At 44.4% G+C, this 72,089-nt stretch overlaps 1 protein-coding gene across 2 annotated transcripts; it reads right to left on the bottom strand.

The window, feature by feature from the left end:
* Positions 1-24,743: 24,743 nt before the first annotated feature.
* On the bottom strand, positions 24,744-71,117 carry CD63 (CD63 molecule). 2 transcript variants are annotated; one of them, XM_033937703.1, is made up of 8 exons: positions 71,065-71,117; positions 70,632-70,719; positions 48,835-49,023; positions 47,906-47,980; positions 45,575-45,670; positions 37,112-37,252; positions 26,199-26,282; positions 24,744-25,304 (listed from the first exon to the last, which is right to left on the bottom strand). In XM_033937703.1, the coding sequence occupies exons 2-8, from the start codon at positions 70,695-70,697 to the stop codon at positions 25,239-25,241; spliced, it is 717 nt and encodes a 238-aa protein (XP_033793594.1). In that variant the 5' UTR covers positions 70,698-70,719; positions 71,065-71,117; the 3' UTR covers positions 24,744-25,238. The 2 variants fall into 2 exon arrangements, with proteins under 2 accessions (XP_033793594.1, XP_033793593.1); XM_033937702.1 differs by lacking the exon at positions 71,065-71,117 and adding an exon at positions 70,921-71,041.
* Positions 71,118-72,089: the final 972 nt, after the last annotated feature.

Here is a 72,089-nt window from a genome sequence, read left to right as displayed (position 1 = left end):
CATATCACCCCAGGTAGTGAGGGATCTGCATACCAAGTTTCGTTCAAATCGGTCCCACAGCTTTTTACATTTTTTCCATTGACTTGAATGGGTGAAATCAGATTTTCTGTTTGTAGCTCCGCCCACATGTACAGGTGGGCTGCGAGACCCACAGAACATATCACCCCAGGTAGTGAGGGATCAGCATACCAAGTTTCGTTCAAATCGGGCAAGCCATTTTTGCGTTGGCAGCTTTTTACATTTTTTCCATTGACATGAATGGGTGAAATCTGATTTTCTGTTTGTAGCTCCGCCCACGTGTGCAGGTGGGCCGCGAGACCCCCAGAACATATCATCCCAGGTAGTGAGGGATCTGCATACCAAGTTTCGTTCAAACCGGTCAAGCCGTTTTTGCGTGATCGCGGCACATACACACATACACACACACATACATACCTCCGATTTTATATACCGTATTTGCCGGCGTATAAGACGACTTTTCAGTACCTTAAAATCCTCCCCAAAGTCGGGGGTCGTCTTATACGCCGGGTACTGTTTACATGCCCTAACATCTCCTTCCTTACCTCCTTACGGTGCTTACGGTACTAGTAAACCTGCCGGGACATCAGCGGGGCCATGGCGGGACATCAGTGTGACAAGGGTGCCAGCTCCTTCATCCTGCGCAGCGGGAAGCAGCGGCGCTCTGGCCCCACCCCTTTTCTCTTTACTACGTCTCTCGCACATGCGGCCGTGTGTGGAGTCTAGCCCTTAAGGAAGTTGCGGGGGCGAACAGGAGGCTTTTGAAGGCTTTTAAAGGGAAACTGTCATGCCAGCAAACTTGCTAGGGACTTGCCCGGCACTTGCTCTCTCCCTCTATGTGTTATCTTCCTTCTATCATTGAGAGTTTCAGTTTGGTTAACAGTTTAGAAAACAAATAGCATGGCAGCTCCCATGGGTTTATTGTTCTATTCAGCTTTAGTGAATTAATTAAAATTGTTGAAATAAATTCTGATGTTCTTTTAAGTTTTATTTGTTGTGCAGAAGGTGTGCGGAAGAAGGGGTAGTCTTATATGGCGAGTGTATAACAAACTCTATATTTTAACTGTAAAAGTTGGGGGGTCGTCTTATACGCCCAGTCATCTTATACGCCGGCAAATACGGTATATAGAAGATAAACAGGTCACACCAAAAGGACCATTAAGCCCAGTATCCCATTTTCAACAATGGCCAATCTTAGTTATTAAGTATCCATCGGGATCCCAAAGATTAGATCCATTCCTTATTACTTAAACCCAGGATACACACTGGCTTTCCTGAGTCTACTACTACTATTTCTTATTTCTATAGCGCTGCTAAAAGAGAAGTCCATAGGCCATTAATGAGATGGCTTTGGGAAAATCCACTGCTTATTCCTAGGATAAGCAGCATAAAATCTGATTTACTTCTTGGGATCTAGCTACGTACTTGAGATCTGGATTGGCCACTGTTGGAAAAAGGATAATGAGGCATGGTGGACCTTCAGTCTGTCCCAGGTATGCCAATTCTTATGTTAAGAGACCATTCCTGCTCCTTAAAGCTTACAATTGGGGTCTAGGGAGTTTTTCAGGCATGGGTGCTTTACAAGCAAGTGGGGGTTAGGAGCTAAAAGCAACCTTGAAAAAGTGGGCTTTTAGCCTGAATTTGAATACTGCCAGCTACGAACGTCACGTAATGACTTAGGCCAGGGATGTCAAAGTCCCTCCTCAAGGGCCGGAATCCAGTCAGGTTTTCCCCAATGAATATGCATGAGATCTATTTGCATGCACTGCTTTCATTGTATGCTAATAGATCTCATGCATATTCATTGGGGAAATCCTGAAAACCCGACTGGATTGCGGCCCTCGAGGAGGGACTTTGACACTCCTGACTTAGGCAGTCTGTTGCAGGCGTACCGTGCAGCAAAGAGAAGGAAAGTAGTATGGAGTTGACAGTAGAGAAGATAAGAGAGACTTGCCAGGGAGGAGTATAGGGAGAGATAAGAAAGGAAAGATATGACGGAGCTGCAGTGTGAATGCACTTGTAAGTCAATAAGAGGAGTTTGAACTGTATGCAGAAATGGATAGGGAGCCAATGAAGTGACCTGAAGAGTGGTGTCAGCATAGCGACTCTGGTGGAATATACAAAAGCTAGGTGGACTGTCTACTTGGCTGATAACAGAATAAACTGGTAGACTTGAGACTGGATCCCAGGCAAGGGAATCTCCCTGCTGCGATCAGCTGAGCGGCAGGGAACCCCTGAACCCCACTGACGTCACTTCTTCCAGGGCAAAGCCAGCAGCCGCGGATATGTATAGGAAGGTCCCGCAGCTGGTTTGTTTGTCGCTGTTGCTTTGGCACAGAGAATTGGGAGGTGCACAGCCCCCTTCCTTTTCTCCCACACCTCAGGTGTAGACAGAAACTGCATCATATAAAATCAATTCAGGTAGCCAGGACTGGCCCCAACAGGGTACACACAGTGGAGATGACCAGGAAAAATGACTTGAAGATACAAATCTACAGGTACTCCCTGGGGAAGGTAATACACAGAAGCATTTTTAAGCACCCATGGACAAAAAGACAAATCTACTGCTGTTATGAGATTGCCAATTTTAGATCATTTAATGGGAGTGTGTGGCACAGGGGTTAGAGCTACAGCCTCAGCACCCTGAGGCTGTGGGTTCAAATCCCTTGCTGCTTCTTGTGACCCTGGGCAAGTCACTTAATCCCCTCATTGCCCCAGGTACACTAGATAGAGTTTGAGCCCACCGGGACAGATAGGGAAATATGATAATGTACCTGAATGTAAATCACTTAGAATATAAGTGGAATATAAATAATAAATTAATTAATTAAAAAAAGACTCCTCATGCAGGCCTAGTGGCTGAAACATGGCCATATAATGGCTGTTCATTAAAAGTGATTATATCATTTTGGCATCCTATTTTTTTCCTGGTCATCTCCACTGCTGCGGATGCCTTCTTGTGGCTGAGGGTCCTTGGAGAAGGAAAATATCTTCCACCTCGACACGTCTGGTGATATACTTGAACGTCTCAATCATGTCTCCCCTCTTAGCTACAGTATCTCCAAATCACAAGAGAAAACTTGCACATGGATGGGATTGGTAAAAGAGGTGGCTAATAAAAATGTAAGTTTGTTCCCATAAAGCATATGGGAACAAACTTAAAGACCCCAATATGTATACTTTAGAAGAAAAGTGGAAGAGGGGAGATATGATAAAATACTGCCATAGCATAAATACACAGGAGGCAAGCTCTGGAATGAGGGGATTTATGATAAAGGTGAAAGGAGATGACTCAGAACTTAAGGAAACACTACTTTACAGAAAGGGGGGTAAATTAGTAGAACAGAATCCCAAAGGAAGTGGTGGAGATAAATCACAGTTACTTACCGTAACAGGTGTTATCCAGGGACAGCAGGCAGATATTCTCCACAGGTGGGTGACGCCATCCACGGAGCCCCGTCACGGACAGCTTCTCAAGCAAACTTGATTGAAGATCTTGAAGTTTGCTAGTGCTGCACCGTGCATGCGCGTGTGCCTTCCCGCTCAGCTAGGGGGCGCGTCTCCTCATCGTGGCCTTCAGTTCAGATAGCTCACAAAGAAGCCAACCAGGGGAGGTGGGTGGGTTGTGAGAATATCTGTCTGCTGTCCCTGGATAACACCTGTTACGGTAAGTAACTGTGCTTTATCCCAGGACAAGCAGGCAGCATATTCTCCACATGTGGGTGACCTCCAAGCTAACCAAAAAGAGACGGTGGGAGTGTTGCCAAATTAGGAGAAAAGATTACGCAAAACAGACTGGCCGAATTGGCCATCGCATCTGGAAAAAGTATCCAGACAGTAGTGAGAGATGAAAGTATGAACCAAAGACCAAGTGGCGGCCTTGCAGATCTCTTCAATAGGCGTGGACCTGAGGAAAGCGACCGATGCCGCCATTGCTCTGACTTTATGCCCCGTGACCGGACCTTGCAGAGGGAGACCCGCCTGAGCGTAGCAGATAGAAATACAAGCAGCCAACCAGTTGGATAAGGTGTGCTTGGACACAGGACGCCCCAACCAATTCGGATCAAAAGATGTGAAGAGTTGAGAAGACGAGAAATGAGCTTGAGTGCGTTGCAGATAGAAAGCCAACGCCCTCTTGCAGTCAAGAGTATGTAGCGCCACTTCACCAGGATGAGAGTGGAGCTTAGGAAAAAAACACAGGAAGAACAATGGACTGATTGAGGTGGAAATCCGAAACTACCTTAGGCAAGAACTTAGGATGAGTACGAAGGACCACCTTGTCATGATGAAAAACAGTAAAAGGAGGGTCCGCAACCAGAGCTTGCAGCTCACTGATCCTGCGAGCAGACGTGAGGGCAATCAGAAACACCACTTTCCAAGTGAGATACTTCAGATGTGCCTTATCAATAGGTTCAAACGGAGGTTTCATCAACTGAGCTAGAACTACATTAAGATCCCAAACCACTGGGGGAGGTTTGAGAGGAGGATGAACATTGAAAAGACCTTTCATAAACCGGGAAACAACTGGATGGACTGAGAGCGGTTTCCCATCAAGTGGCTGATGAAAAGCAGCAATCGCACTGAGGTGAACTTGAACCGATGTTGACTTGAGACCAGACCGAGACAAGTACAACAGATAATCCAGCACTGAAGACAGGGAGGCAGACAGTGGCTCCAGGAAATGAGCAGCACACCACGCAGTAAATCTAGTCCATTTCTGAGCGTAACACCGTCGAATGGATCGCTTCTGAGAGGCCTTGAGAACATCCATAACAGACTGAGAGAAAGGGAAAGATGGAATCACGTCGAGAGGAACCAAGCTGTTAAGTGCAGAGACTGCAGATTGGGATGAAGCAGAGAACCTCGACTCTGAGACAGCAGAGAAGGAAACACAGGCAGAAGCAGAGGCTTCCTGACACTGAGTCGAAGCAGAAGGGAAAACCACGGCTGTCTGGGCAACTGAGGAGCTATTAAAATCATGGTGGCATGGACAGACTTGAGGGTGACGAGAGTCTTCAGAATGAGAGGGAACGGAGGGAATGCATAGAGAAACCGGCCCGTCCAATCCAGAAGGAAAGCATCCGCCTCGAATCGGAGTGGGGAGTAAATTCTGGAGCAGAAATGAGGCAACTTGTAGTTGAGGGGGGCGCAAACAGATCTATCTGCAGAGTCCCCCACCAAGCAAAAACCTGACGCAGAGCGGAAGAATGAAGCATCCATTCGTGAGGCTGGAGAAGGAAGCTCAACTTGTCTGCCAAACAGTTCCGTTGACCCTGGATGTAGATCGCTCTGAGAAAGATTTTGTGATGTATCACCCAGTCTCAAAGCTCAAGTCTTCAGAGCTTCCTGGCAAAGAGACAGGGAACCCGTACCCCCCTGTTTGTTGACATAATACATCGCCACCTGGTTGTCCGTTCGAACCAGGACTACACGGTCTTGAAGCAAATGACGAAAAGCCTTCAGCGCATTGAAGATGGCCCGAAGCTGCAGCAGATTGATATGACAACGACGATCTGCCTCAGACCAATGACCCTGAGTACGTAGACCGTCGAGGTGAGCTCCCCAGGCATACGCAGAAGAGTCCGTCGTCAGGACCTTCTGTGGAGGGGGTGCGTGAAAGTGAAAACCTCTGGAAAGATTGGAAGAGAGCATCCACCAGCAGAGAGACTTCCGCAACGAAGGAGTCACCACAATGTGCCGAGAGACCGGATCCCGGTCTTGCCTCCACTGCGACGCCAGGGTCCACTGATGAATCCTGAGGTGGAGTCTGGCGAAAGGGGTCACATGCACAGTGGAGGCCATGTGACCCAGGAGGACCATCATGAGCCTGGCTGAAACAGTGGGCAGAAGAGAAACCCACTGGCAAAGACAAACAAGCGCATCTTGCCAAGGCTGAGACAGGAACGAGTGAAGATGAACCGTGTCCAGCACCGCCCCGATGAACTGAAGGGACTGAGAAGGGCACAACTGGGACTTGGGGAAGTTCACGTCGAAACCGAGATGCTGAAGGAACAGAATAGTCCGTCGGGTCGCTGCAATAACCTCCGTCCTGGATGGCACTTTGATGAGCCAGTCGTTGAGGTATGGAAACACCTGAAGACCCTGTGACCGCAGGGCCACAGCCACCACCATGAGACACATGGTGAAGACTCTCAGGGACGATGTTAGTCCGAAAGGGAGGACCTGGTACTGCAGATGGAGATCCCCCACCCGGAATCGGAGGAATCTGCTTGAGGCTGGATGGATCGGGATGTGGATGTAGGAATCTTTGAGATCCAGCGAGCATAACCAGTCCCCTTCGTCCATTAGGGGGTACAAGGTGGGAAGGGAGAGCATGCGGAACTTTTTCCTGACTAGAAATTTGTTCAGCGCTCTGAGGTCCAGGATAGAGCGCAGGTCCCCAGTCTTTTTGGGGACTAGGAAATACCGGGAATAAAACCCCGTGCCCTGCTGTGACAAAGGAACCTCCTCGACCGCCTGGAGGCGAAGGAGAGCGTGGGCCTCCTGCAGAAGAAGGGGAAGCTGCAACCTGTTGGAAAGACACGAGCTTGGAGGCTGGTCTGGAGGCACATGCAAGAACTGAAGGGAGTAGCCTTCCCGAATGATGGAAAGAACCCAGAGGTCTGATGTGAGTCTCTCCCACTGGGGATAGAACAGGCGGAGATGACCTCTGATGGGCAGAGGGAAGGGCTTGTGGACGAACGGGGGTGGCATGCTCGAACCAGGATAGTCAAAAAAAGCGGAGCCGGCTTAGCCGTTGCAGGGGCCTGAGGTTTCTGGGAGGCCCTCTGCTGCTGTGGGTGCCGAGGTGGCGGCCACGAAAATGCAGGTGTAGACTTCTGGGGGTAACACCTAGGAGGCAACTTGTACGGTTTTGGAGGAGGCACTTTCGCCTTCGGGCGTACCAAGGAGGTGAAGGAGCGTTCATGATCCAACAAGCACTTGGTAGCCGCCTCAATAGAGTCATCGAAGAGTTCGTTGCCCAAACACGGAAGATTCGCCAAGCGGTCCTGAAGGTTCGGATCCATATCAACTATGGGAAGCCAGGCTAGGCAACGCATAGCGACCGCAAAGACCGTCACCCTCGAAGAGAGTTCAAAGGCATCATACGTCGCTTGCAGCATATAAAGCCAGATCTGCGATAGTGTATCCTGAAGATGAAGAAACTCCGAACGGCGATGGGCAGGCAAATCATCCTGGAAAGATGGTATGGATTTGATGCAGTATTTGAGATAGGACATGAAAGTAAAATTGTAGTTCAGGACCCGGTTCGCCATCATGGAATTTTGGTATAGGCGCCGGCCAAACTTGTTCATGGTACGCCCCTCCCTGCCTGGAGGGACGGCTGCGTAGACCATGGAGGGATTCCATTTCTTCAAGGAAGACTCGACCACCAAGGACTGGTGAGAAAGTTGGGACTTCTCAAACCCCTTACATGGTACAGTCCGATAGCGGGACTCCATCTTGGATGGAATGGCGGGAATAGCATAAGGCGTTTCCAAATTCCGGAAAAAAGTCTGCTTCAGTACCGGGTTCAAAGGGAGATGCAGAGATTCCTTCGGTGGATGCGGAAGATCCATTTCCTCCAAATACTCCCTGGTGTATCTGGAGTTAGACTGGAGGTCCAGACCAAGCGCCGAGCCCATAGCCAAAATAAACCTGGTGAAGGAGGATGGCTTGGCCGAGGAGCACCCCTCTGGTGGCATCGAGGAGCCAGATCTCGGGGCAGCGGAAAAGGAGGGAGAAGCTTCCCTCGAATACTGCGCCGGCATATCAGTGTCCACTTGTAGAGACGCCGAAGAAGCTCGACTAAGAGACAAAGGGGGCGTCGAGGAAAGCTTGCGTTTAACCCGCCTGCCGGGCGAGGACCCCGGAGTCCCGGGAACAGAGGCCCGAGGGTCACGCCTTGGGGAGCCTCGGGAGGAAGAGACCCGTCGACGTTGCAGCGAGGAGGGGGATCTCAACCTCGATGAGCCCCGACCCGGGGGCCGCGAGGGCACCGAGACAGGCGAGGCTGAGCTGCATGCTCCAAGTGTGCAGACACCTCAAGGGCCTTCGAGTTCCGAGGCACCAGAGATCTGCCCCTGCGGGGAGGAGAGTCCCTCCGCCGCTTTGCCTGGGACTGCGTCGAAGATGAAGTACGCCTAGAGCGGTGCTTTGAACGAGGTCATGCATCGGGAGAAACCCGTCTCAAGCGAGCAGGTGAGGAATCACTCGAGGACAAATGGCGAGACTGCCGAGGCTGGCCCCGGAGAACCTCGACACGACGCTCAGGCTGAGTCCCGGGGGGCAAGGTCAAGGCCGGGGCAAGCTGTGCCAGAGCTGAGAGCTGCATGGTCAGGATCGCCTTAAGCATATCCTCAAACATCGGCACCGAGACCAGGGACTCATGCCGGGCCTGTGCAACAGTGCGCTTCAATGAGGGTGACGTTGAGGTAGAATATTCCCGCAACTTGGAGGCAAGCTTCAGAGGAGGACTCGTCGAGGCTGGCAGAACTGCACTCACTGCCGAGGACGCCTGAGACTCCGTGGGAGGCTTCTTTGGTAACGGAGCTGACCCTAAAGGAGGAAGAGGAGACTTACCCGAAGCCGAGGCTTTGGCAGCAGGCGCAGTCAAGGCCTTCGAGGTCGAGGGAGACTTGCTTGGGCCGAGGGCTTCGAGGTCGAGACCGAGGCCGAGGCCGGAGTCAAGGCCTTGTCAACCGACTGATCCATGGGACCGAAAAGTTCAGTGACCCTGGCACGCTGACGCTGAAGAGCCCGGGGTTGAAGGGTGGCACAACACGGGCAGTTGGTAGGGTGGTCGGAACCAAGGCACAGGATACACCAACGGTGTGGGTCAGTAACTGAAATCACCCGACTGCACTTAGTGCACTTTTTAAAACCCGGAAAGAGGCCAGGACATAGGTAGTGAAAAAGAACCCACAGCCGCATGAGGTCAAGCGGCCAGACAACAACCGGGTTGAAGTCTAACAAAGGAAAAAACAATAAAAGACGGGATGCACAGCGACTCCAATACTGAAAAAACAATAAAAGAGCCGCGGTGAAGAAGACATGGAGAATCAAATGCAGAGAAGAGAGACAGGGCTTTCTGGCTCCGAGGAAGACTAAGAACTGAAGGCCACAATGAGGAGATGCGCCCCCTAGCTGAGCGGGAAGGCACACGCGCATGCGCGGTGCAGCACTAGCAAACTTCAAGATCTTCAATCAAGTTTGCTTGAGAAGCTGTCCACGACGGGGCTCCATGGATGATGTCACCCACAAGTGGAGAATATGCTGCCTGCTTGTCCTGGAATAAAACCTGTATTTGAATTCAAGAAAGCTTGGCACAAGTACAGGGGATCTGCATAAGAGTGAAACAGAGACTACCAAAACCCTTCTCACCTCTGGCCTAGACTGCTGCAACTTGCTTCTGACAGGTCTTCCCCTTCAATCTATTCAAAATTCTTCTGCACGACTTTTAGTCCGTCAGTCGCTATGCTCACATCACCCCTCTCCTCAAGTCACTTCATTGGTTCTCTATAGGGTTTCCAGATTTTATGATTGTAAAATCCGGATACCTTAGACCAATGGTTCCCAACCCTGTCCTGGAGGACCAGCAGGCCTATTGGGTTTTCAGGCTAGCCCTAATAAATTTGCATGAGAGAGATTTCCATATAATGGAAGTGACAGGCATGCAAATCTGCTCCATGCATATTCATTAGGGCTATCCTGAAAACCCGATTGGCCTTGTGGTCCTCCAGGACAGGGTTAGGAACCACTGCCCTAGACCAGGGGTAGGCAATTCCAGTCGAGAACTGGATTCAGGTCAGGTTTTCAGGATATCCACGATAAATAAATTCATAGACCGATTTTTAATTCCATATAATTCGACTCGATCCCTAAGATCCACAACACAAGGGCTGCTCACGGTTCCTTCTTTGAAGATCATTGGAACCAGACGTCACGACATATTCTCAGTTATGGCCCCTCTTACCTGGAATACTCTCCCTTTATATATCAGAGAAGTTAAAGACCTGAACTTATTTAAAACCAACCTAAAAACATTCCTTTTTAAAGCTTCTTTTAATATCTAAAACATATTCTTTTTTAATCAGTTTAATCTCTATATATAAAAGGCTAACTCGCGCATGCGCACTCCTATCAGCGTGCTTCCGTGATCCGTATGTCCGTGGCCGGCAAGAGTGCACATGCAAGCTTACAACAGCCCGCACTCACGGTCTGGCTGGCTCACTACAGTTTTTCGCAGTGGCGGCTCACCTGCTCCGCCTTCCTCTTCCTGCCAGTCTCAGCCGGGCTCACTCCTGGCAGCCCTGAACCTGTTCTCCGTTCCTCGCACGACGGGCCAGTGAGTGGCGCGGCGGGGGCAATGCAGGTGGAGACTGTTGTTGGCGGCGACTCTTGGCGTCGGAGACGGAGGGAAGGGGGGTGGGAGGCAAGAAGTTCGGCAGCATAAACGCAAATTGTTTGCAGTGCGAGCAGGAGGAGGGTGAGACCGAAGCCATTACTCCGGAGTTTTACAGTGAGATCCTGGAATACACCCTCCCCTACGAGCAGGCATAGGAAAGGGGTGTGGCAAAGGGGGAAAGCAAGGAAAGGCTGCCCAATCTCCTGTGGGGACCTGATGTGTCCTGTGTCCGTCCGTGGCCGCGGCTTCAGGCGTATGCGCCAGTTAGGGAGCGGCGCTGGCGGCGGATGGCGGAAGGAGGGCTCATGGTCCTGCCGCCGCTGCCGCTCCTGTTCACAGCAAGTCGCCGACTCCCCCCCCCCTTCCCGCAACAACCGCTACCACTCCTGTTCAAAGCGGCCTGCTGAGGTTAGCGGCCGGCTGTAACGAACCTCGCAGGCCGCTCTCCACATGGTAGCACGTTCCCTCTGACGCGATCGCCTCAGAGGGAACATGCTACCGAGTTGGAGAGCGGCCTGCGAGGTTCGTTACAGCCGGCCGCGAACCTCAGCAGGCCGCTTTGAACAGGAGCGGTTGCGGGAAGGGGGGGGGGGCGTTTTAACAGGAGGAGTCGCCGAAAAAAACCTTCAGCCGCAGCAGGCCAGCACGTGGGAAGGAAAGGGGGAGGGGCCGAACGGAGCAGGGCAGCTCAAGGTAAGAAGGGAATGGGGGGTGGGTGAAAATGCTTCTAATACTCAGCAGGGACCTGGAGGGGAAGGGAAATACCGCTGCTGCTTCTGCAGAGGAAAGTGGTGGTGGGGGAGAGAAGGGAATGGGGGGTGGGTGGGGGAAAATGCTGCTACTACTTCTCAGGGATCTGGAGGGGAAGGGAAATATCACAGCTGCTTCTGCAAAAGAAAGTGGGGGGGGGGAGAGAAGGGAATGGGGGGTGGGGGAAAATGCTGCTACTGCTTCAGCAAGGACCTGGAGGGGAAGAGAAATACGCTACTGCTTCTGCAAAGGAAAGTGGGGGGGAGAGAAGGGAATGGGGGTGGGTGGGGGGAAATGCTGCTACTACTTCACAGGGATTTGGAGGGGAAGGGAAATATCACTGTTGCTTCTGCAAAGGAAAGTGATACAGAAAGAAATACAGACAGACAAAGGAGGCTAGGGAGAGAGACAGACAGAAATAAAGACAGACAGGGGACCAGAGAGAGACAGAAAAAAAGACAGACAGACAAAGGGTGCCAGGGAGAGAGAGAGAAAAATTGCAGGAGGGAGAGAGACAGAAAGAAAGGAAGAAAGAGACAGGAGCAGGGAGAGAGACATAAATAAAGAAAGACAGACAGCCATATATTCTAGCACCCGTTAATGTAACGGGCTTAAACACTAGTTTGATTATAAAATATTTCATTGTAAAGTTTCTTTTATTTTTTTTAAAACAATTTTTTAAAACCCCAATCCTAATGTTCTTTCCCCTACTAGATTTTCGTTTTCTTCTCTCTCGAGAAACTGCAATTTGTAACTTTTACCCACCTTTGTTCCTGTCCTATGTACCTCAGTTCGTCTGTATTGTCTGTTAGTGGTTTCTTCACCCCCTTTTTATGGTTGTATATAACATACAGTATTTTTAATTGTTACTCGCTTAGTATGCAATAAGCGATTTATCAAATTTAATAAAACTTGAAACTTGAACTTGAAATATGCATGAGATAAATTTGCATCTCAAGGAGGCAGTGCATGCAAATCCATTGCATACATATTCATTGTGGAGATCCTGATAACCTGACCTGGCTCCGGCTCCGGCTCTCGAGGACCGGAATTGCCTAACCCTGCCCTAGACCAGGGGTGTCAAAGTCCCTCCTGGAGGGCCGCAATCCAGTTAGGTTTTCAGGATTTCCCCAATGAATATGCATGAGATCTATTAGCATACAATGAAAGCAGTGTGTGGTGTGGGGAGTGTGTGGTGCAGTGGTTGGATCTACAGCCTCAGCACCCTGGGGTTGTGGGTTCAAATCCCGCACTGCTCCTTGTGACCCTGGGCAAGTCACTTAATCCTCCATAGCCCCAGGTACGTTAGATAGATTGTGAGCCCACCGGGACAGAGAGGGAAAAATGCTTGAGTACCTGATTGTAAAAACCGCTTAGATAACCTTGATAGGCGGTATATAAAATCCTAATAAACTTGAAACTAAACAAATAGATCTCATACATATTCATTGGGGAAATCCTGAAAATCCGACTGGATTGCGGCCCTCGAGGAGGGACTTTGACACCCCTGCCCTAGACCCTCCCATCTCTGTCCCAGTCCCGCCCTAGCTCCATCCCCCGCTGCCTGCTTTGGTCAGGCAGGAGGCCCTGCCCAACATGAGAGGAAGCTTTTCAAAACCCAAACAAAGAGTGGGTTTTGAAAAGCCATCTGGACCCCCAGACATGTCCAGGGAAATTCGGACATCTAGTAACCCTAGTTTATCCATTTCAGCATACAGTTCAAACTCCTTTTATTGACTTACAAGTGCATTTACTCTGCAGCTCCACAATCTCCTCTCTTACCCCTCCCTATACTTCTCCCCGGGAACTCCATTCGTTGGGCAAGTCTCTCTTATCTGTACCTTTCTCCTCAACTGCTAACTCGACTACAGTACTCCCCCGAAATTTGTGGGAACACCTGCAAATTTTTAAAAACGCAAATACGGTTTTTCAGCTGATCGAAGGCAGGAGAGGGCAGCTGGGGTGCTGGCGGGTGCTTAAATTGTACTTACAAAGCCGGGCACATTTTCCTGCCGCCTGTTCCTGGTACTAAAGTCATGGTTACACCAATCAGGAGCTGCTTTGATACGCCAGATGGCGTGTCAAAGCAGCTCCTGATTGATGTAACCATGACTTTAATACCAGGAACAGGCAGTCGGAAAATACCAAGAATTACTTAGTCTGCGATTTGTGAACTGCGAATTTGCGGGGGTTTACTGTACATTCTTTCTTTCTTGCTGCATATGCCTGGAACAGACTGCCCGAGTCTCTTTCCCTTACCCTGGCTCTCCTATTTTACTTCCCCTTATCCCAGTCTTTTTCTTCCTTCTATAGAGTGCCCTCTATATCTGCCCTTTTCCTTTCCATTATCTCTCCCTCCTTTCTGTCTCTCCCATCCCCAAATATCTGCTCATTTCTCTTCCACCCAACATCTACCCCCTTCTATACAGCGTCTTGTCTCCTCTCCCCTTTTCCAGCCAGCGTCTCCAACTCTGTCCTTCCAGCAGTAGCTCCCTCCTCTCTCTACCCCTTCCATACGGTCTTCCTCCCTCTCCCCTTTTCATCATCTTCTTCCTGTCTCCCCCCTCTATCCACATCCATCAATATTTCCATCCCCTTTGTATCTCTCTCCCCTCACCTTTCACTTATCCTGTTCCATTATCTCCTTCCTCTCTGGACCCCACCCTCTAACATCTACTTTCTCTCCCATTCTATCTAGAATCTTTCCACTTCTATACAAAACCTACCCCATCTCTCCCCATTCCAAACCATTTCCACCAGATTTTTCCCCCTCTCCTCTTCCCCCCCCACTCCACCAGTGTCTACCTCCTCTCTCCCCACCCCTTTTCCACTAGTATCTGCCCTCCCTTTCTCCCATCCAACCCACATCCAGCAGCATAAGAACATAAGAATTGCCGCTGCTGGGTCAGACAAATGGTCCATCGTGCCCAGCAGTCCGCTCCTGTGGCGGCCCCTAAGTCAAAGACCAGTGCCCAAGATGAGACTAGCCCTACCTGTGTACGTTCCAGCTCAGCAGGAACTTGTCTAACTTTGTCTTGAATCCCTGGAGGGTGTTTTCCCCTATAACAGCCTCCGGAAGAGCATTCCAGTTTTCCACTACTCTCTGAGTGAAGAACTTCCTTACGTTTGTACGGAATCTATCCCCTTTTAACTTTAGAGAGTGCCCTTTAGTTCTCCCTATCTTGGAGAGGGTGAACAACCTGTCTTTATCTACTAAGTCTATTCCCTTCATTATCTTAAATGTTTCGATCATGTCCCCTCAGTCTCCTCTTTTCAAGGGTGAAGCGGCCGTTTCTCTAATCTCACTGTACAGCAACTCCTCCAGCCCCTTAACAATCTGCCTCCTCTCTCTCCCCCCACCTCTACCAGTTTACCCCCTAGCATCTCCACTGCTGCTTTCCCAAAGCAGCAGCAACAAACTGGCTGTGAGACCTTCCCATACATATCCACGGTTGCTGGCTTTGCCTTGGAAGAAGTTGTGATGGTGGAGAGGGTGGGCAGTCAGGCAGCCGCGGGTATGTATAGGAAGGTTCCGCAGCTGGTTTGTTTCAGTTTGCTGCTTTTGGACAGCAACATTAGTGGGAGAGTGGCAAGTGATGGAGGTGTTGGTCCCAATCCAACTGGTTGTGTAGTGGGGCTGAATGGCTGCTTGGCCTCCTGTTAAAAGGTGTGCAGCTGCACAGCTTAGAGGCAGCATTGATAGCAGCCTGCTAGAGGGTAGAGATAGAAAAGCATGAAGGCAGAGAAAGGCCATATGGCCCATCTACTCTCTTTAGTACTACAGTCATTTCTATAGCACTGTTAGATGTATGCATTTAGAGCACTGGTCTTTGACCTGGGGGTCGCTGTGTGAGCAGACTGCTGGGCACGATGGACCAGTGGTCTGACCCAGCAGCGGGAATTCTTATGTTCTTATGCAGCGCTGTACTTTAAAACATTCAAGAAATAGTCCCTTCTCGGTAGTTTATAACCTACTCAAACAGGACAAGTGTGTGTGTGTGGGGGGGGGGGGAGGGGATCAGAGAGGCATGGGTGCTTTTTAAGTGAGTGAAATTAAGGAGTTAAAATGCAACCTTGAAAAGGTGGGCTTTTAGCCTGGATTTGAATACTGCCAGGGACAGAGCTTGACATACTGTCTCAGGCAGTCTGTTCCAGGCATATGATGCAGCAAGAAAGAAGGAATGTAGTCTGGATTTGGCAGTTGAGAAGGGTACAGATAAGGGAGACTTGCCCGATGAATGGAGTTCCCAGGGAGAAGTATAGGGAGGGGTAAGAGAGGAGATATTGAGAAGCTGCAGAGTAAATCCACTTGTAAGTCAATAAAAGGAGTTTGAACTGTATGCTGAAATGGATAGAGAACTAGGGTTACCAGGCGTCCAAATTTTCCCAGACTCTGTTCGGGTTTTGAAAAGCCTCCTCTCACTCGTGTTTGGGCAGTGCTGTTGCCTCCATCAAATCCAGAGGTTTGGTGTTCTGATAAAATCTTTGACCTGAGGAACCTTCAGAGAACCGGCAATAGCACCTGAAGGAATGAAAACTAGAACGCCTTGGTCCCCTAGAAGACCGAGGCCTGCTGTCTGGCAAGGACTTAGGTTTGCGGTCCTGCATACGAACCACAAGATCATCCAGACTCTTACCAAATAACAATTGCCCCTTAAAGGGCAGCTTACTGAGGGTCGCTTTAAACAATGAATCACCAGCCCACTGTCTAATCCATAACATCTGGTGTGCAAAGACAGAGTAAGCTGACAGCTTACTCACCACTCTGAATAGTTCATACAGGGCATCAGCCACATAGTCCACACCAGAAACCACAAAAGAAAGATCTTGAAGCACTATAGTGTCAGGATTAACCCTGAAAGAGCATATGAATAAATTCTGGGGAAAAAACCTTGATCCTGAGGGTTGGCCGCATCCTGTAAGTCTTTCTTGGAGCTCTTGGAGGTTTTGCAGGCTTTACATGCAGAATCACAGCTGCATTTCAATGGGGATGCACTTGTGCTGCTCCAGGCCCATTTTTGACTTTTTGGACCAATTTCAGATGGCTTGAGAAGTAGAAACCCCCAAAGGTGGATTTTTGTGGTGCAGGGAGGGGGGTTAACTCCCCAAACCCTTAAAACTTAAAAGAGAGCCCCCAAATCAGCTTCAAGATGGAAGCTGAAACAGCTTCTGCCTCAACAAGTCTTGGAACCTGAACTGCCAGTCTTCTTGTAGCATGAAATGTTTTTATAATTCTGATGTGATCTTAAAATATGTAGCATAAAATGATTTTATAATTCTGCTTGGAGTTAAAATATATAGCAGGATGCATTTGGTTTTGTTGGAGGTAAATTATGTAAGTTTGTTGGAATTATTACCTGACCCAAGACAGGAGGTGATTTAAATTATGGATTTATAGTAAAGTGAACTTCTATTTGAATTTAAATTAAAGTATATTAATTTGATGGATTTAAAAGTGAATTTCTGATGTGGTCTTTGAGCCAGCCATCTGTTCAGAAAGGTGTTAAATGTCCCATTCAATAGAGCACCAAAGGACTGAGCCATCACCTTCAGAAAGTATTAAGTACACCTATTCAGATAAGACAAAAGACATGACTAGGGTGGATACCAGAGCTAAACAGAACTTTAACAGGATGGTTAAACAAGAAGCCCTTCACACCAAATTCATCTCTGAACTACAAGATCAAACAAGAATCTATATAATCTAATCTTCCATTTGTGAGTCACACATACCTATACAGGCTCAAGGCGACAGATCAAAGAGAAAGGCAAAAGTAGAAGGTAAGGGGCATGGAGAAGCAAGAGAGAAGTAGGGAATGCTATACAGAAACTAAAAGTTAATTGTCAGAGGTGAGTCTTCAGGTTTTTCTGAATGTGGTGTAGTTTGTCTCTTTCCTGATAGCTTCTGGTAGGTCATTCCAGATTTTTATACCCAGATAAGTTAGCATAGAGTGGAAAATTTGCTTGTAGTGGAGGTATTTTGTGGATGGCAGGTTTAGTTGGATTGTTAAGGAGTCTCTTTGATGTCGACCAAACAGTAGAGAATAGTTGGATGAGAGGGGCTGCTGAGTTTCCGTATAGAATCTGTAGGATACATGACGATTTGAAAATTATTTGGGATGATATTGTGAGCCAATGTAGTTGCCTGATGAAGGTTGTGATTGAATCAAATTTCTTTAATTTGTAGATTAGTCTAATGGCTGTGTTCTGGATGAGTTGCAGTTTGTGGATAAGAGTATTATTGATGCCAAGGTAGGTGGAGTTGCAATAGTCCAGTTGGGGTAGGACCATCATCTGAACAATCAGAGCAGTGGTGGAAGTATGATCTTGTGAGTCGCAGTTGATGCATAATGTAGATGGTCTTTTTCCGAAGGTTAGATATTTGTGGTTCCATTGTGAGAGTGTCATCTAAGATGCAGCCTAGTACCTTGATGGATTTTTCCATTATGAGTAATGCCTGAGGAAAGAGTGAGGCTAGATATGACATTCTGTTGTGCAGTGCAAAAACCAATCGATCATGTCTCAAGTTGAACTGCAAAGCAGCCACCCCCCTGGAAACAGACTTTTCCAGTAAAGTTTGAGATCTTCCTCAGCCAGAGCCGTCCCCACAGGGAACCTCTGCAGCACAAAAAATGCAAAAGCGTAAAACAACTAAAGATAAGAAAAAAAAAATTAACATGGAGTATAAAGTCCTTGTTATATTAGAACTCTTTTCTCTCTCCCGATTTTTTGTAAATCGATGAAAACAATGCTAGTTCAACAGTTTTTGGAAAATGATACTAAGGAGTTAATTGTCTTTAGTTTAGTAATTCACATGTTAGTTAAACTGATTCCCAGTTTATTGAAGTCTTATGTAAACCGAGACAAGCCCCCCTACTTTAGGGGATGATATGGTATATAAAACTAAGGCTTAGATTAGGACTAGCTCCTACTTTCTCACTTGTAGGAAGACAACTGGAAGTCAGAGGGCAGTCCTATAAGAGAGGTTTCAAATATGTAAATGAGGCTTCCTCCAAGAAATCTCTCAAGATGGGATTGACTACCCACTTGTCCAGGAATAGAGTGAGATTGTGCAAGAAAGTAAGATTACAGTTCTTACTGATTAGAACTGATGAGCCCAAAAGTTTTGGGTGTTTTTTTTTTTTTTTGCAAGAGAGGGAGAGGGATGAGGAGGTAGCTGATCAATTTTAACTAAAAAGCAAATATTTCCCCCATGCCTCTGTAACTTCCTGGCAGAAGCAACCCCCAAACTGCTTTCGTGCCAGCTCTTCCTCCATTGTCACTTCCTAGGCATGGGTCCAGTAAGTGATGCCAGATGAGCCAACGCTGGCGCGACAGCAGATTGGGGGGTTGCTGCTTATGCCAGGAACATTAGAGATATGGGGAAGGCATGCAGTAGGGGGGATGGGTGCTTGCACCATCAAGACGGCACCCTGAGTGGACCACTCCCTCTTACTACGCCACTGTGACACTACTGGTCAGGACAGCTTTAGATAGCTGCCATATAGTTAATGATTTACCAGCCAGCTTTTTGCCCTTGCACTTGAGAGTACACTGATAGTTCTTGTTTAGCCCTAAATTGCTTTTAGAGCTAGTCACAGAGATAAGCAAGGCGGCAGCTGGCTGTCTGCTTCGGAAAAGAATATCCAGGCTGCTGATTAGTACCTGCACAAACAGGGCTTGGGAGGCATGTATTTATACAAGGGGTTTGAAACAGCCAACTGTTTGATAAGCTACACCTAATGGGATCAGGGCTGAGTCCAGCTGCTATTTGTCAGGGGAGGAGAAAGCACCAAGTGAATAATCCTCTTCCTAGGCCACAAGCAAGCAGAATACCTAAAGGGAAAAAACTCAAGAGCATTATGCCCTACTTTTATCAATGTCAAGAGAGCATTAACACAATGGCCCAACCAATGTTCTACTCAAGACAGCACTGGGAATTTTGGCTGGAGGGGCTAAATCTCTACATCTTAAAGAAAGCTCTTAAAATCACAAACACGTTACTGACCCAGGTCACACATGCATGAGGAGAGGAACAGTTTACTCTAATTTGGCAATTGGACTGCACTTGTAATAAAGGACTCAGCTGCCTTTGGGCAGTAGCTGCATCTTAAACCGTACCAAAAGCCAGTAGGCAGAAGAGAGCAGCAAGTTACTAGGGACAGCATACAGCAGGAGTAAAACAAAGGTTACTGCAGAAATGCTCCCAGTAAGGAAACAGCCAGGTGCCAACTGTTTTACTTTTCTCACGTTCTGGCTGACTGAAAAGAACTGGCTGTGCTGAGCCATCTTCCCCACAGTGGCACTTAAGTAAAACAAGGATGTGGTGGCCAAATAACATTACAGCTAAAAGGAACAGCCAATAACCTGGAAAAGCTGGCAGTAGCACGTCTGGAGCAAGTGTGTGGAAATCTGTTGCAGCTGGGTTTCTCCTGCAAGCTATTCCACGTTGTTATAGTTTGACAGCAGCTTCATGACATCATTGGGCCCAGGTAAGCCACGGTGCCATTGGCCACAGGTTGGAATTAGGCCCCTCAGTCAAGCACAGTCACCCACCAAAGAAGAGGGGTGCTCTAGCGGTTTCCCAAGTCAGTCTTGGAATACCCCCTGTCCGGTTTTTAGATCCACAATAAATATACATACGTGAGATTTGCTTACAATGGCGGCAACATATGCAAATTGATCTCATGCATATTAATTGTGGATATCCTGAAAGACTAACTGGCAAGGGGGTACTTCAAGACAGACGTGGAAATCTCTGCTCTAGCATGTCTCCTTTGGTAGCATGCTGGGTCATTTCTTTGCTTCAATCTCAGAGAGCAGCTAATATGGAGGTAAATATCTAGAACTGAGAGAATAAGGCTTCTGATTTTATATTTTCATTTCTCCAGCTATTTAAGAGTCCTTTGAAGGTAAGAGAAACCAAATTTTTGGTATTTTTATACTGCAACAATCCTTGGTTACATTTTTTTGGGTTGTTAATTCAGTATCATTGCTGTCACTGGTCCTAAAAAAAACTTAACAGCTCAAACTAAATTTAAAATGCTGGCTGTTCCAATAATTTCTCACTATTCTCACAAACCGTGGTAGTATAATCAAGTCTGGCCGCTGCTAGCCAGGATTTCTAATAGAGCAAGAGGAAAAGAGCTGGTCATTTGCACAAAACTGAGAAGCAGGGCTGCAGCCACAGACCCCTGCAGGCCACAACCTGGAAGCATGCAGTACCTCATGTTTATAATGAAAAGTGAACTCTCTCCGTTATTGTCCACTAATTCTAAACAGCAATACACTTTTATATAGAGACAGGCAATCCACCATTAAAACAGGAGGAAAAAGCCCGAGTCTCGGAAGCTCAAAGTAAATAGCTTGCGATGTCAATCACTGCCATAAAAAAGCCTTCTGAAAATGGCTGTAATAATAATTATGACAACATTTCAGCACTCTGAGAAAGGCCAGTTTATGATAATGGATCACTTCATCAGCACAAACGGACCAGAATCATATCACACTTTGCAATAGGATGATTCTGGTTTGTTTGCCCTTATCAAGAGGTCCATGTCTAGTAATGCAGGGCAATGAGAACCCCCCCTCCCCCGAGGATCTGTAGGTAGTTCTGCAGCAGACACACACTTCAGTTCACAAAGCAGGCACAAAAAACCCTCTGTGAAACCACTCCAAAGCAAGCAAGAACTGTATCAAAAAACCCTCTACAGCTACTCACCCATGTTATACACCCTCCCCAAATCTGAAAGCTTCTAGCTTTCAAAACTCCAAAGAGTTAATTCTAGCACTTAACTACAGCAACCATTCAAGCCTCATTCAATATTAACTGAACAGGCTGTTACAGGCAAGGTCCCTGGGGATCCCCATCACTTATTAACCAACCCCATACATAATTCAGGTGACTGCTGCAGTGGTGGCAGCAGAAAGATACAGCCAGAGATACCTTCCCACACCTGCTAGCCTGCATTCTCCTCTCAAGTGGGGGAGATGCACAAACTTTGGTGGTGTTCAGTGCCAAAAACACACTGGTCTTTTTTGTTGTTGTTATAACCAATGCTCAACACTAACTGTATGCAAATTATATGCATGCTATTATATTTATATATATATAAAAATGGTTTTGGTAGTTGAAATACTTAAAATGTGAGTAGCCAATGATGAAGGTTACCATGTAATTCTTCCCGCGGTTGAAACAGAAACAGCGGTGGAGTGGTGGGCCTGAGGCTTTCTCATCTATTGCTATATAAATCAGAAAGAGGTGATAAAATGTAGTCCTGCATGACTTATTATAGAGTGCTATTAATGTTAAGCATCGGTTGGTAAAAGGGTTAGAATGTTCCTGCAGGAGGCTCAGTTTTTGTGCACATGTACCGCAGATTCCTCTTGACACCGCCCCCCCACCCTCCCCCCCCCAAAAAAAAAAAATCCCTGGTAGTCCAGTAGACCTACCAACCCAACTTGGCAGGGTGGGCCCAACTCCCTCCCCATACCTTCGACAAAGCAGGCAAGAAGGATGCATACTTCTTCTTGTCTCTGTCCTCTTCAAAATGGTGGAGAAACTGCTTATATGGTAATTAGACTTCTCCCAGGATGCAAAGCATTTTGAAGAGGACAGGCCCAGAAGCACCAAGAGTAGACATCCCTCTCGCCTGCTTTGTCGGAAGGTACATGTAGTCTGGGGAGGACAGTGTTGCATAGGGAGTTGGTCCACTGACCCAGGCCAGGACCACAAGGCAATTTACAATATCATATTGTTTCTTATACCCAATGTCAACTGGGAGTCATTTAGGTGTGTAGATGCGTGTGTGTATGTGTGTATGAAAAACTAAAGTAAAAGTAAAATAAAGCACAGGACCTTCCCAACAGATCAGAGCTGGTCAGTAGTTTGGCAGGGGGTTTTCAGTGCATTTGTTCTGGGCATTTCATGAAACTACTAACGAGCCCATTTTTAACACTACTAAGCTCATCAGCACTGGACTTGCAGTCACTGTTTCTGAGCATGGTAAATGCAGCGTCCGAGAGCTTCTGTGTATTGGCTGCAGAATAATGTTTCATTTAGACCATCTCAAACCAGTCTAAATGAAACATTGCAAGCACATTGCGGTTTAGGCATCTCCCCCAGAGTCCTTAAATCTGAGTCATTTAAGGACTCTCCTCCAGAGTCCTTAAATACACCCATAACTGCCCCAACTCCTAGTAAAATCAGCCATATTCACCCACTCCCCCACTGTGGAAGCCTAGGACCACTTCTTCTAGCAGTTGATCCGGATCCCAGACAGCTATACTTCCTGCCCTCACAACAGCCAGACTGCATTAACCAGGAGGAAAAAGGGGTTGAAGGAACATAATTTTGTCTGAAAAAAATTACAATAACCCTTTTTCCCCCTTCTGCTTTGCTGGGACCCCAAGGCCTAATCCTTTCACCCCCCCTCACTTTGTCTTGTTCCTTACCTCCCTGCACTCTGCTCTAGTACACTTCACTTTTAATCTACTCTCTCTTCTCTTCTTGTAACCTAGGCTCCTTTTCTGATCTTCCTCTAACTCCTCATATTTTCTTATTTGATGAAACAGCTGAGTGGCTCCCAATAAAGACGAAATGTGTGACTATCTCTGGGGAAAAGGTGACTAAAGTAGCGGATACAAGATGCTGAAAATAGCTGATTTTTCATATCTGGGTCCATAAGCAGTTTGCAAGAGTTCAATTGTATCATTTTCTTTTTGTGAGTTTAGTGATCTTTTCCTCAGAAATGGTCACATATGAAATGTGATATTTACAACTTTCTATAGCTGCAGGTCCACCAGTGAGTCCCATTTCTTAAAATGTAAATATCAGAGAACCCTCTCCCACCTTCTAGCAGTCACAGGTAGACAGGGATGCTCTGTTCTAGATACTGCTCCACCTCCCCACTTAATACAGGACACTTTTTATAACCACAGTGTGCAGGGTCCAGCAATGGCCTCTGTAAGAAGCTACCAAGAAAAATTTGGCTAATAATATGGAGAAAGGACACCTCACACCATAAAACAAGAGAGAGAGGGAGAGAAGGAGACAAAACAACAAAGGGAACAATCTGTTTCACTCAATCTTAATAAATAATTGTGAATAGGGACGAGACTTCAGTATCAGGGACTTAAGAAGCAGTTGTAAAGCTTCCACCAATGTTCCGCGAGCTGACAACTCCAATAAAGACTAATTATAGCCCAGGTGAGTTTGCCCGATACATCATAACGTCTCTGCCTGTGAAATAGTGAGACAAAAAAAATCAAAACAAACATAAATGTGTAAAAAAGTGAAAATATCACTCGTCCGTCTCTCTCTCTCACAAGTAAAGTTCTCAAAGTTCAGTAAAGAACGGCTAATCAAAAATATCTAAACACAATATAACAATAAGACAGCGAAACAGAGCTCTGTCGGGTATATCACGGACTTTCCTTCATGCACAGATAAGTGTGAAACTTTCCTGTGTTGAACTTTTATCTTTGGATTTTTCTTATTGTTACATTGTGTTTAGATATTTTTGATTAGCCGTTCTTTACTGAACTTTGAGGACTTTACTCGTGAAAGAGGGAGACGGACGAGTGTGATATTTTCATTTTTTTACACATTTATGTTTGTTTTGATTTTTTGACTCACTATTTCACAGGCAGAGACGTTATGATGTATCGGGCAAACTCACTTGGGCTATAATTAGTCTTTATTGGAGTTGTCAGCTCGGGGGACATTGGTGGAAGCTTTACAACTGCTTCTAAAGTCCCTGATACTGAAGTCTCATCCCTATTCACAATTATTTATTAAGATTTAGTGACACAGATTGCTCCCTTTGTTGTTTTGTCTCCTTCTCTCCCTCTCTCTCGAGTTTTATGGTGCGAGGTGTCCTCCTCTCTCCATATTATTAGCCAAATTTTTCTTGGTAGTTTGTCAATGTTTTGGCTATTTTAGGTTTTCTTTTTGGCCTCTGTAAGAAGCCCCATTATACAGTCCACTCAACGCCTTGCATATCACCACCATAAGCCAGTGGGAATCCAGCATTTACTGGCCTCTTCCCCCATACTAAACTAAACTAAACTAAACCTTGGGTTTATATACCGCACCATCTCCACGAATGCGGAGCTCGGCACGATTTACAGGAAGAAAGATGAGAGAGGAACTACAGTGGAGAGATTAAAGAGTTAGGTGTAAAGGGGGAAGGTGAGAGGCCTAAGAGGGGGGAAGTGTTACAGTTTTGAGAATAGCCAGGTTTTTAGGTGTTTGCGGAAGAGTTGGAGGGAGCTTGAGGTTCGGAGAGGGGAGGTGAGGTTATTCCAGATCTCAGTGATTCTAAAGGGGAGGGATGACCCAAGTTTGCCTACATGGGAAATACCTTTTATGGAAGGGAAGGATAGTTTAAAAATTTGGGAGGATCTGGAGGAAGTAGGGGTTGGGGAGTTCCAGGATAGAGGGATAACGGCAGGAAGGATGCCATGTAGGATCTTGTAGGCCAGACACGCACATTTGAAGTGGATACCCCACAATCCTGACTGATACAGTCTACTGAAGCAAGCACAGAAAATGAGGGCAACCGACTTGGGAACGCCGCTTGATCTTTTATTATACAGCTTGTATGTTCTTAATATAAAAAGAAAATTGTGCATTAGGTTTCATATTTAAATCACTAAAAACATGAAAATCTGTTTTGAATTCTCTAGAGACCAGTCAATGAACACACAGACATTGAAAATTGATGCTCCCAAAGACCTGCAGACTTTGGCAATGTGTATGCACCCCCCCACTAAAAAAAACAAACAAACCAACAAAACTCTCCTACACAGCAAAAACATGCTGCTCTGGGAGCATTACGGCTATCGATCACCTGATGGTGTGGTTAATTTTTTTTTTTTTTTAAACTCTTTAAGGCAGAAACCCCAAGGAGAAAACAGCAATAAAGCAGCTCCAGATGGAGCAGAACATACAAAACTCTGCTTTCCCAGAGCCATGGAGAAAGAAAAAAAAAAAAAATACACAGGGCGATGCAATATGTGGCACCACTTCCTCTTCATCACAGGGGAGGATGGATAAAGGTTACATGACTTCATATCCACTGCGGATCCCTTTCATTAGGCAACAGGAGAAGATAATGCCCAGCAGCTGGGGAAAGAAAGAAAGAAAAGGTGAGGAGTAAGAAGGGGAAGGGCCCAGATCCAAGCAAAGCAACAGCCCCCACCAGATTTCACTTGCTAAGATACTGTGCAACATACTACACTGAGAGAAAACATGACATTCTGCACTGTTGTGGAAACGCAATGTTCTCGGAACTTGGAGAGTTTTATTTGAAATTTTCTTGATAAAAACACACAAAACAAAAGAAACTGCTGTACAAGCTCAATCCACATATGTCTTTAAGAAGGACCCAACATGGGCCGTGTTTCGGCTAAACACCCCTTCCTCAGGAATCCAAGCTGGAGAACTTTGCACTCAGCAATTTTTCTGGACCTGGATTTTTTTATCATTTGCTTTCCACATCTTAAGGACTGGTTGGCTCCAGCTTGGATCACCTGAGGAAGGTGTGTTTAGTCAAAATATGGCCCGTGTTGGGTCCTTCTTAAAAGACATATGTGGTTGAGCTTGTACAGCAGTTTCTTTTGTTTTGTGTGTTTTTATCAAGAAAATTTCAAATAAAATTATTTCCAAGTTCCGAGAACATTGAGTTTCCACAGCCTCGTTTGTTTGGATTTGCTCTTTATTTCCTGTGGAAACTTGGGTCTTCTTGCTCTTGCTGTTATTCTGCACTGTTGCACACACACCTCTTCTGCTGCTCTGAGACTCCCGAGGACTGGCATAGAACGCAAGCAGTGCAGCCGTGGCATTCACAGTACTAGATCACCACAGAAACCCACAGCCATGAAAAGGTTAGGCTGGAACATGACCAGTGGTACACCATTCAAATAGAGCACTATACTTTACTCTTTCACACTGCAGCAAAGGGAAGGCAGAATTTCATAAATTACAACTCAAATCAAATGGGCGGTGTCATCACATTACCTCAAAGAATGCAATGCCCAGGGCTACTCCAGCTATGATCACCACGTTTTTCTTTATCCAGGCATTGACCTTCTCCATACAGCCCTGGGAACCAGAGAACATGAAAGTTAAAAACAGTCAGAACACCACACACCTGGACTAAGCCCCCTGGGCAAGGTAAACAAAGATCCAGGTTCTCCTAGCCCAGTCCCTTTTCTTTTGAGGGGAATCAGATTCCTCTTACCTCCTTTTGATTCCAGCTTAAAAGCGGAACTAGTGCTAGGATCCTGGCACCAGAAGCCTCCATTCAAAACTATTTGGGTTATTTCCCTTATTGTAAGAGGTACCTCCAGCCACAGGCACACAGTTCTGTCTGTTCACTACAGTATGATCCAGAAGCCAGGTGGGCCATTCCATGTTAAGTGGTCTAATTTTAGAAAAGCGCCCCACCTTGCCATTACGGATTTTGATGAAACATTGTTCGCTGAATCTCAATGGACTCAAGCTAACTTTGGAAACGTTTAAGATTCGCTAATACCTGCGAAGATATAGCTTTTTGTTTGATCCCATACTGCGACCATGTACAATATCCCTGCATAATTTTTGCAACTTTGAGTCAAAATATTTCCTTGGTTATATAAGCAAAACAAATGAAAACTTATACAACTTTTATGATCTATTCAACGGAACTAATGCAGCTTTTCATTTTTTTTTTTTGAAACCTACGTATGTAAAAAGCCTCAAAGTGGGTCGAAAAAATGGACATGCTAAAAATTTCAAAGTTTAACCTTCTCTGGCTCCTGTAATAATGAAGCTATACCTGTGAAATTTTGTCTATTAGTTTGTGACATGACTTTGTTCTCAAACATATGATTTCAACTTATAAGCTGATCTTATTACTTTACAATTTCAAACCAACGCTATTAGACAAGAGCTCATTTCAAACCTCATAAAAAAGATGTTTTTGTTTTTCAACACCAGCAAATATTGCCCAATAATAAGGGTCAAAGTTTAACAAGGCACTGTAGACTAATAGCATGGCTTTTAACGTTTATGAAACCTATATAAATGTATAACGCTATATACATTTGCTATTTATGATTGACATAACAGCTGACATCAATTCTATACATTTAGCAAGCAGCGCACAAGTTTAGCATATTGCTATATTACCATTTGTATTATTGGGATGATGCCTTTTCATCTCAAGGCCTACTCTATTTTCAGCAATTATTTCCTGTTTAGATTCATATGAATTTATCAATTAATTCATAATGGAAACAACTGAATTGGGTGGCAACGATGCTTCTTTGCTAGCAAAAATGCATCATTGAAAGAAAATGTCATCAAAGTGTCGCAGCTTATTTTATTGCAAAAATGTTGGGCTCAAATCAGTACACCAATTATCAGCAGACAAGTCACTACTTTTACAGTGGTCGGAAATTAATCTCTTGGATGATGATCAAATCTGCTTGCATTACAAAGCAATATGCCTCAAAAAATACAAGACTTTGCAAAACAAATGCTGTAAACTGTTTGGAAAGCAAAATCATCTCATTAACATAACATAAGATAACATGGCTCCATTTTGCATTAACATAAGATAACATGGCTCCATTTTGCACCTTTTAATTCACTGACCGCTTAATGTTCTCATATCTATTTATACTCTGTAATTCGCTGATTGTACAGCTTATCTTCATTGTGAACCGCCTAGAAGTCGCAAGATTATGGCGGTATAGAAAAATAAAGTTATTATTATTATAACTTTATTTTAGTATACCGCCACAATCAGAAGAATTCTAGGTGGTTTACACAAGAGAGAAAAACTGGACAATCAGCAAAGTACAAAATATTAAAATGAGAATACAGCATATTAACTAAAAAGACAATAAAAATTTAACTTAACGTAGTAAAATTATTATGTTAAGAATAAAAACATCAAATTAAGAGATAAATTTATCAAATAATACTGTCTTAATTTCTTTTCGGAAGGCACCGTAAGATAACATGGCTCCACTAATATAGTTACCCAACCAGGACTGTTGTTTACTTGTTTGAAATGCAAGCATCCTGTCTAAAAAAGACCTAACTTTATTAAAACAGGACTTTTGAAAATTGATCTCGAAATGGATGATAAATTGAATCAACTGACCCCCCTCCCCCACTAAACCAGGACAGAAAATTTGCCCTAAATGTAAAGCTGAATTTGCTTCCATGGAAGAAACTGCAGCTGCATCGTCCTTATGTTCCGATAACTTTGAAATGGACACTTCTGCCACAATTAACCAATACTTAATAGCAATGGGCAAATCTCCTTTGAAATTTCCCAAAGTGAGCAGTAAAGGTAAAGTGGGTTATATGAAATGAAAAACTGAACGAGTACAAAATGTGATAATGCACAAGATAACTTCCGCCGCTGGACTTTCAGCTCAGGGTGTTGGACAGCCTAGACAAACCACGGAATACGTCTTATGTCAAGACTACATTGACTTGATTGAAGAAATGAAGAAAAAAATTGGAATATCCAATAGATTGAAAAAAAAAAAAAAATTCAAATACTGACTTTGGCCCCAAGAAGTCAATAAAAGCTATATAGCATTAGAGTATGAAGTTTCAGATTGCATGGTAAAGATGGCCTGAAAAATCAAGGAAGAGCAGAGTATTTTTGCCTGGCCTCATCCAAAAGTTGACAAGCAGTTGCCAAAAGAAGTAGTCAACAATTTTATGAAGATGATGAATTCAGCAGAATGTATCCCTGTTCGAATCAATGGAGCCAAGATACAAAAACGGTTGCTGTTGAGCAATCTAAGAGAGATGTAGGTGGCGTATCGTGACAAATATGGAGCCAAAATCGGATTCTCAAAATGTTGTGAGCTTAGACCAAAATGGTGTATAACTGTTCGTGCTTCAGGCACTCATTCTGTCTGATTTTGCACATCAGAACATCAGGCTCATGTTGCAAGGTGCAAACATCAAAAGACAACTACAAATTGCTTATGGAAAAAATGATTGCAATTTTAACTCCAAAGATTGCATGCTACAACGATGCCAAACCTATCCCGGCGAGGAAGCACCGACAAGTTTATTTTGAAGAAACATTTGAGGATTGGAATCAGGATCAATGGATCAAATTAAAGAAGAGTCCAAACTGGTCGTGAAACACTGTAAACAAGAAAACTAACACTGGATGAGTTTTACAGCAAACTTACAAACAAAAATTTGGAAACTGACAAGACACCACTTCATTTCAAAGCAAACTGAATACTTAAAATCCTTGAAAGCCAATTTAGAAGAAAGCAAATTGATCGCTCTGATGGAATTTTGCTGAAAACTACTCTTTTGTTGTACAAGATGCAGCACAGGCTTTCACTGGGAAAAGTCACACGCTATATTACATCAACAAAGCTCATGCCATACAAGTCATAAATGTTTACATCATCACAGATCACATGCAACATGACTCAATATCCGTCCATGTATTTATTCAAAAGCAGATTGGAGTTTTTGAAGACAAAACCAAAAGTTAATAGAATCCACTATTTTAGTGATGGCTCAGCTGCTCAGTATAGGAACCACAAAATGTTGTCAACGTATGCAATCATAAAAGCAATTTCAATATTGAAGCACAATGGAAATTTTTTGGTAGAAACCATGGAAAATCATCTTGTGATGGAATTGGTGAAATGACGAAAACATTAGCAGCTAGAGCTAGCCTTCAAAGACCATCGAATGACCAAATATTGACATGAAAAGATCTATTCAATTTCTGAGACAAGAACATATATGGAATTAAATCCGTATTTGTAAGCAAAGAAGAAAATCAATGAAAACAAGAAATTTCAAGAAGAAAGATGGCAAGAAAGCAGCACAATAGCTGAAACACTATTAATCCTAAACCCCACTCCTCTTTCGTGCACAAAAGTTCTTCATCCCCTAAACCAGGGGTAGGCAATTTCGGTCCTCGAGAGCCGGAGCCAGGTCAGGTTTTCAGAATATCCACAGTGAATATGTATGAGATGGATTTGCATGCACTGCCTCCTTGAGATGCAAATCTATCTCATGCATATTTATTGTGGATATCCTGAAAACCTGATCTGGCTCCGGCTCTCGAGGACCAGAATTGCCTATCCCTGCCCTAAACTATACTGTCCCCTCTGGTTTCTGCAGTCCAAATGCATGACCTTGCATTTCTTAGCATTAAATCTTAGCTGCCATAATACAGATCATTCTTCAAACTTCGCTAGGTCCTTCCTCATGTTTTCCACACCATTAGGGGTGTCTACTCTATTGCAGATTTTGGTATCGACCGAAAAGAGGCAAATCTTACCACAGCAATATCACTTACAAAAATGTTAAAAAGAACAGGCCCAAGAACTAAACCTTGAGGCACACCACTGGTAACATCCCTTTCCTCAGAGCGATCTCCATTGACCATTTCCCTCTGTTGCCTTCCACTCAACCGGTACCTGACCCACATGTCCTTGCTAATTCATTTTACTGGCCTGAAAGACATTTGTTGGGTGCCAGAACATCTCAATTCCATGCTCTCTGCTCCATCGATTGCATCATCTGGGCAACAATATCAGTTTTCAGAAACTATTTTGACAAATGTGGCTCATAAATTCAATAACCAATAGAAGAGACCCACTTTAGGCTTGGAAGCCTAGGTTAAATTGCCCAATCATTGGCTTGGGACTAGACACTTGCTCAAGGCTTTGGAAGTATAAAATGACATGGTGAGCGAGAAAATAGTAGTCGTCGCGGGGACAAGGCCATTCACTGCCCTGTGGAGTGGTGAATGGTCTTGTCTCCGCAGTGAAGGGAACATAACGTACAGTCACAGATCATGCAGTCCAGGAGCCCCCTCCTGCTCGATTGCCATGTCCTGCCATTTCCCTCCCACCCCCTCACCTTATGTGGTAAATTTAATTGTTTTTCTCCCAGCGGCATGCGCGCTTTCAACAAGTCACGTGCGGATGTGGCTACTTCAGTTGAATCCTCCTCTGATGCAACCGGAAACAGGAAGTTGCATCAGAGAAGATTCAACTGAAGCAGCCATGCAAGACTTGTTGAAAGCGTGCATGCTGCTGGCAGAAGAACAATTAAATTCGCCAAAGGTGAGAATGAGGCAGTGAAATGGCAGGATGCGGCGTTCGGGCGGGAGGGGGCTGCTGGACCGCGTGATCTGTGACTGCACATGTTTCCTCACATCAGGAAGGAGGGAGTGAGAGGGAAAGAGATGCTGGGCCAAGTGGATGAAGAGGGAGACAAATATTGAGAAAGGGGAGGACAGGCAGGTGAGCCAGATGCTAGAAGCGGGGGGAGAAAGAGGGAAAGAAGCTAGATGGGGTTGGAGAGGAGAGAGACATTGGTGTGGAAGAGGAAAAGAGGGGAAATCTGGACACAGGAAGGTAAGAGAAACAGAAGGGAAATTATGTGCATGAAAGGGGAGATGCATGGCGGGGGGGGGGGGAATTATGTGCATGGGGGCATAGGGACAGAGACATAAAGGGGAAATACATGGGGATGGTATATGGACACAGGGGGGGCAATGCCAGACACAGGAAAGAGTATACAGATATTAGAAATACACAGAAGGGAGATGGTTTGCGGGGACGGGGTCCAAGCTCGTGGGGATGAGGAGGGGAGAGGGACCAAGCTCGCGGGGATAAGGCTGAGACGGGAACAAATTTTTCCCCCGTGTCATTCTTTATTTGGAAGCTCAACAAAGAAATCAATACTGCAGATTTGGGAACCTGAGCCAAGAGACCCACCCATGGCTGGCATTGCACGGCTATCAGGCATGACCTCTATAGCAATAAGGTTGCTTGTTCAAATTTCTTAAACTGTTGGTAGTAATACTACTATGGACAGACACAAATATTTTCCTTATAAAAATGCAAAAGAACAGTCATATATAACAAGTACAACTTGAAGAACTACCATATTTATTTGTTATAGTATGCCATTACCACAGAAACCTCTATGACCGTAGACCTTTATTTTCAGGCACTGTTTGGTCATGATGATAAAGCAAAACCAACTTTTTTAGGGTGTTTGAAACATGCTGTTTTTAATAGAGCCGATTCAAAAATGTTTTTTTGATTTTTTTTTGCAAAAGCTGGTTGAAAATATCTCCTTTTTGATGTTTTTTGAAAAATCACAAAATTTAAAATTAAATTGTAAAGTAATGAGTAGCTTATAAGTTGACATCGTATATTTGAGAACAAAGTCATGTCACAAAATAACAGACCAGTATAATAATACTAATGCACTCCCAATTCATGAGGAGGAATGAGATACGTGATCCTCAGAGGGTCAAAATACCCGAAAGTTCAAATGGGTAACAACCCATAGAACCCGATCTTCATAGGATCCAAATGTACCTTCTTTAATATATTTTTCTTAATCTTCTATCCAATAATGGATCATAAATAATTTTTACTTAGCTTATATTTAGTTTATAGCAGGGAGCGCCTCCACCAACATGTCCATGTTTCAGACACTTTCCTCAGGGTCGAGGCTCCCAAATCGTACTCATGCACACGGTAGAAATCGCTCCATCCGAGAAAATTTCATGGTGAATTAGACGCTCCTAATTCACCATGAAATTTTCTCGGATGGAGCGATTTCTACCGTGTGCATGAGTACGATTTGGGAGCCTCGACCCTGAGGAAAGTGTCTGAAACATGGACATGTTGGTGGAGGCGCTCCCTGCTATAAACTAAATATAAGCTAAGTAAAAATTATTTATGATCCATTATTGGATAGAAGATTAAGAAAAAAGAAAAATATATTAAAGAAGGTACATTTGGATCCTATGAAGATCGGGTTCTATGGGTTGTTACTCATTTGAACTTTCGGGTATTTTGACCCTCTGAGGATCACGTATCTCATTCCTCCTCATGAATTTGGAGTGCATTAGTATTATTATACTGGAATATTTTCTCTTTGGTATAACTTATATATTAATTCCAGTTTTTGTATAGCCATTCATTTAAGGATTCTACAAAATAACAGACAACATTTTACAGGGATAGCTTCATGACTCCATGAACTATAGAAGGCTAAAAAAAATTTTAGCACGCCCATTTTTTCAGCCCACTTTGAGGCTTTTTACGTAGATTGTAATAAGTTTAATTTGTTTTGCTTATATAACCAAGGAAATATTTTGATTGGATTGTGGTACAGTATCAAACAAAGCTATATTTCTACAAGTATTCCACTGGTGGATCTTAAAAATGTTATTAGAGCTTGTTTGGGTCATTTAAGATTCAGCACACAAAGTTTCATCAAAATTTGTGATGGCGAGGTGGGGAGCCCTTGATGATAATAATAATAATAATAATAACAGTTTATATACCGCAGGACCGTGAAGTTCTATGCGGTTTACAATGCTTAGAAATGTTACAGATTGAGTGAACAAACAAAGTACAGATTTAGCGACAGGTGATTCTTGCGCTCGGTTGTTAAGGGCTAAGATTGAATGGGTTGGTCTCCTAAGTATTTCAGGAATAGATGTTTTCAGACGTTTCCTGAATTCTCCATAGGTAGTAGGTGTCAGCATAGCTATTGCTAGCATTCAGCATTTTCAGTTGGCATAACTAATGTCAGCGAAGGCCTATGGGAAATTATATCAATCTCACTCTGGAATGTAGATGCAAATAGATCCTGAATGCTTATTCACAGAAAGCATCCAGGAAGATGGTTTCAAGTAGCCCTGATTAAATCATGATTAGCTAAAAGGTGTTAATGTGTTAATGTCTGATTAAGAGGGTGCTTAGGACAATGGGTCCAGGTGCACAGATAACTAAAGTTAATCAAAAACTATTGTCAGAGACATACTGGAAATACATATATGACTACAGCCTATTTTTCTCCTGTCTACGAAGGAGGGGGGAAGTTTAACTTCTATTGAAGCTCATTAGTTTCTATATTCAGAATAAGATTCCAAACTATAAAAGCCTCCTCTCTGCAACACACATGAAGCTATCTCTTTCTCTGTCTATCTCTCTGTTATCCTTCTCTTTACCATCACCCCATCTCCCTTTCTCTCTCTCTCTGGCTCTCCTTAGAACTTCAGACTCTCTGTCTCTTTGCCTCTGAACTCTGTAAGGCAGGGAAACTGCTTTGCTCTCTACTTAATTGTAATGCTTATAAATACTGCTTTTCTGTAAGCCTATTTCTATAATATATTCTTTATGCAATCACCTCTGGCTGTGTTTCTTATTGGATTTTACTCCTGGTGAATATTCTGTGAGGGAACTGAACCTGGGACCTGGCGTTTGTAAAGGCGCCTCTCACGTGACCCCACCAACCATATATTGTGGGGGCCACTAACAATCCTTACAGTAGGCACAAGCAATTGTTCAAGGTCTTTACCCCATAATGCTGCTTGATGTGCGAGAAGATGTTGATGACGACTTTTAAATTTACAACTTCTAACCGGTGGAGAAACGAAGTTCAGGTGTGAGCTTCGCTTGTGTCTGTTGGTTGAGAAAGAGAAAAGGTCTGTTATGTATTTAGGGACTAAGCCATAAAGTACCTTGAAGCAAAAACAACCAAACTTTAATTTCACACGTGCCTCCATTGGTAGCCAGTGTAAAAGTCGATAGGAAGGTGTCACATGATCAAACTTCTTCAATCCACAAAGTAGTCTAACCGCTGTATTTTGAACCAGTTGCAATCGCCACATGTATTTCTGGGGGAGTGCCAAGTAGGCGATGTTACAATAATCGAGTTGACTCAGAATAAGGGATTGTACTAGAATTTGAAATGATGAGGCATCGAAGTAAGCTCTGATAGACCGAAGTTTCCAGAGGATATAAAATATTTTTTCTGATCAAGGAGTCCACTTGGTCTTTCATGGTCAGGTTTTGGTCCAATGTTATACCCAATATCTTCATAGTGTGTTGAATTGGATAGCTGAGGTTGTTGATGCACATTGGTGCTTTAAGTGTCGAGTGGGTATGGCGCTGCTATGAAAAATTTAGTTTTCTATGAGTTTAGTTGTAGTCTGAATTCGGTCATCCATTGCTCCATCGGATTTAATACTTCTGTTGCTTTGGGGGTGACTTCTGAGACAGAGTTGGTGAATGGGATGATTATTGTGAAGTCATCAGCGTAGCTAAATAGTTTTATCCCCAGCTGGGATAGTTGTGCACTCAGCGAGGACATGTAAACATTGAACAGCAAAGGGGATAGCGGTGATCCTTGTGGCACGCTAGATGGATTGCTCCATGTATCTGAGAGATCGTGATTAAAACGGACTTGGTATGTGCGTGATACGAGGAAACCTCGAAACCAGTTCAGTACTTCTCCTCTGATTCCGATTGCGTCTAGGCATTGTAACAGTTTTCCATGGTCTACCATGTCAAAGGCGGAACTCATGTCAAATTGCATGATTAGGGCTTTAAGGCCCTTGCTGAACCAGTAGTGCAAATTGTCCAGAATGGCCGCAATTACCATTTCAGTGCTAAATAGAGGCCTAAAACCAGATTGAGTTTCGTGCAGGAGGGAGAATTGGTCAAGGTATTCCATAAGTTGGTTGTGTACCAGTCCTTCCATGATTTTTATCATAAATGGAATAGATGCTACAGGTCTATAGTTGGTTATTGATGTTGCTGGTTCTTTGGGATTGGGGTTATTATAATATGACCATTGTTGGTGAGGAAATTTCCATTATATAGGTTATTGGTTAGATAATTCAATAAGGATAATTTAAAACCTAATGGAGCTGCTTTCATAATCTCTGGGGGACATTAGTCCAAGACACAGAATGAATTAGAGTATTTGTTATATAATTTGATGTAGTTGTTCCAATCTGAGTTGTGGAAGGAACTCCAGATCATATCCACTGGTATTGACCACTTGACATGGAATGACCCAGACACTTGTCCTTCCATAACCCCTCCAGCTCCCAAGGTTTTACACTTAACCATGATTCACCATCCCTCCCTCCCCAAAAAAAGAGACTTTGATTGCTGCTTTTGAAATATATCCTTTTTAAGCATATGCAGTAGCATTTTAAGAGCTATATGCTAGGAAAAGGCACTGGGGCAGCAACTCAATCTCTTTCCTCTCTTGTCTCTCCCTATACTCCTGCCCGGAAACGCTGTTCATTGGGCAAGTCTCTCTTTATCTGTACCCTTCTCCTCTACTACCAACTCCAGACTACATTCCTTCTCTCTTGCTGCACCATATGCCTGGAACAGACTGCATGAGTCAGTACGTCAAGCTCCGTCCCTAGCAGTATTCAAATCCAGGCAAAAAGTCCACTTTTTCAAGGTTGGTTTTAACTCCTAGCCCCCACTCGCTTGTAAACCACCCATGCCTGAGAAACTTCCTAACCCCCTACTTGTCCTGTTTGTCTGTCTGATTGTAAGCTCTACTGAGAAGGAACTGTGTCTTGAATGTTTTAATGTACAGCACTGTGTACATCTAGCAGCGCTATAGAAATAAGTATTAGTAATAGGAAATGCTTCTAATCCTGCTCCTCTAAAACTTCTCCAGTAGGTCAAGTCTAATAGAGGTGGAAGGAAGAGCAGCAAAAATGCACACAGTCCCTACCTATCCCTGCAGTTACTAATATCAAGAGGAGCCGCTGGGGAAGGAGAAGAGAGAAGGGCAAAGGAGAATCAGTAGAATGTCAAACACAGCATGACAAAACAAAGTGAAAGGAAAATTACTATCTTTGAGGGGGGGGAGTAAGAGCCATTATCAGCTTCATATCTCCCAAGTGAAAGTAAAATCTAAGTACTGGAACCTCCTTTCCAGCTTTACAAAGGTGGTTTTTGTCGAATGCATCACCAAAAGTAGGACAAAACCGCCCCAATGGCTGTAGCCCTTTTCTGTGGTATCTCCTCCCCTCCCCCCACTGCCTTTCACCCGGGTCCTCTTGCAGTACCCCCCCCCCCCCCAGCAGTACTTACTTCTTTGTTGATCTGGGGAGATGAAGCTTTTCCACAGTCTTTTGTCATATTGACACAGCAGGAGTCAGGGAAACCGTGGCTCACGTTGAAAGGGGGATAAGTGGACCACTCCTCTGAATTGTTTGCTCCACAACACTTAAACTAGTTCAAGAGAACAAACAAACAAGAGCTTCAGAAACGGGTGCTGCTCCTTTTCACGTCACAATCTGCAGAGTGGGAGGAGTGGGTTGCGCATGCTGCTTTGTGCTGAGGGAAATATGTCATCCTTTAAGGTTTTGATAAACAGGATTCATTTGTGTTGGTGCTGCTGAACGTAAGAGCTGCGTTTTGACAGCTGCAATCATGATGTACACAGGCGTTGGTGCCACCATTATTCTTGTGTTTAATTTACACCAGTGGTTCCCAAACCTGTCCTGGAGCACCCCCAGGCCAGTCGGGTTTTCAAGATAGCCCTAATGAATATGCATGGAGCAGATCTGCATTCCTGGCATCTCCATTATATGCAAATCTCTGTCATGCATATTCATTAGGGCTATCTTGAAAACCCGACTGGCCTGGGGGTCCTCCAGGACAGGTTTGGGAACCACTGATTTACACCTTGCAGATCTTATATAAGAACTTCCCATGAGGTACAAGCAAGATAGTTCGACTGGCGCCTGTTGAATTCTGGCATACCCCAGGACTTTGCATTATTTTCCATTGTATTTAAACATCTATCATCAGCTGTTAGGTAAAAGTACTAATGAGCAGTAGCGTAATAAGGGGGCGGGGGAAGGTGGACCCCCCAAGACACCGATGGGGGCGCCGGAACCTCTCCACCACGCCCCCTACCCCATACCTCTGTAGATCTTCGCTAGTGTGAGCAACTTCTTCTGCCCTTTGCTGGCGCCAGTCTGGCTCCCCTCTGAATAACTTCCTGGTCAAGAGGCCAGGAAGCGACGTCAGAAGTAAATCCAAAGCTTGAATGAGGAGTATGCTGGCAAAAAGTCACTCGTATTGGCAAAGATTTAGAGGTACGGTGGGGGGAGGGAGGGATAGTGCGAGTGTGAGGCGGGGAGGAATGGGGGTGCACCACCATCCTGGGTGCCTCATACCCTTACTATGCCACTGCTGATGAGCATTGGGATTCATTACTGTCCTTTTGTTCTTCTTCCATATACGTTCTCTTTCCTGTATTTCAGGGATGTCCAACCTTTTGGCTTCCCTGGGCCGCATTGGCCAAAAAAAAATGTTTTTGGGGCGCACATATGCGCAAATGCTGAAGCAAGACAGAGGAAGGAGCTGGCAAGACGGTAAAGAACCAGGGGCAGCAGAGGAAAACACTGCATCGCCCTCGACCGGGGCCACACAAAATACTTCATGGGGCCACAGGTTGGACACCCCTGCTGTATTTATTGTAGTTCTCCCTCCTCTCCTGCTTGTTCTTAGTACGTTTATTTTGTGTTTGAGTAAAATTGGTCTGTTTATTATTGTTTTTAATTTTGTTCTTACCCCTATTTTATTGTTGTAAAATGCTTAGCATTTGATAAGCGTTCAATCCAATTTACAACAAACTTGGAAACTAATGAGATACACAAGATTTTCTGCTGCTTTCAAAAGATCTTGGCCGAACAGTGTTTCCTATCAATTTGGTTTCACAGTGGTTTCCTGTGAACAGCTCACACTTAAACATGAACAAAATCGAGGACTATATTCAGTTGTAAGGAGCTGATCAATACATCCTCAAGCAGGTCTACTGATCAGCATAAGATCTAAAGCGCTGTGGGGAAGTCCATAACCTAGGGCAGTGATTTCCAACTCCGCTCCTGAAACGCATCATTCTCAGGCACACTCCCTGTGGAGATTCTGGAAAGTGAGTGGACAAGAACCCCCGACTTATGCAGCAAAACAGACCACTGAACATGTGAAATAGAACATGAATTAGTAGACACTAAAAATAGGATTTATGGATATAGTTTTAATTTTATTCTTTTCATTTTTCTTTTGTATTATGTAAATTGTACCTTTCCCTCACCATTCTTGCATTTTTGTTATATCTTTACTATTTCAATAATTGTTACTCAGGTACTTTAGCTAGATTGTGAGCCTTCGGGACAGATAGGGAAGTTCTAAGTACCTAATTTTATTTGTAACCGCTTAGATCTCTGATATGCTGGCGTGGGATATCAAATACAGTGGTACCTCAGTTTACGAGTGCACCGGTTTGTGAGTGTTTTGCAAGATGAGCAAAACATTTGCAAAAACGGCGCCTCGGAAACCGAATGTGGCTCGATTTACGAGCACCCCCCCGCGATCCGGCACCCTCCCCCTGCAATCCTGCACTCCCCCCCAAATCCAAAAACCAGAATGGCACATTGTTCAACATTTGGCGCTCCCTAACCACTAAAAATGACTCAACCTTCTTCCCTCATCTCCTTCAGCCGAGGTCCTAGCAAAATTCTTCAATGATAAGATCTCTACCTTAAGGCGCTCCTTCCCGCCCGCAATCTCCTACAATTCTCTGGTGCCCCCCGAACCCAACCCCACCCTAGCTGCTCTCAACCCCATCCCTGTCGACAGATCCTGGACTGTCTTCGAGCTCATATCTGATTCTCAGACCCTTAAACTCTGCCTCAAGTTAAAATCATGCAACTGCATCCTGGACCCATTTCCCTTCTACCTATTTGAGAAAATCCCTGCACAGGCCATCACATCTCTTACCAAACTCATAAATTCTGCCCTATTATCAGGCCTATTCTCCACTGAAATGGGACACATCGCATTGACCCCTTTACTGAAAAAAGCTGACCTAGACCCCTCCATACCATCCAACTACCGTCCAATAGCAAATATCCCTCTCCTCACCAAACTGCTCGAGTCTATCATATCTACCCAGCTCTCTTCCTACTTAGAAAGATTCTCCATCCTCTTACCTTACCAATATGGCTTCAGACCCAACTTCTGCACTGAATCCCTATTGGCCTCTCTAATCTCTAAGGTTCAGCAACTGCATTCTCGTAACAAGTTTGCTGTCCTTCTACAATTCGACCTCTCCGCAGCTTTTGACGTTGTCCACCACGACATTCTAATTTTCCAACTCTCCGAGATAGGCATTAGCTCCATAGTTCTTGATTGGTTCTCCAAATTCTTGCGCTCCCGCTCTTACATGGTTAACATGAACGGCACCTCATCCTCCCCCTGGACCCCGACTTGTGGTGTCCCACAAGGCTCACCCCTCTCCCCAATCCTCTTTAACATTTACATGTCCTCCCTGAAACTACTCCAACTATCCCCCCTTGAAACTCTTTACACTTACGCTGATGACATCCTCGTCCTCCTTGAGACCGACTCGAACCTCACTAACCTCTCCACGAACAAATCCTCATGCATAAAGAACCTCCAATCCTGGGCATTCACAATGCATATGAAACTAAACGAGTCCAAAACAAAACTCCTTTGGCTCGGCCCAAAATTAGACCATCTACCTTCCTCCATCCCATTGTCCTCCGGCCCCCTATTACAGCTCGAGTTCTCAAGCAAAGTTCTGGGTGTCACCTTAGACTCTTCTCTATCCTTCAACGAACATCTCCAATCCCTGGTGAAAAAATGCTTCTTCAGCCTTCACATGCTAAGGAAAGTCAGACCCTATTTTCACCAAAAACACTTCGCAGTCCTAGTACAATCCATCATCCTCTCCAGATTGGATTATTGCAATTCTATCTACCTCAGCCTAACCAAGAAAAGCCTCCACAGACTTCAGCGGATTCAGAACGTCGCAGCTAAGCTTGTTTTCGCGAAAAGCAAATTTGATCACGTCTCACCACTCCTGTCTAAGCTCCATTGGCTCCCAGTAATCCCCAGGATCCACTTCAAATGTGCGTGTCTGGCCTACAAGATCCTACATGGCATCCTTCCTGCCGTTATCCCTCTATCCTGGAACTCCCCAACCCCTACTTCCTCCAGATCCTCCCAAATTTTTAAACTATCCTTCCCTTCCATAAAAGGTATTTCCCATGTAGGCAAACTTGGGTCATCCCTCCCCTTTAGAATCACTGAGATCTGGAATAAACTCACCTCCCCTCTCCGAACCTCAAGCTCCCTCCAACTCTTCCGCAAACACCTAAAAACCTGGCTATTCTCAAAACTGTAACACTTCCCCCCTCTTAGGCCTCTCACCTTCCCCCTTTACACCTAACTCTTTAATCTCTCCACTGTAGTTCCTCTCTCATCTTTCTTCCTGTAAATCGTGCCGAGCTCCGCATTCGTGGAGATGGTGCGGTATATAAACCCAAGGTTTAGTTTAGTTTAGTTTAAATTACCGGTTCATTTTAGAGGTAATCCTATTTTATCTTCAATGAGGTCAGTTTGGGGAAATTTAATTAAATTATGGCGATATAACCCACGTATAACAGATTTGTTACCTATTCAGGGTAATGGGGATTTTCAACCTGGTATGACATATAGGATTTTTAGAATTGGGGGGTTTAAAGGTATTTATTATTTATCACAAGTATTGGATGAAACTGGGAAGATTAAGAGTTTTCCTGACCTTTCTATTGTAGTGGGAGGGGTCCTGGGTCATTATATGCAACTGGCAAATTATATTAATAAATTGAAGAGATTGAATCTTTCTTGTGGAGTTCATGATAGAATTATTTCTTTTTTTAATCAATGTGAAGATGTGCCTATTTCAGTTTCTTTATTACACAAGTGGTGGTGAAATATATTACCTACTCATACATATGGTAAAATTCTACAAAATTGGAATGAGGAGTTGGGAATTCAGATTTCTCTTATTGATTTTACTCAATCTATTAACAGACTACCAAAAGTTATAACAGAGTATATTTGGAGAGAATGTACTTATAGAATTTTACATAGGGCTTATTTTTCCCAAATTCAAGCTTTTCATGAGAGTTTAATTGATACCCCAATTTGTATTAAATGTAATAAAGATCTTGGCACATTATCTCATGCTTTTTGGTTGTGTCCTTTAATCAATTCATTCTGCCATCCTATTATTTTTGGGTTCTTTATGGGGTAACTTGATAGTGGGTTGTCCTAGGGGAATAATTTTTGGTAAAGCAGCAGCTTGTGGGGTTTTTGGCCAATTGAAATGTCTTTTATTTCAGAAAGCCTGTATGATTGGGCATAAATGTATTATGCAATTTTGGTTGCAGAAAGAATCTCCAAGTTTCTAGCATTGGAGGAATCAATTACATCGCTTATTTTTATTTGAGAGTTGGGAAGTTCGCCTAAAAAAACTCATTTTTTTATGGAGGTTTGGGATCCTTATATTCAGAATCTTTCACCAAGAATACGAAGTTTGGTTATCAATGATTTATTATGGAAATTAGGTTTAATAATTACATTCCAGTTATTTATTTTAATTCTTTATTTTTGTCAACTTTCATCCAGGGTGAGAGATTTCATTTAGGGGGAAAGATAGGGGGGTAGGGGATGGAATTAAGGGGGGGTGTAGATAAGATTGGATTAGTTCATATGGAAATTTAATTTGAAAGAATGATATAAATTTGCATGAAATATTATTATTATTATGATTCTTATTGTATTGAATGTATTTTTGTATTATCCTATTGTATTGATTATTTGATTCTTTCAATAAAATTGTTATATATTAAATTCCTACTCTGATCAGCCCTTATACTTGTCGTCCCTCACTATTCCATACACTCTATCATACCCACTATGATTAATTGATGCAAACGGCTCATTTAGAATCCTCTTGACATTCTGTTTCTTCTTGCCTAAATTATGGAATGACCTCCTACTGCTCATACATAAGCAGCCTTCATTCACTAAATTCAAATCACTGCTTCAAACAAAGTTTTTTTGTCTTGCAATTCTTGATTTCATGCTAGCTTAGTAATATCTTCCGAGAATCTCAGTGCCTGAGTGGGATCTGGTTGGCGTGAGGACTAACTGTTTGAGCAGGGAAGCTGGCTGGCTTACAATTGAGTGGCTGGATCTTGAAAGATTGTGATCCACTTTCCATATTTATTTTATTTATTTATTTTAGTATTTATATACCACTTATGGCCTAAGTGGTTTACATTCAGGTATTCAGGCATTTTTCCTCATCTGTCCCGGTGGGCCCACACTCTACCTAATGTACCTGAGATAATGGGGGATTAAGTCACTTGCCCATGGTCACAAGGTGCAGCGTGGGATTTGAACCCACAAGCTCAGGATGCTGAGGCTCTAACCTAGTGGTCTCAAACTCAAACCCTTTGTGGGGCCACATTTTGGATTTGTAGGTACTTGGAGGGCAGCAGAAAAAATAGTTAATGTCTTATTAAAGAAATGACAATTTTGCATGAGGTAAAACTCTTTATAGTTTATAAAACTTTCCTTTAACAGTTAAAAGGAAAGATATATAAACTATAAAGAGTTTTACCTTATGCTAAATTGTCATTTCTTTAATAAGACATTAACTATTTTTTTCTGTGGCCCTCCAAGTACTCTTTTTTTCTGCAGCCCTCACATTTAAAGTTTAATATCTTTTCTTTCTCAAAACTGACACATTTCAATCACTATATTGAAAATAAAATCATTTTCCCTACACCTTTGTTGGCTGGTGACTTTAGTTTTCTGTGCTTTTAACTATGTTTCCAGGGTCTTCTTGTCCTTTGACTGTTTTTCTCTCCGTCTTCACTTTCTGCTTTGCATCCATCTTTGGCATTAACTTAATATTCAATTTTTCTGCTTTCTTTTCAAAATCTACGTTTCCATGTCTTCCCTTCCCTTCCTATCTCTCTCTTCTTCCGTCCTATTTCCATGGTCTGACATCTCTTTCCTTCCTTTCTCTCCCTCCCTCCCTCCCTCCTTTCTTTCCCCTGGCCTGGCATCTGTCTCCTTCCCTCCCCCCATGTCCTGGCATCTCTCCCTCCCCCTCCATGGTCTGGTATATCCTTTCCTTCCCTTCCTCCGATGAACTTGGCACCTCTTGTTCCTCTCCTTTCCCTTATCTTCCTTCTCCTTCCTTCCCTCTCTTTCCCCAATTGGGTGCAGCAGCAACAGAAGCAGCATTTCCCTTCCCCCTTTCCTGTGCAGCAGAGGCATTTATATTCCCCCTTCCCTCCCTCTCCCTTTCCCTGTACAGCAGCAGCATTTCCCTAGGGTCCCCCTTTCCTATGCAGCAGCATTTCTCTTCCCTTCCTTGTGAAGCTGCAGCGTGTCTGGCCAGCTCAGTCGATCGTTCCGTTCAAAGCCGCGGGTGGTGGCTCCTCGCGAGATCCGCGCCTGCGTCTGAAGCCTCTCTGATGTTGTGACATCAGAGAGGCTTCCGATGCAGGAGTGGATAGCGTGAGGAGCTGCCACCCGCGGCTTTGAACTGAACAATCGACTGAGCCGGCCAAACACACTGCTGCTTCACAAAGAAGGGAAGGGGGAAGAGAAATGCTGATGTGGATGGCGCCAGGAGCCGCCGCCGGCTGCAGCTTTGACCAGAAAAATCAACTGCAGCAAGGGAACATGATTATCACTTCCAGACTGCGGGCCGCAAAATAGCACCTGGAGAGCCGCATGCGGCCCATGGGCCGCGTGTTTGAGACTGCTGCTCTAACCACTGCCCCACACACTCCCATATAGCTTTAGTATGTAAATGCAGTATAGCAAGTTTAACAAACAAACTGGTGCTGCCCTGCCCCCTCCCCAGTTAATCTGCACCGTCTACCTTCTTATTGGTTCTTGTTACGGTTCAGGCAGAGCAAGGATTCTCAGCCCAGTTCTTGGGATACACCCGACCAAACAGGTTTTCAAAAAACATTTGCAAAAGATTTGCATGTGCTGCCATCTTTTACGTGTTGATTGCACAGATCCCGAACACCCAACTAGCTGAGGTGTCCCATGTTTTGGGTTGAGAACCCCCAAGGAAGGAGGTACCATGCTTTCAAGAGGTTTTTAAAAAGTTGTGTATTCCTACTTTTATGCTTCAGTCACCTAAGTCAAATGACTGCAAGTTGGGGAAGTTACCAAGCTTTGAGAACAGATTATAAGAAACCAGACTTCCTGTTTACTGGAAGCTTTGAAATAAAGGAGGTGTGGGGGATGGGGCAAAGTTGTTTGGTTATCATGAAACATCTGTACCAATTGTGTTATTTTCTTTAAGGGGAAAATTTAATAAATATTGTTTTGAAATAACTCAAATGACTGCAGTCTGAAGTCTATCCTGACAGATGGACAAGAGACTGATCTGATGGTCTTTCGTTTTGGGAGAGGAGTTCCCACCCTACATGTTTTGAGTAGACTTCAACTCTTCAATGAGCAGATTCAATGATTTGCTCAGAATCAAGTAACCACATCCCAACTCCACATCAAGATGTTGCCATTAACAGATTTTTTGTTTGTAGACACAAATATTAGAACTTTTGTACTTTGCTGAGAATTGTAGCGCATTAGTGGGCTAGGCATTGATTTAAATAAAGAGTGAAAACTGAACAGTGGCATCCAGTCCCGACTCACATTATGCTGAATATCATCCAAAGCTTTCTTCACTTCTGCTGACGTATTGTACTTTGACATACCATCTTTAAAAGACGTCCGTAAAAAGTCATTCACCTGCAGAGTGTAGCAGCAGAGGGGCAGAAAGGAGGCAAAAGATGTTTATACTCTCCACATCCATGTACAAGACATTAAAAATAAATTTAAAAAAAAATCACAACAGTGTGTGATATGCAAACTGCCCAATGGCATGTTAACAACTTTTAAGCTGCTTAGAATCTGACAGCATTGGTAAGACAATGTTCAAAGGAACTGGGCCCAAAGACACACTTGAAGGAACTGCAGTCTGTTCAGAACACAGCAGCTAGACCAGATATGGGCAAACTACGGCCTGCGGGCCAAATCCAGCCCGTTTAGCTTTTTAACCCGGCCCGTGGGGTCGTAGTTTGCCCTTGTCTGCAGCGTAAGGCAGGGTTTCTAAACGCGCAGTACACGGGCCGCCCATCCGTCCGCTTGCTGCCGCCCCTCGCCCGCTATATTTGCTTACAGCCTCGCTGGTGCCGCAACGAAGGGAAGGGCCAGGCGCGTACCCACAAGCCTTCTCCCGACGTCAATTCTGATGTTGAAGAGAAGGTCTGGGATTGGCTGGCCTGGACCTTCTCTCCTACGTCAGAATTGACGTCAGGAGAAGGCTTGTGGGTACGCGCCTGGCCCTTCCCTTCGTTGCAGCACCAGCGGGGCTGTATGTAAATATAGTGGGTGAGCGGCGGCAGCGAACAGACAGACGGGCGGGTGCCAGACTGGGAGGGGGGAGGAGGAATCGGCGGCAGGTTGGCTTGGAGGCAGGCAGGCTTCGGTGCAGCTTCGGGGGATGGCGGGAAGTAATTAAATGCAGCTGGTGCAGGTCGGCTTGGGGGGGAGGAAGGAAGGGGCACTAAGGACATAGGCTGGGGGCAGTGGGGCACTAAAGACATAAGAAGGAGGCACTGGGGGCATAGGAAGGAGGTACTGAGGCACTAAGGACATAAGAAGGAGGCACTGGGGCACTAAGGACATAGGAAGGAGGCACTGAGGCACTAAAGACACAGGAAAGAGGCACTGGGAGTACAGAAGGAGGCACTGGGGCACTAAGGACATAGGAAGGAGGCACTGGGGCACTAAGGACATAGGAAGGAGGCACTGAGGCACTAAGGACACAGGAAGGAGGCACTGGGAGTATAGGAAGGAGGCACTGGGGCATTAAGGACATAGGAAGGAGGCACTGGGACACTAAGGACATAGGAAGGAGGCACTGGGAGCATAGGAAGGAGGCACTGGGGCATCAAGGACATAGGAGAGAGGCATAATGCGCAAAAAGAAAATTTGTGAGGATTCAGCCGCTGGCAGCCATAGGAGTGCTGTTTCCTCCTGCAGCATCAGACCCCTCCCCCGCCGCGCCCCCCCCTCCCCTCTGTCAAATTTAAGAACCCATTGTGGCCCACGGGTCAAAAAGTTTGCCCACCCCTGAGCTAGACTGACTAACCAGTGCTGCCATACCTCCACACCCCTTGTTTCTCTCTAGCACATTCCTAACCAGGATATCAACAATGTACGTACATGAGACAGAAGTGCCTACAATAGACATGGTGTGTACAAAATTTATCTTGTGTATAATTATTGGGGATATCCTGAACACCTGACTGGCTGGGTGGAGCCCCGAGGACTGGATTGAGAACTCCTGCTCTACTCTAGACCGAGTTAATCCTGGACTAGCCTCTTACCAGTCAGGTGTTCAGGATATCCCAATGAAGAGGCATGAAAAAGGATTTGCACATAATGGAGGAATCACGCCAAAGGATTTGCTGAAACCCCAATGCATCACATCTACCACCATCCCCCCAATTCCACTCTTTGGTTGTATTCGGAATGACTAACTTCTAGTGAACCCTGCTGCCTTGGATCCTGTGATCTGTTGGATTCCAGAATAACCACATCCTGTTTTAGCAGCATTTGTATTCATTTACTCATCATTAACCAAAGACTGATTGGTCTGTAGTTGTCAACCTTTTACTTACTTCCACATTTGTGAGCAGGAACCATGTGCCAGCAGTGATGTGAAAGGAGGCATGTATTCTGAGCTTCACAAGAAGCCAGCCACCCACTCAAGTTAAACTCCGAAAAGACTGACCAATTCACCTGCCCCTCTTCCCTCTCAATCGGTCCACCCAACCCTTCTTCTCCCTTTAATACACTCAATTGCCACCCTTCATTACCCCCCTCCAAAAATCAAGAAAGGCCGCAAATGAAAATCACAGAACTGTAATTCCATTGCCTGGCAGCAGCAACCCAGAATCTATCCGTTCAAACACTTACCTTATCCTTAAACACATAACCCGCAATGGCAGCTGCAATCTCCACCAAGAATATCAGTGTTAACAGGATGGCAAACTGAGGGGGGGGGAAGAGGAAACAAAGCAAGTCACATTTTAGCTCTTTTTCAGATATAAACAATGCCCCCTCCCACAACCTCTTCCCTGCCCTCACAGCAGCGAGACCCCACATTGCCTTAGGCTCTGTCCATTAAAATTATTAAATCATTGAGCCTACATGAAGGAGCAGGCCTTGCATTATAACTGAGATATACCAACCCCCAGTATACCCAGACTAGAGGCATTTGTCAATAGAGATAGACAAATACCCTCTCACATCATCATTCCTTTTAGAACTGGATGGTGTGACCCTTCAGTGTCTCAGCAGTGAAACACCCACGGCAAACTAACCATGGGGGAAGGGAAGGCTAGGAGCCCTGGCTGCAGGTTTCATACCAAACTTAAATAAAGGTTTATCAATGTTTCACATGTTTCTTATTGATGATATAATTTAGACACATCTGGGGGGGAGGGGAGGGACATATCTTTAATGCGATTCCTTGATGTAAATGATGGTTGGGGGGTTTATATTATTGCATTGCTACTGATTGAATTTAAGTGCTTATTTGTTGTTATTACTGACATGAATATTGTATTGCACTTTTTGTTAGTTATGGAAAATCAATAAAGATTTATTTTTAAAAAAAACCAACGTTTCACACGTAATGAAGCTAAATAAATTAAACATACTAAATCCTTGCAAAGCTGCTAAAATGTCACACTTTAAACAATCCTCAGCAACTGAAGCCAAGGGGAAGGGCCAGGGGAGGCTTAGTCAGACAGAAGCCTTTCCCAAACTCCTTTATGCTAACTTCCAGCAGTAGGGCAGGCCAGCTTTGGGTCCCGCCCCTCCCCCTCGTCTGCTTCTCTTACCGTTGTCACCATGCAGTAATTCTCCTTCCAGGCTCCACAGCAGCCGAAGAAGGCAACAAAGAAGATGACGACTCCCACAATGATGATGACGATGGGTGCACCAGAGGAGGAAGCATTCTTTATGATTATCGAATCGTTCAGCTGTACCTGTACAAAGACTCCGAGGGCAATAAGCGCAATCCCACATATCTGCAGTGAGAGACATTGGGGGGAGGGGATATTATTATAGGCATACTTAATATCGATCACTTCACTTCTATTTCCAAACCCTGTAAAAGGAGCCAGCTCCCACCCTCAACACATAATTACCCTCGGTGTCCCTCTGCCGCACTGGCTCCAATTACCCCCCTCCTCCAAGACACAGCTGGCTTCACAACCCCTACCCCAGCTAAATAAAAATATCCTAGGCAGATGAACTTAAGAACATGAAAGCTGGGTCCACTAAGCCCAGCGTCCCATCGCCAACAGCAGTCAATCTAAATGGCAAGTCCCTTGTAAATCCCAAAATAAAGCTCGTTTCCAGGGATAATAACAACAACTTTATTTTTATATACCGCAATACCACAAATAGTTCAGAACAGTTTACAGAGGAAGAGACTGTATATAGACAGCGATAATACAAAAAAACTTTTGAAATTACATTAGCATGTTAAAGATTAATTGAGTTTATCTAATCTAATCTAATCCTTAGGTTTGTATACCGCATCATCTCCACGTTCGTAGAGCTCGACGCGGTTTACAGTAGGAGAAATAGGAAGGAACTACAACAGAGGGTTAGAGGTAGAAGTGTGAAGAAAATTTAGAGGACTTGGGATGCCAAGATATAAGAGTTTCCTTGAATCCTAAGTTGGAGGGAGACTTACATTTTTTGAGAAAAGCCAGGTTTTCAGATGTTTGCGGAAAACTTGGAGAGAGCTCAAGTTCCGAAGAGGGGAGGTAAGGTTGTTCCAGAGCTCAGTGATTTTGAAGTGGAGGGAAGTCCCTAGCTTTCCTGTGTGGGAAATGCCTTTTAGCGAGGGGAAGGATAGTTTTAATTTGTTGGAGGATCTGGTGGTATTAGGGTTTGAGGAATTCCAAGAAAGAGGGATAAAGGGAGGGAGGATACCATATAGGATTTTGAAAGTTAAACAGGCGCATTTATAGTGGACCCTGGCGATTATCGGAAGCCAGTGGAGCTTGGCCAGGAACGGGGAGACATAGTCAAATTTACTTTTAGCGAAGATGAGCTTGGCCGCGGCATTCTGAATCCGTTGGAATCTGTGGAGGTTTTTCTTAGTTAGGCTTAAGTAGATAGAGTTGCAATAGTCCAATCTGGAGAGGATGATGGATTGGACAAGCAGGGTAAAATGTTTTTGATGGAAGCAGGATCTAACTTTCCTCAGCATGTGAAGGCTGAAAAAGCATTTTTTTTACCAAGGATTGGAGGTGGTCATTGAAGGACAATGTGGAATAAATGATGATGCCCAAGACCTTGTTCGAGAACTCAAGCTGCAGAGAGGAGCCAGAGGGTAGTGGGATGGAGGTGGGTAGGTGATCTAGTTTTGGACCGAGCCAAATAAGTCTTGTTTTGGACTCATTCAATTTCATTTGCACAGTGTGGGCCCAGGATTGTAGGTTCATTATACAAGAGGATATGTTCTTAGACAGGTCAGTGAGGTTCGAATCGGTCTCGAGGAGGACGAGGATGTCGTCTGCATAAGTGTAAATTGTTTCAAGGGGGGATAGATGGAGGAGTTTTAGGGAGGACATATAGATGTTGAAAAGGATAGGGGATAGTGGAGAGCCTTGCGGGACTCCACAATTCGGTTTCCAGGGGGAGCATGAGGTGCCATTCATGTTAACAATGTAAGAACGAGAGCGGAGGAATTTAGAGAACCAACCTAGGACTGTGGAGTTGATACCTATCTCAGAGAGTTGGTAAACAAGAATATCATGGTGAACAACGTTGAAAGCAGCGGAAAGGTCAAATTGTAGGAGCTTATCTGGGAGTGTTTTAGGAATGCATCAAGGCAGAAGTGGAGTCAGAGAAATTTGGGCTAGATTCACAAAGCAAACCGATCGTGTACCGATCAGTTTGCGACCTGATTTCCCTCTGGCCTGATTCACTAACCTCTCCTGCGATCTTCTTCCAATCCGTGCATGCAAATGAGGGGAACTGCATGCAAAGTAGGTAGGGACGCAATTCACTAAACAAATTTCCCACTCCGACTGGGTTGGCCGATCAACCCAAAAAGTGATTGCTGGGGACGTCAAAAACGTCTTTTTGACTCTCCAGCTCCATTAAGCCCTGCTCTCTGCCGGCCCTGCTCTTTGGTGCCCCGAATCTCTCCTGCCCTTACCCGCAATGTGAGCCTGTGGTTTTAACCCGCGGGTTAAAGCGGGTTAAAACCACGGGCTCTCTGGCCTACAAAAAAGTTATAATAAAAAAAAGTTGGGGCTTAGACGCATGCCCCCTCCCCCACCATGCCGATGCACCACAAAAGGTTTCAGGTTTATTAAAAATTTGATATACTGTCTTATTAAAAATTCAAAGCGGTTTTACATAATATAAAAACAGAGTTAGCAAAAACATACATTAAAAACAAATTACAAACAGTGTTACAAACAATCAAACTCACTGACGAACATAAACTTACCGATACAAGATGGAGAGGGGGGAGAAATACAATTTGTATGAAGAGAAATAGAGGGGGGAAGAGGGATCAAAACAATAGGAAGAGGAACAAAGTATAAAAGGTCTAGAATTATGTAAAAATAAGCTAGAAGGTTAAAAGATGGCAAGGAATAAAATTCCATTACCGTCCTTAAAAGGACTATTATACACCATATGCGTCTTTAAAAAGAAAAGCCTTCAAGTTACTTTTAAATTTATCAAGGGATGTAATTTCTCTTATATACGGTAATTTGGAGCTGAATTCCAGATGGTAGGGCCGTGACAGAAAAAATACTGGTGCATATAGTGTTAATGTATCTTAAAGAGGGGATGGATAGCAAGTTTTGATTAGATGAACACAAAATACGATGGGGGGTATGGGAGATTAATAGCCTGTTAATGAAATCAGGTTGGCCTGAAGTTTTGGAATTGTAAGTAAGCAACATTATTTTATAGGAAATTCGATGATCTATAGGAAGCCAGAGAGCATTGATCAAGAGGTGTGACATGATCATATTTACGTGCTTTTGAAATAATTTTAATGGCAGTGTTTTGAATAATTTGAAGACGTTTTATTTCTTTATTAGTGATTCCTTTGTATAGTGCATTACTGTAATCCAAGCATGAAATAACAAGCGAATGAATAAGATTATTTAATGATGATTGATCTATTATGGTGGCAAGAGATCTAATCATTTGAAGACGGTAGAAACATTTAACTACTGTGCTTATTTGTTCATGGAAAGAGAGTTTTCCGTCGAAAGTAACACCGAGAAGTTTAATGGAAGTGACTATCTGAACAGAGACTGATTTTATTGTTATGGGACAGGGAAGGGTAAGACCTTCCTTGACTGGGAAAATCATAACTTTGGTTTTGCTGATGTTGAGAACTAGCATATTAGTGCTTAACCATTGGCTGATTTTTTCCAGTTTCAAATTAATAGACGAGATATCTGCAGGGTTGTCCAGATCAATAGAATGAGTAAGTTGAATATCATCTGCGTAAGCGAAGACAGAGAACCCAATGGATTGCCCTAATGTAATAAGAGGAGCGAGGAAGATATTAAACAGCATAGGGGAAAGAATGGAACCTTGTAGGATCCCATGGTCATTGGGGAAAGTGTTAGAGGTAATACCACTGAACTGAACTTTCGAAGAGCAATCTTTAAAATATGATTTAAACCAGTCTAACACTTGATCAGAGATCCCTATGTCATAAAGTCTATGGATTAACAGTTGATGATCTATAGTATCAAAGGCTAGTGATAAATCCAATGAAATAAGCAGAACTGATTTATGATGGTCTAATTGGTAAATGATGTTAGTGGTTAATCCTATCAAGGATAATTCAGTTGAATGGTGTTTACAGAAACTTGTCTGATTAGGTTGAAGGACATTTGTTTGTTCAATGAAGTCAGAGAGTTGATTAAAGATAATTTTTTCTGTAAGTTTAGCCAGAAATGGAATACTGGAAATAGGACGGTAGTTAGAAATCTCTGCTGCACTGACTTTGTTGTCTTTAATTATGGGAAAGACATTTGCTTCTTTCCATTGTTTAGGAACAGTGCTTGAAGTGAAGCTAATTTTGATAAAATTAAGTATTTGAGGGCCAAAGATTGAAAAGTAATGCTTGAGAATAAAAGGGGGAATGGTTTCGGCAGAGGTACCCCTACTCTTCAGAGTAGTTGTATCTCTAATAATGAGGGAACCTTGAACATTTTGAACCCCATGTATTTGATGAATTGAAATTTAGGGAAGAAAAGCTGTCAAATTGTGAATGGGTTGAAATCTGGATGTATGATCTAATTTTTAAAAATTTTCCCTAAGAAAAACTCGGCCAAAGATTGGGCTGATGGTAACTGAGAGACATTGGGTTTGTCATATCGTTTTTGTAGTCAAAAAATGGACAATCTTGAACAGTGTTGCTGAATTTTTAGCCATGGATATTAGGATTTAGCCTCAATTATTTTAGTTTTGTAGAAAATTGAATGTTCCTTGTAAAGACTGAAGTTATTTGAAGATTTGTCACACCTCCACCACCTTTCCAAAGACTGCAATTGTTTTTTGATTAATCTGATGAGTTCAGGGGAAAACTAAAGCAGGAAGTATGCCAACAACTCCCTCCTGCCATGTGAAACCCCTCCGGGCCGGGCCGGGCCGGGCCCACCACCCTGCACCTTAATCTACTAGGCTGGCCAGCTGGCTGGGCCGGGCCCACTCCCTACCCATACCTAATATCTTTGGGAGCAGGAGGGGTACTCAGTCCCTCCTGCTCCAGGCCTCCTCCAAGGCTGGCCGGCTGACCAGGCAAGGCCCACCCCCTCCCCGTACCTTGTAATATCTTTGGGAGCAGGAGGGGTGCTCAGTCCCTCCTGCTCCATGCCTCCTCTGCCACAAGTGCAGTCTTAGGCCACACCCCGATGCTTCACTAGATGTACAGGGAGGGGCCTAAGGCCCCGATTGGCTGAGGTGCCTCGGGCTCCTCCTTTGAGAAGGGACTGGGGTGCCTCAACCAATCAGGGACTTCCTTAGGGAGGAGTCTAAGAAAGTCCCTGATTGGCCCAAGGCGCCTCAGCCAATCAGGGCCTTAGGCCCCTCCCCGTGCATCTGATGATGCATCGGGGCGTGGCCTAAGGCCGCTCTTGTGGCAGAGGAGGCGTTGAGCAGGAGGGACTGAGTACCCCTCCTGCTCCCGAAGATATTATAAGGTACGGGGAGGGGGTGGGCCTTGCCTGGTCAGCCGGCCAGCCTCGGAGGCCTGGAGCAGGAGGGATTGAGCACCGCTCCTGCTCCCGAAGATATTACAAGGTACGGGGAGGGGGTGGGCCTTGCCTGGTCAACCGTCCGAAGATAGGTACGAGGAGGGGGTGGGCACAGCAGGTGGGCCGTGCCGGTTGGGGAGGGGTGTGTGCTGGTTTGGGCGTGCATGGTGGGGAGGATGCGCGGCACAGGGGAGGCTTTTTTTCTTTTTTAATAGGCCTGATATTTTGCAGCTTATTAAAAAAAAAAAGCTGGCAGAGCCCTGACAGCAATGACAGAAGGCTACTTCTCCTGTCACTACTGTTAGGGCTCAATCCGATCTGTGCAGTCGATTGGGGGCGTGCCTCCAATTGCCCCCATTTGCATGCAGATGGTTGGCGAATTGGTCGGCCTGCCTCCAATCGCCCACGGATTGGATATGGATCGGAGGGTTAGTGAATCTAGCCCTTTGTCAAAGAGATACGTTTTGATTGACTTCCTGAAAGTTTGATAAGAAAATGTATTGAAATAAAGGCCCAGATTCACTAACCTGCCTGATCGGGCCCGATCTGGACAGGTCTGACGAATTCAGGAAAGAAAAATATGCAGATGGGGGCGATCAGAGGAACACCCCTATCTGCCTGCACGGATCGCTGTTGTGTGATCCGCGCCCATGCGCAGACTATCTGTAGATGATCTGCGCATGCCCGTTTGAGAAGCAACTTTTTTTTTTTTTTAAACTTCCTTCGCGCAGGCTGGCTCTTCTGCTCCCCACTTCTAGGCAATCTTGCCGCCCAGACTCTCCTGCTCTCAGCCGCCTTCCGTGCAGTGCGAGCCCGCAGGTTTAAAGCGGGCAAACCCATGGGCTTGCACTACACGGAAGGCGGCAGTTATGTCCTGCTAATTTGTTAGATAAATGCAGCAAGTCAGGGAGCCAACAGGCACTGCTCTCTCCCTTGCCCCAGGGCTTCTGCAGTCCCTGAAATAGGCAGAGAGATCGGGGCAGCAGAGAGAAGGGCAGAGCAAGAGAGTCGGTGGAGAGGTGTGCGACTGGTCCCCAGCAGTCGCTTTAGGAGTTGATCGGCCAGCCCAGTCGGATCGAGAATATTGTGTTGTGAATCACTGCCTTCCCTACTTTTGAATGTCCTTCCCCTTATTTGCATGTGCGGATCAGAGGATGGTCAGCAGAGAGTTAAGTGAATTGGGCCAGAGGGGAATTTGGTCGCTAAGGGGTCGCAAACCGATCGGTACACGATCGGTTTGCTTTGTGAATCTAGCCCAAAGTTGGTTAATCGTTTGTTCCATTTGCCTGCTTGGAATGATAGTATTCAATCAATGGCTCTCCCAAAAGTTTCCTTTTCAATGTTGCATTCGAGAGCCAAAGCTTTTGGCAAACATCGGGCCCATACACTAAAATAATTAACATCTCCACAGTGACAACTTCGCCTTTTTAGGCCATTATTTTACCCTTTCTTATGTGTTTGCCCATTTCATGTTTCTTTCCTATTACAATTGCAGTTCTACCATCCTACCATTTTGTTCCTGTCAGTGACTGTCTTGTTTCAGTCTTGTATGACCCGAGTGTTTTTTACCCTGGTTTTTAATTGTAAATCGCTAAGAAATTTTTATAAGCGTTTAATCAAATTTTAAATAAAACTTGGAAGAATGTTTTATGAACTTTTGCTCCAGGAACATGTCCAATCTAGAGGATGACTAAAACTGAACCTGTAACTGAATTTCGTTGCTCATTTCAGCCAAAATCAAAACCAGCTTTACCCTAATCAGCACTGCTCCCTTCCAAATAGGAGAAACTCCCCACCCAGGCACCTTGCCCCCCCCACTGACACAAAAAGCAGGCACCTCTCCTGAACCTCTACCACCACAGCCTACCTTACAAATACTGATGGTCCAGTAGTGCAGGAGCAATCTCCACTCACTCCTACCCCACCAATGTTTGTAAGGTAGGCTGAGGGGGGCAGGATCCAATATTAGGGATACTGCGCAGTTTGGGTTTCAGCCAAACACATACTTGCATTTTGCAGAAATTCAAAACACGATTGAATTCAGGATGTCAGGTCAGTTTTAACACTGAAACCAAAGCCTGGTTAGCCTCTAGCCCATTGTCCCACAAACTTTCTCGAGCTGCGACACACTAAAGGTAGTGGCTGTGGCTCGAGGCACCTGGAAGTGTGCGGATATTGCAATGATAACAGCACATGCATGTGTGATCATCATGTCGATGTCCACATGTGTGTGAAGGCCTTCCAGGCAGGCCCTGAGACGCAAGTGGGGGGTGGCAGAAGGGAAGAGGGCCAGAGAGAAGAGGAGGCACATCCTGTAGGCAGTCAGCTGGCACCCGGTGCGCCGCTCCTTAAGATGGTTAAAGGGTTGGAGGAGCTACCGTACAGCGAAAGATTAGAGAAACTGGGCCTCTTCTCCCTCGAACAGAGGAGATTGAGAGGGGACATGATCGAAACATTCAAGGTACTGAAGGGGATAGACTTAGTAGATAAGGACAGGTTATTCACCCTCTCCAAGGTAGGGAGAACGAGAGGGCACTCTCTAAAGTTGAAAGGGGATAGATTCCGTACAAACGTGAGGAAGTTCTTCTTCACCCAGAGAATGGTAGAAAACTAGAACGCTCTTCCGGAATCTGTCATAGGGGAAAACACCCTCCAGGGATTCAAGACAAAGTTAAACAAGTTCCTGCTGAACCAGAACATTCGCAGGTAGGACTAGTCTCAGTTAGGGTGATGGTCTTTGACCTGAGGGCCGCCGCGTGAGCGGACTGCTGGGCACAATGGACACTGGTCTGACCCAGCAGCGGCAATTCTTATCTTCCTCCTCCCCAGTGTAACGTTGGACACCTGAAATCTCAGGAGGCACACAGTTTGAGATACACTGCTCTAGCCCAAGTCTAAGCCTGCTAAGTTGGTCACCTTGACCACATCCTTTGGCAGCAGATTCTATAATGCTGGAGTTAGAGCACGTGCACATATACCATGTAAGGGTCTGCACTCTGATATTTAGCAGGGCAACAGGAAAAAGGACATGCAGAGCCTCTCTTTCTTTCCATGGTCTCATACCATACAGTTGTTACAGAAGCAGGAAGCTCCTGAACGCAATGCCACTTCTGACCCAGCTCACAGCCCACGTCCTTCTTTCCAGAGGTTATTACACAAGACCCTGAGCCAAGCTTTAATTAGTACTAGGCCTGCTCTGCTGGCATCCTAGCACAGAGGTAGGAAGAGGGAGAGAAGTATGCTCCTCGCCATAGGAGCTTTAGGCCCCAGGCTACAGCCTCTAAGCCAGTGGCATAGCGAGGTTGAGAGGTGCCCCTCCCTTGCCCTCTTCTTTGCCCCCCACCGCCCCCTCCTGCCGTGCATGCACAATGTTCCTGACGTGAGCAGCAACCTCCAGCCTGCTGTCACGCCAGCGTCAGCTCTTCCTTTGACGTCACTTCCTAGGTGCAGGTCCAGGAAGCGACATCGGATGAAGAGGTGACGCTGGCGTGACAGCAGGTTAGGTTATGCTGCTCGCACCAGGAACATTACAGAGGTACGGGGGGAAGGGAAGCAGTGCACTCAAGCAGCAGTGGGGAGGCAGGGAAGAGGTGGGGGAGAGGGGGGGGTGTAGGACAGAAGCCTGCACCCTCACCAAGACGGCACCCGGGGCGGACCGTCTCCTCTTAGTATGCCACTGTTTTAAACACTTATGGAAAGCACCTGGCTACCTTCCTCCTAATCAGGGAATCTCAGAGGAGTATGTGTCTGGCCTTCACGTGAGCATAAACAATACCAGCCTTTTCCATGTCTCTGCAATCCCTCGATGGGTGCAAGAGCACTCTTCCCTCAGCAATCACCAAACTTGGCCTCACGGGATAGTGAGGAATACCATATCATTCGTAGTTTTTTATATCCCGCAATTTTCTATAAGGAATCATTGCGGCTTACAAAAGATTAAGAACAGGTATTACAGGAGTACAGATTCTAGATCGGGGGTTGGGTAGAGGTCGCCATTATATGGAGAAAAGGTATGTCTAACAATCTTCTAAAGCAGTAATAGGGGGAAACTTGTCGTATGTCTAGAGTTAGGTTATTCCAGACTTTGGGGGCCAGGGATTCGAATGTGGATTTGAATAGTTTCTTCCGTTTAACCTGTTGGTATGAAGGGGGGACAACTTAAAGCGTTGCCTTTTCCTTGCATTATAGAAGGAATGGGGAATCCAGGATCTGATCCACTGCCATGAAGCACAAAAACAGCTAAATGTCCAATCCCAGAACCCACAGCTCTGCACCTACATACAAAACAAAAATCGCACACATCCAGTACCCCATCCACCCCCATTCCCCTCCTCCCAATTAATAAAGTATTTCATGATGAATTCAGACACGTGTGAACATGATGAACATGTGAACAGAGTTAATCCCACCAATACCCAAGATCCAGCTACTAAAACACAGGCACATCTCTGTAGGGAGGGACATCAGCTCTACAAATTCCTCATACTATTAAGGAACCTCCCCACCCCCTTAACAGGAAGCTGCCTCCACCCTGACTGGGGCTTGGGATTCACATGGACTTAGTGATGTGGGAAGTCATGGGACCAAATGTATCGGCTGACCTCCCACACACTGCTGCAGCCTTAGGGGCTCCAGACAGTTCACTACATATAGCAACAGAGCATCCATCAGCATTCCCAGTCCACAGCTATTCTGGTGCCAGTCACAAGATGCAACTCCCTGCAAGATTTTGTCCCCATTCAGCATAGTTTTTCTTTACACTCTACCAACCCAAGGTGGAAGAACAATGATCTCCACGTAGTCCTCAGCAGCAGCCAGGAATCAACCTCTTTAATTATCTGAATAAGCAATATATGCTCTCCTAGTGCAGGGTAGGTAATTTCGGTTCTCGAGAGCCGGAGCCAGGTCAGGTTTTCAGGATATCCACAATGAATATGTATGAGATGGATTTGCATGCACTGCCTCCTTGAGATGCAAATGTATCTCATGCATATTTATTGTAGATATCCTGAAAACCTGACCTGGCTCTGGCTCTCAAGGACCGGAACTGCCTATCCCTGTCCTAGTGGGAGGCCTGCCAGATAGGGCCAAGGTCAGGGGTTCCCATAGAGCAGGGGTATCAAAGTCCCTCCTTGAGGGCCGCAATCCAGTCGGGTTTTCAGGATATCCCCAATGAATATGCATTGAAAGCAGTGCATGCACACAGATCTCATGCATATTCATTGGGGAAATCCTGAAAGCCCGAGTGGATTGCGGCCCTCAAGGAGGGACTTTGAGATCCCTGCCATAGAGTGAAGCCACAGCACATTTGAATCGCTGCCTCTTTCCTCACTACATGGGCCTGTCCTCCCCCTCCCTCTACTGTGAGCTACTGATAGGCCAGTGATAAAAACACTAACACAGCTTCATAAAAAGGGGATGTAAGTGATGATTTAATCTCTCAGTCTAGTTCTGTTGGTATAATATTTATCTACTGACCACCTGGTCCTCGACTGAATATTCAAAAATTATTTTTTGATACATCTTGCAATGCCTCCTCCCTCTACCCCAATGCTGGTTATGCTTGGAGACTCAAATTTAAACTTAAATCAATTAGGTGTTAAATGGAGGAGAGTGTGGCATAGTTAGAGATACAACCTCAGCACCCCGATGTTGTGGGTTCAAATTCCATGCTTCTCCTTGTGACTCTAGGCAAGTCATAATCCTCCACTGTCCAAGATTTATGAGATAGATTGTGAGCCCACTGGGACAGATAAAGAAAATGCTCGAGTACCTGATTTGTAACCCATTCTGAGCTCCTTTGGGAGGACAGACTAAAAATAGAATGAATGAATAAAATCTTTTCAGACTTCTCTCCATTCCCAGTATGGTTCAAACTATTCTCTTGATTTTATTGTTTCAAATCCATCATATCTGATTTCAAATTTTATATGGCAAGCTTATTCCTTAATCCAATCATTTTACATTAGTTTTTTAGTTTAAACTATATGTTTTTCTCTAATCTCTGTTTCTCTTCAAGTTCCAAAATGGTCCTTTCGAGAGGCAAGATTGATAGAGAATTATTTCGGCAGCATGTTAATGAATTTTTACTTGAATATCTGATCCCACTGAAATACATCTACAAGTAATGCACTAAATACAGTCATTCTATTGAAAGGTAAAAAAGGGTAATCATAAGAAAGTCAGCCCCTTGGTATGATCATTCTCTACACAAGCTCAAGCAGGAATGTCATTGTTTGGAGAGAGCTTGGCAAAAATCAGGGGGATTTTAATATTAAAAAAACAATTTTGGAACATTCAGTATTCACAATACAAAGCTGGCCTGGCTTCTGCTAAAAAAAATAGCAATGCTAAAACAGGAACCTTCTTTAGATGCAAAGCTTTTTTAAAACAGTTACTCAATTCACTCAGCCATCTGAGCCTGATAAACATCTAGTTGTTTTGCTAAAGTGTACTTAAGTTCTTTCCGATTTTTTCTCTACCAAAGCTGAAGAGACAAGAAATGACTTACTAAGCTCCACATTAAACCATGGATTTTTGTTCATTTTTCACTCTGTATAATCAGGTCCCAACTGACCACATCTGGTCTACCTTTGAGACTATAACCTCCAACAAGATATCACAACAACTTTCACAATCTCATAGCATCTTAGATTGAAATAGGTAGAAAGGACAACCATGTTCACCTCCAAATTATACAGTTCTGGATATCCTCACCAACGGGATCCTGCAGTTTGGTTACTTTTCTTCAGGTACGAGACTTACTCCTATCCCTAAACCTGAAGGCTTAGCCACTTTTTACATTCAAGTTTTAGGCCTATCGCAAGCATTCCATTATTTTCAAAATTAGTTGAGACAATAGTAGGATTAAGGCTCTCACTGTATTGACAAATTTTCTTGTTTTTATACATCTCAAATTTGAATTTAGAAGCCAACAGTGCGGAATCTCCAATTCTGGTTCTACTGGACAAGATCACAATTGCTCTGTCATTTAGTTTTGCTCTAATTCCATGTGAGAGATTAAGGTGTTTCCTTCACTAAAACTACCGTTATACCACCAGGCAGCAGGGGGCACTAGCCCAAGAGGGTATGAACTACAGATCCCATGATATACTGGGTTCAGCAGCCCTGCTGAGTAACAGGGGCAGACCTCAGGCAGGAAGGGGAATGTATGTTTTAGTCTGAAAAAAGCTGGGAGAGAGGAGGTCCTGATGAAGAGACTTCCACAAGAGAAGCTTCCCTAGCTATGGATTGGTAAGTAGCCCTGGAAAAATGTGGAATTGTGAGAGAAACTGTCCAGAGAAGATAGTTATTGGTGGCATGGCTAAGGTAAGCCAAAACACTATTGCTGACCACAAAAATAAGAACATAAGAAGTTGCCTCCGCTGAGGCAGACCAGAGGTCCATCTCGCCCAGTGGTCCGCTCCCGCGGTGGCCCATCAGGCCTACTGCCTGAACAGTGGTCTCTGACTAATTTTATAAATTACCTCTAATCCTATCCTTATAACCTTACCTCTACTCTTATCTGTACATACCCCTCAATCCCTTTGTCCTCCAGGTACCTGTCCAGACCTTCTTTGAAGCCCTGTGCTTATCACATCCTCCGGTAGCGCGTTCCATGTATCCACAACCCTCTGGGTGAAAAAGAACTTCCTGGCATTTGTTCTAAACCTTTCCCCTTTCAATTTCACTGAGTACCCCCTTGTACTTGTGGTTCCCCATAGTTTGAAAAATCTGTCCCTGTCCACTTTTTCTATGCCCTTCATGATCTTGAAGGTTTCTAACATGTCTCCTCTAAGTCGTCGCTTTTCCAACGAGAAAAGCCCCAGCTTTTTCAGTCTGTCAGTATATGAGAGGTCCCCCATACCCTTTATTAGCTTAGTTGCTCTTCTCTGGACTCTCTCAAGTACCGCCATGTCCTTCTTGAGGTACGGCGACCAGTACTGGACACAGTATTCCAGGTGCGGGCACACCATTGCACGATACAGTGGCAGGATGACTTCCTTCGTCCTGGTTGTGACTTGATAAAGTGTTATAAAAGCATTTATGTTACAATCCCTGAGCCTGTGAAGAAACATGCTCAGGTCTGGAAAAGAATAAAAGTTTTGTTCTACCTTTTAAAATGCTCGTGTTTATGAGTCTGCACAAGGTTCCGGAAAAACCCAGATTGGACTCTGCCACATTCCATATATCTGGAGCTCTTGATGTAGATTGTAGAAGATCATCCTCAACTATTAGATGGATAAGATGAGCTTGGTATTATTGGGACAGTAAACAACTGGTTTAAAAATTCTCAGACAACCAGTTATTGTGTATTGAAAAATAGTGAAAATCTTCAACATGGAGACCAGTTCCTCCTTTTTTTTTTTAATATCTTCATGAGTATGTTGGGCACCATTTCAATCGACTACAGGAGCTTTCCTTGCCTCACAGGAGATGATTATGTACAGGGAATAAAATGAATATATCATCTTGATTCCACTTATGCTGACATTAGATTTATAAATACTGAAACTTAATATCGATAAAAAACTAAGTGCTTTTTGTTTAGTCGTTTTATGGCAAATCATACCTTCAAGATCAATACATTCTTCTGAAGGTTCAATTAGAATTCATGGGTCTTAGTGTCAAAATCAAAATTAACCCTATCTCTGAACTCCAGAAAAATAAAATTAACCAGAAAAATCTTATATAAATGCACAGTTACAATTGATCTGTTCCCGTTTTCATGAATAATATTTTACTCTAGTTGATCAATCTCTAATTCTCTCCCAATTAGACTACTGCAATTTCAGTGTATATTTGTAACTTTTGTGCACTACCATCAAGACTTCAACTACTACAAACAACTGCAGTGAGATTGATTTTTAAATGCAGCAGATGTGACAGGTTACTCCTTCGTTACTTAGACTTCATTGGCTGCCATTAAAAGCTAGAACTGCATCCAAATTTCATGACTTAGTACATAAATCTCTTTTTGGGCAAGCTCCAATTTATCTTTGAGCCATTACCTAGATTGTAATCCAAGCATACCTACAGAACTAGTGATCAATGCTTATTTTCTTCTCCCCCTTCTATTCAAGACATATTTTGACAGTTTTTCTTTCCAAGCTACCTCTGCCTGGAATTCTTTGTTTCTGAAGATTTGGGAGCCACTGACAAAATTTTGCAAAGAATGATTGGTGATTATGCCCTTTGGTCATACACGTCCAGGGTGGGTGGGTGGGTGGGAGGGCAGGTTGGAATGTATTTTTCAATTTCTCAATCTGAGTGTTATTTTTTTGAATATAATTATGGGGGGATCATAAATCTTTTTGTCATAGCATAGATTATAAATGTAATTGTATTTAAGTGCTTTTATAGAGTTATATGATTGTATTATATTTTGCACTTACTTATGGCTTTAAGATGAATAAAGAAATTTAAAAAAAAAGAAGTTAAGTCTGAAGCTTCTTACATAACCTTTCATTTAATAAAAAAATTTTGTTTAATATGTTTTTATTAGATTTCTTTTCTGAAAATCTGATATAAGTTTATACTGAAATTGTCATATGAAGTAACTGATATGAAAATCTGTATTCTACTTAGGATCACTAGGAATAATAGACAGTTAACAAAAAGAGAAAAAACAAAAAACAAAATGGGAAGCTCTGCGATGACAAGGCAGAATAAAATCCCAAATTAAACAAGGGTGCAAAAACCTCTATTCCATCCCTCCCAAAAAGAGGCCTAGGATGCATGTCAGCAAGCATGGGGAAAGGACAGGTGCAGAGAGAATTCTCCTAGGAGAAGCAGCACAAGTCAAGTCACATGTCATTTTGAGCTCCTTTTACAACGCCGCGCTAGCGGTTTTAACACACGCACCGAATTAGTGCGCGCTAGACGGAAATCAAAAGGAGGCGGTAGCAGCTAGCGTGTGCTATTCAGCGCGTTAAGGCCCTAGCGCAGCTTTGTAAAAGAAGCCCTTAGTGTCATGGATCTTAAAGACCTTTTGAAAAAGGCCCCTCTGAATGTGCGTGTGTAGACCCATCTATAGCCCTGCCCACTTCTTCCTGCCCATGCCCACCAGTGGCAAGAATTTCCATCCCACCCTGCTACATCCTCTAGTGCTGTACAAAGCCTGCCCTGCCTTGCAGCATGTATACTGGCCTAGATCAGATACCCTCTATGTTGGCCACTTCCTGCAGCACGCACCACAAGATGGAGCAAAGAGGCATTAGCTCTAAACAAAAGATCAGACACCTCCACAGGGAAAACATATCTGCTTCTCATGTCAAGTCCACGAGCTGCAGACACAGGGTAGAGTCTTCTGGCTCCTCCTCTTACTCTCACCCCCTGCAGGAAGCACAGCAGACTGGCAACACAGATGCTGTCTCTCTTCTCTTTAATGATAAAACAAACAAAAAAAAAAGACTGTGGATATAGATGTTCTGGAAATGATTTATTATACGCTCTTTCACAATAAAACCATAAAAGTACAAATATAATAGTTCAACCGGACCCTACACGGTCCGTGTTTCGGCGAACACGCCTTCCTCAGGGGTCCTGGAGGGATTGAGGAAGAATGAAATAAAAAAATAAATAATAATAATAAATGAGATATGGCATAAAAGTGCCATTTTTCATTTCTTATTATTATTTATTTTTTATTTCATTGGGTCTTCTTTTTTCTTTTGTTGTGTTGCGCCTCTCTTCTCTCTCCCACAATATCCACAGGCAATACAGCAGCCCTCCTCCTAAACGGCAGTCAGGAAACACCAATTCAAGCCTTGGACCAGTGCCACCCACTCTGACCAGAGCTGGATCCAAACCTCCACAGATTTATGGCATATCTTGCTCCACCAATAGCTATCCCCAAGTCTACCACTGCCAGAAGACAGCCAGCTAGCCACCCCCACCAAGCAGCAGCACTGGCTTCCTCCAACTCTTATTGAAATCGAACCAGTCGGGAAAAGACTGCAAAATCCACAAAACTGAAACCCTCTCCTGGGATGCCAAGACCTCCAACATCTCCCACTGCCACCTAGCTTTCTTTCTTGGCATCTCTTTATGATAAGAACATAAGAACAGCCATACTGGGTTAGACCAATGGTCCATCCAGCCCAGTATCCTGTTTCCACAGTGCAGATCACAAGTACCTGGCAGAAACATTCCATGCTACCAATGCCAGGGCAAGCAGTGGCTTCCCCATGGCTTTCTCAATAGCAGGACTATGGACTTTTCCTCCAGAAACTTTTCCAAACCTTTTTTTAAATCCAGCTATGCTGATCATGGCTTGGGACTCACTAAAAGAGGAAGTGGGCTGGGCTGAAGATGAAGTCCACACATCTATACACAGAGGGACTTTTTTTTTCTAAAAGGTCTTTGAGCTCTGGGAGAATACATGTCAAATGATACTTTTGGACGACATTATCTACATGTGGTTAACTTATCTTGCTGTCCACAAAGAGCTCCTTTTACAATTAGGTAAGCTTGCATGACTGTCTAGATTTCTAAAGAGACAGAGCAAATTAAGCTCAAGTTAGACTGAATATTGCTGAGCAGTTCTCAAGAGGACAATGGAAAAAGTAAGGCATTTCTACAACACTGTGTGCAGTCCAAAAGGTGCACCACAGTCAGAGGTGGTAATATAATAGTAATTTCCCTGCTGTTTAGAACTGAAATACTATTCCTTTGGTTAACCTCCACAGAACAGACAATGTGGACAACCCTAACTGGGCAAACAAGAAAGGCCATTTCAGTCTCTAGTCACCATCCACTATATTCACAGACCCTCCTGAAACGTGTCTGACGTATCTGTCACAAGGTACACAAACATCCTACGCACATCCTGAATCTGCTGATCAGAGAAGATATCAAAGCCACATGGTTACAGAAGCCTGAGCTTAAGCTGCACACCAGAACTCCCGTACAAGTAACAGGAAGAAGCAGCTCTCCAACCTACAGGGTTTTTAAGCCTGCAACAGGAAAAAAGACAAAAAAAACCAAACCTGTATCAATGCCAGTTTCAGGCTGCTTCACTTTGCCGCAAAGGGGGAAGCCCTAAAAATGACATCATAATCATTACCAATGCAATGGAAAGAAATTGCTAGTTTGTGTTGTAACTTCCAAATTTTTTGTCATCCCCGACCCTGAAGAAGTAAATGAAACGCTTTGGCGAGGGGTGGTGAAGTAACAACAAAGCTAAGTTTAAATTTTACACACTATAAATAAGAGATTAAAACCACTAGATTTGTCTGACAAGACCTACCTTTAGTAAATCCATGTTGCCTCCGGATCCTCAGGATTCCAGAAACTTCACCATTCTCTGTTTTAAAAGTGTTTCCATTAATTTGCTTACCACAGAAGTCAGACTTACCGGCCTGTAATTCCCTACTTCTTCCTTCCACTTTTGTGGAGAGGGACTACATCTGCCCTTCGCCAGTCCTCCGGTACCACTCCTGAAAAGGTCAGTCAGCAGAGCTACCTGAACTTCTCTAAGTTCCTTCAGCACCCTAGGATGTACACCATCCAGCCCCATTGCTTTGTCTACATTTATTTTAGCTAGCTCCTCACAAACACAACTCTCTGAAAATTGATCAGGGTCTATTACTCATCCTTCCCTATTCATATTTGTCTTCTGTGGTCTCGCTCCCGGTTTGTCAGCCGTGAACACAGAACAGAAATATCTGTTAAGCAATTTGGCCTATTATCAGCTTCTACATATTCCTCCCCTTCACCTTCGAGTCTCACAATGCCACTTTTGCACTTCTTCCTATCACAAATATCTAAAAAATGTCTTGTCTCCCCGTTTTACCGTGCCAGCTATTTTTTTCTTCCATTTGCATCTTTGCTTTCCTGACTACAAGACCAGCCTCTCTTAACTTTTCCAGATATTTTTTCCTGTCTTCCTCTTTCTAAGATCTTTTGTAGTTTATGAAAGCTAACCTCTTATTCCTTACCTTCTCAGCTACTACTTTTGAGAACCAAAGTGGCCTTCTTTTCCTCTTACTTTTACTTACTTGCCTCACAAAAAGGTTTGTCGCCCTTACAATCACTCCTTTCAGTTTTGCCCACCACATTTCCACTCCTTCCAGACATTTCCATCCAGACAATAATTCCTTAACATAAACCCCCATCCAAACAAAGTTTTTTTAAAAATCTAGAACCTGGATCGGTAACATGGAATGTTGCTACTCCTTGGGTTTTGTCCAGGTACTAGGGACCTGGATTAGCCACCGTGAGAACAAGTTATTGGGGGTTGATGGACAATTGGTCTGATCCAGTAAGGCTATTCTTATGTTCTTTTCCTGTTCCATCCTGCTTTTCACATAGTACATGGCTACTTGATTGTCTGTTCGAATCAGTACTTGACTGAGGAGACTATCCAGAAATGTAGACAGGGCATTGCGAATTACTCATAGTTCCAGGAGACTGATGGTGTCTCTGCAGAACTCCAAGATCCCTGGAGACCAGCTATGTGATCTCCCTATCCTAACATGGAAGCATCCGTTGTCAAAATCTTTTGATGAGGTGGTACTTGAAACAGGAGGTCTTTGGAGAGATTGGCTGGAGACATCTACCATAGAAGTGAGTATTTGAAATGCGATGTCACTGACAAAAGCTGGGACAGAAGACCAGTTGCTTGAGACCATTGGGAGGATACTGCCCACTGAGGGTGTCTGAGGTGAAGATGGGCAAAAGGAACCACATATCCTGTGGAGGCCATGAGTTGTAGCATGTGACCTGCCATCAGGTGGTGACAAGAAGAAACTTCCTGGCAGAGCTGAAGTAGTGTGACAAGTCTCTGCTAAGGGAGGAAAATACGTGTCTTGTTTGTGTCCAGAAGAGCTCCAATAAACTCCAAAGTCTGAGGGCTCTAGATGGGATTTGGGATAATTGACTGCAAATCCCAGGATTTTGAGAAAGTGAATTGTTGTATTAAAAGTCTGCAGAACCTGTTGTGGTGTGGAGGCTTTGATCAACCAGTCACTCAGGGAAGGAAAAACATGGAAACTGTACGAGCAAAGTATCGCTACCATTACCACCAAGCACTTGGTGAACACTCTGGATGCTGATGCTAGTTCAAATGGGAGCACCTTATACTGGAAGTGGCGTTAATGACCCTGAGAAAAATTGCCAACACGAAGCTCCTCAATGAGGAGTGGGAGGCAAGTAAGCCGAAGTCTAAAAACACTTTCAATAATACTAGCCAATTAAAATAAAGTGAAAGAAAATGTAATATGCAAAGGCACAAACATAAGCAAATAATACGAGCAGAAAATCAACACATATAGGATACATATATTAAAAACGCATATGATATACACTGAAAGGCAAGAGAAAACCAAAATATGACTTCACTCTGTGGAAAACTTTACATTGTCAGTAATATTATTGGATTTGTTCTATTTTATGTATTTGGAAAATTTAATTCAATAAAAAAATTAAAAAACAAAAACTCTCTTAAAGCGACAGTTCATTTTAGATGGTCCATGTTGGGTTTTGTGGATGACATCACCCACATGTGAGAATATGCTGCCTGCTTGTCCTGGGATAATATTTATAATAAATAAATAATACTGTAGAGTATATCCCTGCCCCACAATTTGTGGATTAAGTATGCATGGGACAAAGTAGCTGTCTGCAGCCACATATCAGGGGTCAGAATCTTCTTCCTGCCACGCATATGACAAGTATTCTATGTAAAACGTTTTATATGAAATTAGATTCTTTTCAGTACTCCGCTACAAGATCTTCTTGAATGCCAAACTGTTTTGATACTTCACAACATGTCAATGTTTAAAATTATTTTAAACAGAAATAAGGTAAAGTTTAATGTGCTTATTATAGGTTAACTCTCATTTTCTCTGTTTCATATCAAACACATATACACTTTTGCTTTTAGGTGATGATTTGATGTACTCAGCATAGTAAATGACAACAAATATTTTTTAATATTGTTGCATGTTTGTAAACCACTTTGGGCTAGATTAGGGGTAGGGAATTCCGATCCTCGAGAGCCATATTCCAGTCGGGTTTTCAGGATTTCCCCAATGAATATGCATGAGGTCTATTCTCGAAGACCGGAGTTCCCTACCTCAGGGCTAGACCATATTTAAGAAACTGCAATCCCTGGTTTCCCCAGGCCCATTTACTCTATCCCAGTGGTTCCAAGCCAGTTCTTCTCAGGACACACCTTAGCTAGTCAGGTTTTCAGATACCCACAAGGAATACGTGTGACACAGAATGGAGGTAGTGTATGCAAATCTCTCTCATAGTAACATAGTAAATGACGGCAGATAAGGACCCAAATGGTCCATCCAGTCTGCCTAACCATACATGCTCCATAAATTAATTAGTTTAAATGGATCTTTTTCTTAAGATATTTCTGGGCCAGAAACTCAGAGCCCTGCCCGGTAGTGTGCTTAGGTTCCATCTATGGGAGTCTCTATCAAAGCTCACTCCAGCCCATCTTAACCATTCCAGCCCTCAAAGCCCTCCCCAGCCTGTCCTCAACTGAATGTTCTCTCATACCTACGTATTTATTGTGACTATCTGAAATCCTGACTGGCTAAATCTGCCCCGAGGACTGTGTTGAGAACCCCTACTCTAACCACTAGGTCACTTCCTCTATCCCTAGGGTAAAGATGTTGAGATAAATTATGTACAGTTGAGTTTGCGTTTAAGGTGAAATGACAAACTCCCCTTTTCCCCTTCCCTCCCAGGCTTCCTTCTGTGGGCTGTGTCTCATTACAATGCTCTACCAAGGCAAGGGAGATTCGCAGACAGAACTGCAATCAGAATACTACAATGCAGGAACTATTAGCAGCATCTAAACTAAAAACCTCAGCTCACACCCGCTTTATGGTACAAACACTATAACAAGAACAAGGTTCTACTCAGGGTAAGCCAAGTTTTCAGCAAACTCCAGGGAATTAGCCACAGAGCTGCAACGAGAAAAGTGTCTCCTGAGGACCTGTTTCCAAGCAAAGTTTCTGAACAGCCTGACAAGGCTACAGGCTCAAACCAAGCTCTGCATAATCCAGAACTGCATCGATTACCCCAGATCCTCATCACGGGGGATCCACGTCTGCTGGATCTGGAAACGCACTGGACACTGAGCCAAGAGTCCCCTCTCTGCCGAAACCAGAAGTAAACTCTTGTGTCCACCACGGTTACGTCATACTGATCACTGGGCTCCACAATCAGGAAAGCACAGGGAAGGGATCAGGGTCACGGCTGGAACTCCCCAGGACCAATTCTGCCGAGGCTGGGGAAGATCAGACGCTAGTTAGACCCTTCCAGGAGGAGGGTGTAGTGTTCGGCCGAACTTAGAGGAGTTTAAGTCTCTCCCCCCCCAAAAAAAAAAAATATAAAAAAAAAAATCAATCCAAACTCACCCAGAAGAGGAAGTTGAAGAAAAACACCAAAAACTTCACACACTTCATCCCCCCTTCCACCGCCATTTTCTTCACTTGATCTCACTCCCTAGGAAAGGAAGAAACGGGAAAACACGTTGCAAGTGAAAACAGGAAATCCAGGAAAGCACCCCCGATCAGAAAGCATCACCAACGGGAAGCCTCCCCGACCCACCAGGAAACCAGAAGAGGAGCTGCCCACGAGAAACTTTCGCAGCACGGAAGCCCCGAGGATTCCCCCCCTCCCCCCACCCCCGGTCGGGCCGCTCACCTCGCCACAAACTCTAGCGTCTCGCCTTCTGTCTACTGTACTACAGCGCACGTCACCAGCTTTAGCGCTAATCTCCTCCCCCCCACCTTCCCCTTCCCCAGCCACAAGCCGAGCAGCGCGCTACGTAAATCGCGCACCACCCACCGCTCTACCAGGAAGTCCCCGAGCCGCTCTCTCCTACTTTTCTCCCGGTGAGTCAGCGTCTCCAGGTCCGGGAGGGGAGGGGGGGGGGGAAGGCGTATCGACTTGGATCGCAGCGCTAGATTTACATGTCTGAAGCCGGGAAATGACTTTCGCAATACTATAGTTCTGGGCTGAAGGGGGATTCTGGAAGTATGTGTAAATAGGGGAACAGGGAGCATGCGGAAAGCTTTCCTCTGAAAATCCAGACAAACGGCACCCGCATATTTATACTATTTACTGAGCCCCACATTACTGGGAAAATTTACACGCATAGGAGTAAATTCTATATATGTTGCCTAAAAAAAACCCAGTACTCACTCAGCACTATTCTATAAGCTGCCTCTGGAGTTAGGTGCAGGCATAGGCAGCGGAACGCTTTTTTGTTTAAGGGGCCTAAAGGCTCCGCCCCAGGCCCCACCCCCCACCCCCATAATAATAGTACTGTACTCTAATTGTAAACACCATTTCTTCCATTCATTTTTCATATACACACAATATAATCTTATTAATAATACACAATGGTAACCACAAAAAAAACTACACAAAGTGCACTCTTTTTCCTCTCCTCACCACTGCACTTTATTTCTTCCTCTCTCCTCCATCCCCATGTGCAACATCTTCCTCTCTCTCACTGTCCACCATCTCTCTCTCTCTCTCTCTCTCTCTCTCTCTCCTTGCTGCAAAGGGAGTGGGAAAAGGGAGAGAGGGGTCCAGGGTGCTTCTCTCCCACCCCCTCTACTGCCACATCCAATATTTCTCCCCCGGACTGTGTGCAGCATCTTTCACCCCTACCCACCAACCCCATGTCCAACATTTCTGCTTCTATCACTCCTCTTCAGCTCCATGCCACATCTCTTCCTCCACCACTATGTCCAACATTCCTCCCTCTTGCATCCATTTCCATCTGTTCCACTGTTTCCTCTCCACCACCATTTCTCTCTCTTATCTCTCTCTCTTCCTCACTCCTCTCCCATCACTATGTCCAA

This window comes from Geotrypetes seraphini, chromosome 3, assembly GCF_902459505.1.
Source record: "Geotrypetes seraphini chromosome 3, aGeoSer1.1, whole genome shotgun sequence".
Classification (NCBI taxonomy): Eukaryota; Metazoa; Chordata; class Amphibia; order Gymnophiona; family Dermophiidae; genus Geotrypetes; species Geotrypetes seraphini.
Note: the sequence above shows the minus strand (reverse complement) of the source record. Positions and strands in the feature narration are given on the sequence as shown.

Coding starts and splice junctions, on each gene's coding strand:
- CD63 (XM_033937703.1), bottom strand. CDS start 70,697: ATGGCGGTGGAAGGGGGGATGAAGTGTGTGAAGTTTTTGGTGTTTTTC. Junction 49,024..70,631: donor TCTTCAACTTCCTCTTCTGG/GTGAGTTTGGAT, acceptor CTCTCACTGCAG/ATATGTGGGATTGCGCTTAT. Junction 45,671..47,905: donor GTTATGTGTTTAAGGATAAG/GTAAGTGTTTGA, acceptor TACACTCTGCAG/GTGAATGACTTTTTACGGAC.